The sequence below is a fragment of the Felis catus genome, chromosome E1 (assembly GCF_018350175.1).
Source record: "Felis catus isolate Fca126 chromosome E1, F.catus_Fca126_mat1.0, whole genome shotgun sequence".
Taxonomy (NCBI): domain Eukaryota; kingdom Metazoa; phylum Chordata; class Mammalia; order Carnivora; family Felidae; genus Felis; species Felis catus.
In genome coordinates this window covers 8,868,359-8,939,742 of record NC_058381.1, presented here as the reverse complement: position 1 = coordinate 8,939,742, position 71,384 = coordinate 8,868,359, and the positions used below count along the sequence as shown (strand labels likewise).

The following is a 71,384-nucleotide window of genomic DNA, read 5'->3' as shown; positions in this document are numbered from 1 at the left end:
GCCAAAGTGAAAGGGCAGTAGTCGCAGAAACATCCAGGACTCACAAGTGCGTGGATTAATTATCCTCATGTGAATACTCCCAGTGTTTTCAGGGTTTCATTCAATTTTTTTCCTCGTCGGATGGAAACCTTGGTGCCATTGTTTCTACTTCTTTGAGGATGGGAGCCCAGGATGGGGGTCCTCCCTGTTGGGGGGGGGAGTCTAGTTTTTCTACTTCTCCCCAAAGAAGGTGGGTCAGGGGGGCAAAGGGTAAGAAAGACCAGCTAACGTTAACCGAGCAGTTATCACATGTTAGACACTGTTCTGAGTCTGAGAACTTTAATACGTTTTAACTCGTTTGTGGTACACGCTTTTATTAGTCTGATGTCGCAGATGGCAAGGGTAAGGTGTGAAGGAGAGTTTGCACACACGAGAGTCTGTGGCGGGGCCAGAATTTAAACATATGTGATCTGACTCTAAAACCTGGCTCTCAACCTGTGTGATGTGTTCTGCCCATTTGGTTGCACCCTTACCATTTTAAGCTATAATCTGCCCATCATGACTTGTGGATTCCCTGTCGGTGAATTCATCTACTCGCCAGTACTCATCGCTGTCCTGGTCCTTCTCAGACACGTGCATGCACAACAGGGGTGCCTGGGTGGCTCAGTCGGGTGTCCAGCTTTGGCTCAGGTCATGATCTCACGGTTTGTGGGTTCGAACCCCGCGTCGGGCTCCGTGCTGACAGCTCAGAGCCTGGAGCCTGCTTCACGTTCTGTGTCTCCCTCTCTCTCTCTGCCCCTCCCCCGCTCGTGCTCTGTCTCAAAATCAATAAATGTTAAAAAAAAAACTAAAAAAAAAAAGAGAAAGAAAAAAGAAAACCCCACAAGGTGGCAAAAACACGTGAGGTGTCCGAAGCGAGCACAGGGTCACCTCCGCCTTCCTGCTCTGGATCGCCATGAGGCAAGTAAGCATCCTTTCCCTGGTATATTTAGCGCCATATTTTTCACATGTTTGCGTTTTTTAATTAAAAAAAATTTTTTTATTGGTGATTTTGTTGCTGGAAGTGGCTTCCAGAGGGAGTGCTGAAATGCTGTTTGGTGTTCCCAAGTGCGAGAAGGCTGTGTGTGATGTGCCTTATGGAGAAAAATACGTGAGCAGGGAGGCCCTGCGGAGCACGAGTTACGGTGCTGTTGGCTGTGAATTCAGCGTTAGTGAATCAACAATAGATATCCAATAGACGGGCTTTAAACAGAAGCACGCGTAAGATGGGGCTATCTATTGATTGGTTGATGAAAATATTGTGGTCAAAGACTCACGGGAACCCGGCCTCGTATTTCCCGTATGAGCCACGGTTCAGTATTTACTGATTCGGCGTCCTTGGTGACTTTACGGACTACGACTGCTAGGAAAAATGAGAACCAACTGTATTTACATCAGTGGTTTCTACACCTATCAAAACAACTAAGCTTCCATAGTGTTAAAATGTGTCATTAGAGCGAAGCCTCTCCAGCCATGTGGGAAAATGATTGTTCCACTGGAACCGTCCTGCTCCCTTGAAGAGTTGAGTGCCGTGTGAGGCTACCGTAAGCCCTTGGGACACAGTGACCAGTGAAGGAGAGCGTTCTGAATCACTTCAGGTAGGTTGGGACAGACCAGCAAAGTGGCTCCCAGTGTAGGCATGAAACCCACACCCTGCTCCCACCCTTCCACTAATAACAAGTCCAAACTTCATAAAAATTAAATTATATGCCAAAGTCCAGCGGGAATGACTCACTGGAGGAGAAACGCTGAAAACATGTCCTGCACCAGGCACGAAGGTGAATCTGCCACCTACGTAGGGCCCAAGTGTGTCTTATGATGATTATTTTGCAAACGACTTTCTCCTACTGCTTTAGGGTTGACCGCTCAGAGTTGGTTCGCTTCAGTTGAGATTGCCGCCTATCATTCAAAGATTGGGATTTGCTGGTTTTTGTGGTGGCCGGCTGGCGACTGACCTTGGGACAAACCGGGGTTAATTTTCACAAAGACACAACTGTGTCTTTTGAGGGCGAGGAGAAAAACTCAGACGTGAATGAGCTTCCTGCCCATATTTATGCAGATGAAGGAATTCGGGTCCTGTCTCCCACCTGGCCCCACCAGCTGGTGAAAGAGACGGCCTCAGGTCTAGACCCCATGACTTCCATTCAGAATTCTTGTCAGCACACTTTGTCCCTAGAGCGGACGGAACAAGTTCCATCTTCTTGGCAAAAAGGAAAGCTAGGGGGTCCTAGCCAGGGCGGACACTAAAGCATTAAGCTGTCTTCCAGCCATTTCTCCACTCTGCCCAGCGGTGGTCAGCGTTTAAGACACCTGAGCTCAGTTAATGCCTGAGTGGTCAAAAAGTGCACCATTCATCCGGCCAGCCACCTTCTCAACACATACGATTAGTCCCAAATGAGGCTAAAAATGTGTGCATCAGCGCAAGTCCTGCCAAGCCAGAAGGATCTTTCAAAGCATATCTCACTGATCCTGGATAGGTACTTACGCTACGGCCCTTGACATGATTACAGTAGGTCCATTTACTGATCACTAAGTGCCGGGTACTCTCCTAAGTACGCCACATTTCCCATCATTCAGTGCTACTGAAGGCCTATGATGGAGGCGCGGTCAGCGTGCCCGATGTAAAGTTGAGGAGAGCAAAGCACAGAGCTGTGCTCTATGGGCGAATAAAGAGGGAAGAATTGGAGACAGGTTACCTACTGGTGTGCCAATATTTCCCTCCAGCGGCACAGTCTTCTGTGTGGTAGATGTGGGAATCTACCCAGGGAATGCAGGCCAACAGATGTGGATTAAAATTTCAGCCCCTCCAAGTAACCTTCATCCAGATTCTTAACCTCCTGGATCTTTGGTTTCCCCGCTTCTAACTCGGCAATAATAATACCTACCTAGTGAGCAAAACTGTACCATGAATGTCTCTAATTAGAAGGCTTACCTAGAGGGAAATCAAAATGGCCACTCATTTCTATGTGTGGATGAGGGAACTGGGGGCTGGCACCGGGTTGAGCGAAGCGCGGGGGGTGGGGGAAAGGTGTCTTTGGATGGCTGGGTCTACACGCGCTTCACAAAATAACCCACCCGGCTTTCTAGAGATCGAGTGCTTACGAAGTCCTCCATCCTGGAGTCAACTCTTCTGAAAGTGGCACCCTTTCTTGAGAGGCTGTTTGCTTTCCTTTGATAGACCACGGTCCGCGAATTCCTGGAATAGTTTCGCCGTAAAAGCCGAGATCCGGGACATCTACGATCCACTCTCTGGACTGTGCCTGTGTTCACTCCCACTGGCTGGAATTTTTTCTGGGAGTTCGGACAAAGGCCATTTTGTGGCTACTCCCTCTGCCCCCTGCCCAGAACTGGCTCTCCTGGAATGTCCTAATTGCTGCTGAACAAAAGGACGCCTATGTCCCTCGCTACTCCATGGCTGTGCATTGATTCTTTATGGTGTTGGCAGCAAAACAGCCAGTGTTTCTACTCTGTGGTCATTTTGCAGCGGCCGAGCACAGCACCTTCGTCTCCTAGGGAAGTGCGTGCGAGGCTGTGGTATGCAAGAAACGGCAGGCTCCCTTTACGTAGCAGCCTGTGGAGGAAAACACCTTCGGCTGGTCGCAAGAGTCTATTCCAATCTATTAGAACCATTCAAACATACAAAATCCACCAGCTGGGTGTGGGCCTCAGAAGAAACGCGGTCCTACCCAGAATGGTTTTTTAAAAGCACAGGCGAACCTGGGTGGCTCAGTCGGTTGAGTGTCCGACTCTCGATTTCGGATCCCAGGGTCGTGGGATCGAGCCCCGCGTCGGGCCCCCCGTTGAGCGTGGAGTCTGCGTAAGATGCTCTCTCTCCTTCCCTCTGCCCCTCTCCCCCACTCGCGTGCTCTCTCTCTCTCTTTCTCTCTCCAATAAGAAAGAAAAGAAAAGAAAAAAATTAAAACAAGAACAAAATGGAGTGCACGATGAAGGGGGTGGACAGAACTCCCATGGGAAAGTTTCTTGAAGTCAGAAATCCATTAAGAGCTCGAAAAGATAAGATTGCATTCCGTAGACAATAAAGGCGAGGGTGGTTCTTGACTACGGAGGGCAACGCAGAACAGCAGGCAAGCCGCCCAGAGGACGTTGTGGTGAGAGGCTGAGATGCAGATATAGTGACGGGAGGGAGACCCATGCCCGGTCTTCAGCTAAAAACACAGGCGCAGCTAGGACTCCAGGGCTTTCTTTGGGGGCAGTGACGAGGGCTGCATTCGGAAGGCCAGGCAACTGCTTCCCCCAGCTCTTACTTCCAGAAGCAATGGTTTTTGCCTGCTGGCTCAGGTAGCGAAAGTGAGCTCTTGGCACTAAGGAGGGAAGGAAGCGCCCCCAGAGGCTACTGAACCCCAAGAAGGATGGAGACCCGTCCACAGCCAGAAAACCCCACCTTGCAATCGCTAAGAGCAAAGTGCAGTGAAAACACACCCCATCCACAGCCAGACAGGGAGGGAATTCTCAATACAAAAGGAAGCGTACGAGTGACCATTCCAGAAGAACAGACACCAGAAAGAGAACCACCGTGCATAACAGGGTGTGTTTGTGGGAGAAAATCATCCTCCAAGGAAATAATAGAAACAGGAAAATACTATAAAATAAAGGTAGTTAATATCTTATAATGGGTTCATTGGATAATCACCATGAGATAAGAATAGCTGATGTGAAAAAAAGAACCAAGTAGAAATCCTATAACCTGGGGTACCTGGGTGGCCCAGTCGGTTGAGCGTCCGACTTCGGCTCAGGTCACGATCTCGCGGTCCGTGAGTTCGAACCCCGCGTCGGGCTCTGTGCTGACAGCTCGGAGCCCGGAGCCTGCTTCCGATTCTGTGTCTCCCTCTCTCTCTGCCCCTCCCCTGTTCACGCTCTGTCTCTCTCTCAAAAATAAATAAAGATTTAAAAAAAATTTAAAACTGAAACTCTGTCCTTGTTCAACGTCAACTTCCCCTTTCCCCTTCCCTCCAGCCCCTAGAAGCCACTATTCCATTTTCCATCTGTATGAAGTTGACTCCTTTGGGGACTTCTTACAAGTGGACTCATACAGTATTTGTCCTTTTGTGACTGGCTTTTTTTCCCCCTTAGATAATGTCTCCATGGTTCATCCATGTTGTAGCCCGTGTCAAAGTTTCCTTCTCAGGAAAGGCTGAATAATATTCCATTGTGTGTATATAGCACATACGCCCTTCCACCGATGAACCCTTGGGTTGTGTCCACTTTTTGTCTATTGTGAATAACATGCCATGTTCTGGATTTTTATACAAACGATCAGAAGAAAGAATAAGACAAAAGGTAAGAGGTCTGGAGATCCAAAGCTCCAAACACCAAATTCTGAGAAGGTTTGAGAAGAAGTAGAAAACCCAAAGAAACCAGTAAACATAGAAAGATCGAAGAGGCTATGAAAAATCGAGCCTTTGAAAGGATACAAGGCCCAGGTGCTTTTCTGGACAAATTCTCCCGAGAAATATAGTAACGCTCCCAGAACACAGAAAAATACATAGACCTTCCCAATGCGTGCGATGATCTGAACGTTCAAACTGGAAAAGAACAGAAGGAAAAAAAAAAAAAAAGAGCTGGTGAAAGGTGGCAGACTAAATATACGTGTATGTCTTTTCTCTCTCCCATCTTTCCACCCAAGACCACTCTGAAATAACATTATAGGAGGGAAAAAAATGTACATGTTCACAAGGCTAAAGAGGGAAGACAGAAGCCACCCACGGACAAGAGAGTTAAACACAGTTCTGGCAGATGGAAGACAGATGGGAGGGAGGAGCTGACTTAGGAAAGAAGAAACTTTTCGGGTGATATAAGCAGGGAATACTGAAGGAAAAAGAAAACTATTTAATTCCGTAAAGTCCCCTGAAGACCCTAGACTCAAAGGCATTAGGTACCTTGGAAAGTTGGAGGCACGCTGGGGGCTGCAAATAGGCAAGAGGACCATCACCTTCCTTCAGAGCAGCTGGCCTACGTCGCCTCCCTTGCTCCACACAAAAAGCCGAGGGTTTATATTCTGGAAAGATGAGACAGAAGGAGCCCTGGTCTTGGACATTTAAGGCATGATGCTCTGCTCACACAGTGTCAGCAGCTGCACAAGGGTCGGGGTTTGGGGACTCTTCCCCAGAGAAAACAGGTGCACCCGGTGAAATCTGGAGGTGTCCAGGTACGGAGGCCACCGGCTCGTGGGACTTGTTCACATAGAGCTCCCGGTCGCCATCTTGGCACCTTGCTCTGAAACATAAATGGACAGTCAAGGATCACCAGTGACACAAGTGCTCAAAGCCAACATAAGAAAAGAGGAAAGAGGGGCGCCTGGGTGGCTCGGTCAGTTGAGCATCCGACTCTTGATTTTGGCTCAGGTCGTGATCTCGCAGTTTGTGAGATCGAGCCCCAGGTCGGGCTCGGCACTGACAGCATGAAGCCCGCTTGGGATTCTCTCTCTCTCTCTCTCTCTCTCTCTCTCTACCCCCTCTGTCCCTCCCCCTCAAAATCAATAATAAAAATAACTTTTGAAAAAAGAAGAAGAGGAAGGATATTATGCTGGGAAGAGAAGGCAACTGAAAATACTGCACAGTTAATGTTTCCAAAGAGGTGGGAGATGACCACTGCATCCACACAAGAACACCTTTCTCATAAAAAAAGAAAAGAAAAGAAAAGAAAAACTGGATTGCAGCAAAAAGCTCTTAGAAATGAAAAGTATCACTAAAATAAATGTGGCAGGAAACCCGGGGATAGGGTCGAGGAGGTCTTCCGACAGCGGAGAAACCGAACGGCAAAGTCATGGCAAGCAGGAGAGAAACGATAAGAACGTTAGAGGCTCGATTCAGGGGAAGCAAAATCCGCCTTATGCCGGTTCCGGAGGAAACAGAAAGGAGAAAATTGTCCAAGAAATAGCGTAGGAAGATTTTCTGGAACGGATGGACATGACAGCCTACGTCGTGAGGGCCAGCCACGTGCCCAGCATTACGGCCGATCAGACAAGCGAACGCCGACTGCCTAAGAAATCTATCTTCATAAAATTCCAGAACGGTAGGGATGAAGAAGAGGGAAGACGAGGGAAAACGAAAGGATGGAGAATCACAGTGGTATCACGCAAACCGGGAAGGCAGATGACAAAATCCTGAAGGAAAAATTTTTTTCAACCTGAACTTTATTACTGAGCCAGCCTGTGAACGAAGAGCGAGGGGAGGATGATGCCATTTTCAGATAGACAAGGAACCGCACATTGTACTGACCGTGAACTTTCGCATAGGAAGCGATATTTATTCCACTGAAGTGAAAGAGAAAACTAGAAATGAAAAAAAAAAAAAAAAAAGCCAAGGAGCCAGGAAAGAGAATATTTAATAGAGAGAGGGAGAGGGGGAAAAGAAAAGAAGGCACCTGGAAGTCTCAAGACGTCAGCTCTGTGAAGTGAAACTCACATGTGATCTGAGAAAAACATTCCACTGAGTAGGGAAATGTTCCCTGGGGTCAGGGTGCCTTAGTTTTTGGTCCAGATTCTGGCAACAGTGTGACTTTGGGCCACTCACTGAAACTCCCCGGGCTTCACCTGGGTTTCTTTGTTTGCAAAGAAATGAGACGAAACTGTATAAATTTTTAGGGTCCTTAGATTTCTAACATTCTTTGCAGAGCAAGAGGAAGAGGTCCGTGATTAACTTTTTCCAGAAGGAGAGTGCAGGTATATCCACTGTTCACTTCCTGTGGAATGAAGCGTTGGTACCAGAAAAAGATAGAAAGAAAAACAAAGCCGCTTGACGTTCCTTCCAGTTCTACAAGCCGACTACTCCTTCGTTTGCGTGACCATCAGAGTTCAATTTGGGGTGGTCTGTGTGCGTGCAGCTATCGTGAAACTGAACTAAGCCAAGTAAAAATGCACTCAGTGTCATCTTTCTTGAGGTCTTGTGTTGGCCCAAGCCCCTTCTGATGGACCTAGTCGAGGCTGAGGCATCTCTACCAAACATACACACTACTTGTTAAATATTAGCCCATGTTTAGATCCAAGAACGTGTTCTTAAATCTTACGGTTATTTTTAACCAAGCAAACATCTCAGCGGACACACAGGTAACCCCTCCCCGCCCCCCCCCCCCCACGTTGACCCAACATCCTCAAGCTCTGGGTCGTGTGATATTTTATAACACACCCTGGTCCCTGTTGACTGGTGTCACCACTTGAAATCCCATGTAAGAAGGAGTCACAGAATAATCAACGCCGTCTTCTCTGGGTTCCAGACAAGGGGGTGATGGCGTGCTTTCTCCTGCCATCCCCGATGGCATGCCTAATGGAATCCACCAAGATTTAAGAGCCAAGCATCCCCAGACACTGAGGAAAAATCAAGTTTTTTTTCCTGGGGCGTCAGGGTGGCTCAGTCAGTTGGGTGGCCAACTCTCGATTTCGACTCCGGTCCAATCTCATGGTTCGTGAGTTCGAGCCCCACATCAGGCTCCACATTGACCATGCGGAGCCTGCTTGTGATTCTCTCTTTCTGCCCCTTCCATGCACTCTCTCAAAATAAACAAACAAACACCACCCCCCCCCAAAACCCATAAAATCAAGTTTCTTCTGAGGAAGCAAACAATGATAAGTGTCAGAGATGTAGATTTAAAGTCTAGCACTGTGACACAGTGGACTAGTTTAGTTCTCTAAAATCTTGTTTTTTTCTCCTCTGTAAAATGGGGTTAATAACACTACCCCTTTGTACAGGGGTTTTGAATTTCAGTGACATAATACACGCGAAGCACCCTGTCCTATCTGGGACACACGGAGCGCTCAACATACACTTGCTATTTTGTAGCACTTGTCGTAAGCAAATTCAAGTTTCTTAAGGTACTCAGTAAAATTTTATAGACGTGGAAATCTTGGCAATCACTGTGCAAACAACGTAGTTCCTTCATCCATTGCCAAATCCAAGGCCGTGAAGATTTTCTACTGCGCTTTCTTCTAAAAGGCTATGGTTTCAGCTCTTTTAGGTCGTTGGACCCTTTTGGTTAATTTTTGTCATATGGCATGAGAGAGGTGTCCAACCTCATTCTTTTGCCGGTAGATACCCAGTTGCCCCAGTTTGTGGAAGAGACTGTTCTTTTCCCATCGGATGGTCCTGGCACCCTTGTTGAAAATCAATTGACCGTAGATCTCCAGGATTATTTCCAGACTCTCAGTTCTATTTCATTGAGCGTGCCTACTCTTACGCCAATAGCACGCTGTCTTGATCGCTGTTGCTGTGCAGTAAGTTTTGAAACCGAGAAGTGTGAGTCTTGCAGCTTTCAACTGCATTTTCCATTTGTTTTGGCTCTTCGGGGCTCCTTAGAATTCCATATGAATTTGAGGACCAGCTTTTCCGTTTCTGCAAAAAAGGACATTGGAATTTTGAAGGGGATTGCATGGGCTCTGTGGATCACTTTGGGTAGTGCTGCCATCTTAACAATGACCAATCCATGAACATGGTTGCTTTCTCTTTATTTAGGTCTTGTTTAATTTCTTTCAGCTATGTGTTGCCGTTTTCAACTCGCAAGTATTTCACCTCCTTGGTTCAATTTATTCCCATGTGTTTTATATTTGGGGATGATATTATCAATGGAATTGTTTTCCTGATTAGCTTTTCAGGTTGCTCATTGCTGCTGTATAAAATCACGACTGCCTTTTGTGCATTGGTCTTGTATCCTACAACTCTGCTGACTTCATTTGTTGCTCTAGAAGGTTTCCTTCGGAGTCTTTGGGATTTTCTCTATATAACGTCATGTCATTTGTGAACAGAGACAGTTTTACTTCTTCCTTTCCCATCCGGGTGTGTTGTATCGCCTGCTTGCTCTGGTTAGAGCTTCTAGTACAATGCTGAGTAGCAGGAGTGAAAATGGGCATCCTGTCTTGTTCTCGATATTAGGAAGAAAATGTGTGTTCTGTCACCACTGAGTGTGATACTAGCTATGGGTTTTACATAAATGCCCTTTATCGCATTGAGAAAGTTAACTTCCAGTACCAGTTTTCTCAGTGTGTGTTTATTTTTTATCAGTACAGGGTGTTAGATTTTGGCAAATACTTTTATGCGCCAACCGAGAGGATCATGTGTTTCTTCCCCTTTGTTCCCTGAATGCAGCGTATTACCTCGACTGCTTCTTACGTGTTGAATCACCCTTGAATTTCAGGAATGAATCGCTCTTGACCGTGCTGTACAGTCCTTGGAATATACTGCTGGATTTGGTTTGCTGGCATTGCGTTGAGGAGTTTTGCATCTGTATTTCTAAGGGATGTTGGTCTGTAGTTTTCTTTCCTTGTGCTGTGCACGTCCATTTTATGCTATGCGGGTTTGCGCGCATGCACACACGCATTTAGGATTCGCCAAAAATCCAAGCTGCTCCAAACACCCGAGACAACGTGTTTGCCCAAATAAGTTTATTATTATGCAGTACGCCAGGAAGGATAACAACCAAGAAGATGTAGTTTTCCTTAGCATTGTTGTTTCTCGGCGGAGGTTCTCGAGAAAGATACAGGTCTCTGCAACTTACACCAAGTGGCCAACCCTCATCTACTGAACTATGTGCCATGTTGTCAAGTGCTTTGCACACTTCTGTGTACACACCCCTCGACGTGCCGTAAAACATCGGATTCTGCAGTTCTGTCATAAAGGCAGGATCTCAGGTTCTGCATTCCTTATAAGCTCCCTGGGGACACTGGTCTACGGACCGCACTTGGCACGGCAAGTTCGCAGCTGTGGGTTAGGTGGGGCTGGGCCCATTCTTGCTTTGACTACTCAATGCTTTGGAAACGAAACTCTCCGATCGTGAAGGCAGCCACGTTCAAACAAGAATGCTTCTGGAGGTGCTCAAGGAACACGAATGCGTGTGTATGCCCGTGCAGGAAGAGCCGAGACTTTGTCAACACGGTCAGCTTGTGACATGCACGGGATCTAAGCCATCTGTGTGTACAATTCGACTTGCTTCTTCTACCCCGTTGAAAGCAAACAGAGCCAGGCCCTGGCAACACCGTGCAACTGATGAGCTTTTCCTTCAGCGCGTCCAGCTTCTGCTTTTGGTGGCCTATTTTGGAAAATTAAGGCCCCTCCCCGACGTCACGGGGCTCAGCGTCTCCTGCGGCTACTTCCTGCTCATTGCTCAACACTGGGATTGAATCTGTTACCAGTCAGTTGCATTCACTCCGATACCCACTTTTTGGTGGGAGATAACAGGCTTGACTCGTGGCAATGCTGCTAAAGGGCAGGTTCGTCTGCAGGGGCTGGGGACCCTGAGCACGCGTGGGGGAGGAATACGTTGATTGGCCTTGTGGTTAGCATCTGTCCTGGCATGTCCCCTCCACATCCTTTCTCTGGTCTTTCCCCTCTGGTTCCTGCCAAATCACGAGTGGGAGCTGCCTTGATGTTCCCCTCTCCCGAGGTCATCTTTTCTCCCATCCCAGATGTAGTTCGTGAGTCCCAGGAACTGCACGTACTGTAGCTAGCTCTGGATAACACTTTTGTCGCTTCTTTTATGCCCTGAAAAGAGTACCATAAACTTTCATATGATTTGTACCTTTTGTGGGAAGATATGATGAAACGATAGTTAACGTTTATTTTCCAAAGGAGACACTAAAAGCATTCACAATGTGGGGCTTAGGTAAATTTACAATTTGTTTTTGAAAAATTTTGTACTCTCACACCCTTCTTAAAGTTGATGTCTTAAAAAAGAAGTATATGTTTAAGAAGTTTTGAAGCACTAATTTTTATGTACTGTCAATATTGATACTTAAACGTGAACTTGTCATAGCATTCTTTGTAACATGTCCAGTTACATGCCGTGATGAATAATACCCACATCACCCATGAAAAACTTTTTTTTTAATGTTTCTTTATTTTTATTTATTTTTTTTTTAATTTTTTTTTCAACGTTTTTTATTTATTTTTGGGACAGAGAGAGACAGAGCATGAATGGGGGAGGGGCAGAGAGAGAGGGAGACACAGAATTGGAAGCAGGCTCCAGGCTCCGAGCCATCAGCCCAGAGCCTGATGCGGGGCTCGAACTCACGGACCGTGAAATCATGACCTGGCTGAAGTCGGACGCTTAACCAACTGCGCCACCCAGGTGCCCCATAATGTTTCTTTATTTTTGAGAGAGACAGAGACAGAGTCCAAGGGGGGAGGGACAGAGAGAGAGGGAGACACAGAATCTGAAGCAGGCTCCAGGCTCTGAGCCATCAGCACAGAGCCCGATGCGGGCAGGGCTTGAACTCACAAACTGTGAGATCATGACCTGAGCCGAGATCAAGAGTCAGACACTCAACTTACTGAGCCACCCAGGCACCCCTGAAAATGCATTTTAATGTGATGTGCAGTTAGGCTTGAAAATCTCCCACTGATGACCCTCTTGTACTTCTCTGCCAAAATTTGTATAGAAATCAAACAAAAATAAAATATAAACAAAGTAAAAATGTGTATATAAATGAAATTTAACAATTTGTAAATTTTTTGTAACCCCATCGCGTAAGACTCCGAGCCTAAAAATGTCAAACATAAATTTACTTTATTTTATTTTATTTTATTTTATTTTAGTATTAAACTCCCAAAGCAACACTTTATTGGCAATGCACCTCTCGGTGAGATGGATGGGAGATGATTTACTTATTTTCCTATTAGTACACAGATCACTGTTAAACTGAGCTGAGTTTCAGTGTTATTTCTGTGCCAATGTCTCCTTTTTATTGATGCTGGTGTTGAGAAACTTTGTTCATACAAATTAGATAGGACTGGAAGGAGAATCCTTATATCAATGCTACTCAACTTATTTTATTTTATTTTTTAAGTTTTTAAAGTTTTATTTACTTATTTCAAGAGCGACAGAGAGTGAGCAGCGGAGGGGCAGAGAGAGAGAGAGAGAGAGAGAGAGGCTCTGGCAGTGTGGAGCCTGATGCCGGGCTTGAACTCACGACCCACGAGATCATGACTTGAGCAGAAACCAAGAGTTGGTCACTTAATCGACTGAGCCACGCAGGCGCCCATATTTTTTAATTTTTTTGATGTTTATTTATTTAAAAAAAATTTTAACTTTTTTTTAATTTATTTTTGAGACAAGGAGAGACAGAGCATGAACAGGGGAGGGTCAGAGAGAGGGAGACACAGAATCCGAAACAGGCTCCAGGCTCTGAGCTGTCAGCACAGAGCCCGACGCGGGGCTCGAACTCACGGACCGCGAGAACATGACCTGAACCGAAGTCAGCCGCTTAACCGACTGAGCCACCCAGGCCCCCCTCAGGGTTACTCAATTTAAAATGTAACTCCTTCTGAGTGATATGCCCCCCCAAACCCGAGATCATCTATCATCAAAACCTGTTTGATGAATGGACACCCGTGTAGGTCTTCCTTCAATTTTGGAGGAAACGGACTAAAAAACCGCGAGGTTGGCAAAATAACTCGTTGCCTAATTATTGGAGTGATTCACTTTCTGGACCATCGCCAAGTGTTTGGGCTGTCCCTCTGTTTGGCTCCCCAGAATGTTTCACACTTGAGGCCAACACACTGTTGAGAATAGGAAGGGTCTTGGTGGAAGGGTGAGGGAATCAGGAGGACCCCTTGAACTTGCTCCCCTCAAGGGATCCTACAGATCCCTTGTAGGAATGAATACGTACTGAAGCAAAGACGGGAGAGTGATGCTGTGAAACCATCTGAGGCCGACACGCCCCTTGGAAAATGTTCCAGTGCTTCCAGTAGGCTTGCCTAACAGTCCAGAAGTCTCCACCGGGTTGCACAGAGTTTCTGTGCTGTACCCAGCAGACACTTCGGTGTTTCCTGAGACCCACTCTCAGAGCCATGGTAGACTCACAGCGCCCTTGTCCCCTGCCATCACCTGCTGGCTCTCTTAGACACCCCCTTCCCCACCCCCCCCCAAAAAAAAACAGTGCAGCACCCAATAAATTATTTAAACCTCCAGGATGTGTGTCTCAGAAACCAACGAATCTAATTTTTTCCCCTTAAGTCTAGTTATTTAAAAATAGTTGTCACCTTTCCAGAAGCCTCGGCCGTTTTCTGTAAGCACTGATGACCTCATCCAATGTTGTGGCTAACTCGCAGCCACATATAATTAAGTTCTGTCTTGCCGTGTTTCTGCTGCAAGATGATGCGAGGCTTCCCTTCCTGCTACGCCGCCGTGGGAGGAGGACGCCGGGAGAAAATACGGCCGTGTGCGGCTCACAAACCTTCCACCGTCACCCCTGTCTTGTTCTGTAAGAAGGGCCATGCGCTCTTCTGCGGGGCAAGGGGGGGCTGTCCCTTCCCCTGTGCTCCTACTCAATTTGCCTAACAACCTGTAAAGGCAGTAGCATCATCCCCCGCTTCATGGATAAGGAAATCGAGTCTCAGAGAGGTTATGACTCGGTCATTGTCTTGCACCGGTGGAAGGCAAACCCAAGACTACCAGCTCGGTCTGTCTTGTTACTGAGGCTGTGTGTCCTCACCCACGCGCCCGGGGCCACCTTAGACAGAAAACACCTCCTTAGCTGCGGCGGGTACCCCGGGAGGGGGTGTGGGAAGCCGTGTTGGCAGATGACTGTGGTCTTCAGAAACGCCTGGCAGGTGTGAGCCTAGAGCTGCGCTCCCCAAGGCCGGATGCGAAAGGCCCAAGGCCGTCCCAGCCGCTGAAGTTCAGCAGTGCGCTTGCGTCCCAGGTAGAGCGTGGGGAGTGGGCGGTGGGACCCACAGCGCCCATCACACTGTTCCTGGAGGAACAGCCGCTGCGGCGGTGGGGCGTCTGCAGAATTGCAGCGATGACAGACGGAGTGTCCTGGGAACACTGGGGACTTTGAAAGGTAGGGGGGACGAGGGGGAGAGGACCCTGTTTCGTGGGCAGCTATGAGTCAGACCTCTTGTCCCTGGGGGTGGGGAGGTGGCCTGAGGTTGCCTGCAGGTGATAACACAGGTCATTGTCTTTTCTCTTTGTCTTTTAATTGACAAGCCACAGGTTGTTCTGAATGAAGTAGGAAGTAATACAGTGTGGAGTTTATGGTTTTCACTTTGGACTCAAATGATTTCTAAGGAAGGAGAGACTATATAGGTTTATGTGTATATATATACACCTATATATATACATATATATACACATACATACACACCTATATATATGTATATATAGGTGTGTATGTATGTGTATATATATGTATATATATGTATATGTATATATATACATAGGTGCGTATGTACATATATGTACATATGTGTATATGTATATAGGTGTATACATATACATATACATATACATACAAAGAGGTATATACATATAGGTGTATATGTATATATATACACACGTATGTGTACTTATGCACACAGAGACAGAGACAGAGAGAGATAGAGAGACAAGGGAGAACATATAGGCATATATTCCCAGCAGATACGTATAAGCAGGCTCCAGGTATTTATGTAAATGAGAAGACATTAGAATATCTTGGGGCATGGTGAAATTTGCTTTTTTTTTTTTTTAATGTTTATTTATTTTTGAGAAAGAGAGAGAGAGAGAGAGACAGCATGTACGTGGGGGAGGGGCAGAGAGAGAGGGAGACACAGAACCGAAGCAGGCTCCAGGCTCCGAGCACACGAACCCGCGAGATCATGACCCGAGCCGAAGTCAGACGCTTAACCGACTGAACCAGCCAGGCGCCTCTGCTTTTGTGTTTTTGTTTTTAATCTCGAAGACTCTTCCGCAGGGAAACTTGGAGCTGTGCTGGGCTCACCCAGAAGTACTGTGTGTGGAAGCAGAAATGAAGCTCCGAGGTGAATGCTCACAGGCCTCTGGGGTGTGGGGGAGTCATCGAAGGATGCTGGCGATGCGTCTCCCAGGCCCGGGGAGGGAGATACAAGAGAGATACAAAAATTCCTCCTGGTCCTTAAAAACAACGACAACGACAACAACAACAACAAGAAGTTAATTTAAATTCGAAATATAAGTAACTATTTTAAAAATCTCACTCACAGGCAGGAGAAAGGACAACTTGTTTATAATGTCGATTATGTCAGTTTAGAAATACCCATCGCGAGCAAAAGAAATCAGGAGGCAGAGTATCTCCTTTGCCTGTAGACGCACCCTGATTGTATTTTACACCTGAAACTAACATAACCCTGTATGTTCATTATACGTCAATAAAAAAAAAAATCCCTAAGATTAAAGTAAGGTATTACTGCTCAGATCCAAGTAGACTCCTTTGCAATAAAGTTTGTAGGGATTCCCAGGCCCCACCCTAGACTTACTGAATCCGATCCCCTTGGGATGAGAGCCTGAAGGTTGCATTTTAAAAGCTCTCTGGGCAATTCTGATGTGTCATGCTCTGTACTTGGGAATGTTCTAGCAGAGCAAAGATGGCTGTGCATTGTGACTCAGATGAGCTAATTATTGGCCTGTGAAGAGCACTTGGTATTTTTATGAGCATTCTAGAGAAGTGTGGGGTGGGGAGGGGGACGATGTTGATTCCCGGCAAGCTTGAATTCTGTTTGCATTTGCTCGTGTCTGTAACATTCTGGCTTTCCATTCCAACATCTCCACACCCTACCTGGCCTGATCCCTCAAAGATAACTTAACGTCCACTTGTGAACAAAGATGCTCCTGTCTCTGTGCTCCTGTCTCTTTTTTGGGGTCCTGGTGAGCCAGGCTAGGTCAGAAGGCCCTTTTTATTTTTTTTATTTAAAAAAAAATTTTTTTAACATTTATTTATTTTTGAGACAGAGAGAAACAGAGCATGAACGGGGGAGGAGCAGAGAGGGAGACACAGAATCGGAAGCAGGCTCCAGGCTCTGGGCCATCAGCCCAGAGCCCGACGTGGGGCTCGAACTCACGGACCGTGAGATCGTGACCTGAGCTGAAGTCGGACGCTCAACCGACTGAGCCACCCAGGCGCCCCCAGAAGGCCCTTTTTAATCTAGTTATAGAGCAAACATGGAGCAAGTCCCAGACGACATGCCTCAGTTTCCATTCTAGTCTGGTCCTGTCATCACTGAAGGCATCCAAAGGCATCCAAAGCCCCCAGAGTCACCTCTAAGCCAAAAGGGCTCCACATTTATGGTTTATATATAGTTCCCTCCACCCTCCTGGTTGGTAGACTTTCCACTCTCTGTCTCCTCCTTAGTTTGGGAGTCTCATCTTGGTTGCTGCAAGTGACAGAGGGGCTATGGAAGTCGGAAGACGATTCAGTTGCTTTTTCTACCCAAGCACGGACACTAGTCGCGTCCTTTCAGCTTTTCAATATCTCAAACAGATTGCCTCCCCTCTCCATTATTCAACTTATTTGGACACCGATTTGGCTTCCAGTCGCTCCTATTTAAAATCATCATGGCCTTCTGGATAATTCTCAGGAAACTCTCCCTGAAGGATTTGGCAATGAGTGGCCAGAACATCGGGGCCACCGATGAGGTGGTTCCCAGCTTGGGTTGTAGGCTCTTTGGGAAACAGAGATATCTAACTACCTTGAATAATGAGGGCGGCAGGAAGGAGAGGCAGGTGGAAATAAGAAATCTCCCGGAAATGGGAAAATGTTTGCAAACTGGAGAGTCGCTGAGGATACGGTAGGGCCTCAATGACAGGACTGTGTTGTTCCTCCCTGGCAGTCCAAATGTATGAACCTCAGCCAGAATTTCGCAACATCAAACACGCCGACTCAAATACTCTCTGCGTGACTCAAAACCAAACTTTCCAAGAGAGAGGCTCTGCCTTGATTGGGTTTGGTGCTAGGCTACCTCAGTCTTCCGGCCAGACTACAGATGGGCTGCCTTTGAGCTAGGTGCCCACTTGTGGTCCAATTAGCTGTGGCCAGGGAGAGTGCTGGATGGGAGTAGAGAGCCCATCATAGGAACCATGGCCACTGTCATAGGTTGGGTTCCGTAGAAGCCGACCCTGAGGATTAGTGTGAAAGTGACTTATTCAGAAAGTGCTCCCCTGGAAAAAGTAGTAGAGAAATGAGGAAGTGAGATCCAGACATCTAGACGGGAAGTGAGGAGAGGAGGGGTACAATATCTAGCCAAGTCCCCAGGAAGGGGGGTTTGGTTCAGTGCCTCAGGGGGAGCTCTGGAGATAGGGTAGGTCCCACCTCAGAGTCGTCCCAGTCAAGGCAAGGCAACTGGGACATTCATCCCCGTGAACTCATTAGTCTTGGGTAACGGTTGGCCTGAGGCACAAACTCCTAGACATTTCTAGCGTTTCTTCTGCAGGCAAGGTAGTTGCTGGAAGCCAGAAGGCAGTCCTTCTTCAGGGAGATGTAAAGCCCAGTGTCGCGAGTGACAGCATGTTGACAGGCTGTGCTCACGAAACGGTCAAAGCATCTGACGGACTGCGGACTGTAGCACTGACATCATCTGCTACAGCCAGCTGAAGAATGTGCTAGAGAGGCTCTCTTCACCAGAGCGCTGTGGTCGTAGCTGACGCCATAAACTGACTAAAGTCTTCCCCACATTGCCTGACTGTGACGACGACCCAACGAGCCGGGAGCTTAGGTTCGGGTCGTAAAACGTGCAGTCGTGTGTCTAGGGCCTGTGTCTACAGTATGGCACCTGCAGAAATGGCCAACCGAGGCCAACATACATCAAAGGCCGACACACAGCAGACAAGGTCACGTTCACCAGACTCTGGCTCCTTTCAGTGTAGGAAGAAGGGAGGAACTCTTTTCAACCATGTCAGCAGAGAGAAATTAACTTCCTTATTAATCACTGAGAAATACCATTTCAAATACCTGATACAAACACAACACGTCTGTCTATAGAGCCGGGTCCATTTTTATTTCCGCAAACTCTTTTGCGGTTTGAGGAGCGGCAGTATTCTGTATCACCTAGAAGCTAAGCTTTCGGGATTCCCTGGCTGACTGTGTGTTCCCTCTTTTGGGGACTCTCCCCACACTGGAGCCCGCACCATCCGGGCTTTCCTGTATCCCATCGGATGGTAATCTCTTTAGAGATACGAACAGGGACCCACTCACGGGGATACAAATATTCAACCGTTGGCTCTCAGGGTAAAGTGTATTCTTATACACACATACACACAACTTTATTACATACTTGAATGATATAAAGGATGTATAGCTCACAATTTACAAATGATAGTGATATACGATACTCTGTGTTGTAAGTTCCATAGAGCCAACTGATTTTCACAGAGTGCTTTCCACTGATTTTTTGCTAAACTCTTCTGTCTCTGGGCAGCCTATGGCTGCGGTTGATGAACGAGGAAGCTCCAACCTGAATGTCGGTCGGCATCTTCATTTATGTGAACAGGTAAGACAAACACGGGGATGTGTGTTGGAACTTCACTCAACGACAAGAGTGACGTCAAAAGTGGTTCTGGGGACCACGGCTGGAAGAACATCAGCCCCGTCCCCAAAGGGCTCACAGTCTCACGGGAGAGACGATATGTAAAAAAAGCATGTGACAAGGTGACAATGACTCTGATGGAAACACAAGGAAAGAGAGCCCTGTGGGAGCCCTGTGGGAGCCTGTCCCACTGGATCAGGAGGCCACCCCAAAATGGGACACTCGGTGCGGCACGTAGCTTCTAGAATCACAGCTCGTCACCTGCTACACAAGGGAGTAGCAGACGGTGTTTCAACTTGGTAAGGTCTATGTGTCTTCGGCTCTCCCCAGGTACTCCACTCCCCACAGGGCGTGCCCTGCCAATTTCACGCTATGACAAAGTCTATTCGGTTGAAAAAGCTTAGGGTGATACACACCCCTACCTACAAATAGCTTAGTAACGTAAGCAAAACACAACAGCGGCCGCTGATATCGCCTTCCTGCGGTTGTAAACGATGAAATTCTCAAGGAATGCGTCCCACACTCACGTGGCCCAACCAGTGCCTTGTGAAGCCCTTTTCTGTAAGTGTGAGTGCTATGTTCTGCGCCTCGAGTCAACGTGGATCTCCTATCCAGTTCACAGGTTGACGGTGCACGTTCCACAAGCACCCATAGTCAGCCCAGCACTCAAGGAAAATAAAGGCAAGCCGTTGACAGGGGCGGTGCAAGTTTGAAAAAAATGTTGCAAATCTGTGTCTCCGTCCTTCCTGAGAACGAATGGCGGGGGACGCAGGTCAAGATTTACACTATTCTGTCATTTTAGACCGCACTTCAGGACTTACGTTATCCTAGGACTTCAGCTCTCACGTGTTTTACAACGCGATACTTCCAATTTCCCCACATAAATAGCCATTAGATGGACTAATGGAATGAAAAGAATTTAGAAAGAGCGGGAGGGTTAAAGAGACAGCCGGATATAAAGGTAATATATATTCTCTTTTATTTTCACGAGTGCAAATGTTTTTTGGTTTTACGTTTTGAACATTTAAATTCAGGTTAGTTAACATACCGTGTAGGATGGGTTTCAGGAGTAGAACCCAGGGATTCATCACTCACATGTAACACCCGGTGCTCATCCCAACAGGTGCCCGCCTAATGCCCATCCCCCATTTAGCCCCTCCCCCACCCAACACCCCTCCAGCGGCCCTCAGTTTGTTCTCCGTACCTAAGAGTCTCTTCCGGTTTGCCTCCTTCTGTGTTTTGATTTTTCCTTCCCTTCCCCTGCGTTCATCTGTTTTGTTTCTTAAATTCCACAAATGAGTGGAATCATATATTTGTCTATTTAATTTTCCTAAATGTTCTCACTCCCACATACTCACACCCCCATATACCTCTTTCACTTCCTTACTCTCTCTCTCCCTCTCTGTGGGTCCTTCTTCCATCTTTGTTCCCATGTGCCACCCTTTGGCTTCTCCTCCCCACCCCCACCCCACCCCCCCCACCCCTGCACTCCTAGACAGTATACTCAGATGAGGAACTGCCTTCAACTGACTTAGAGCCTTTCACTGAATACACAGATAAACCAGGTATTTTTCAACTGCTTTGGAGAAGGTCTGCAATTAGCTAGACATGCACATGGATTTTTCTTTCTCTCACTGAAGCGTATCTTGGGGACACATTTAATGTTAAGCCAGTGTTGCCCAAACTGTGTTCCGTGGAACAGTTAGTGTTCTTGGAGATGATAACAAGCGTTCTGAGTTGACCACTCGCCTCTTTAATGGTCCGGGGAACACACTTTGGGAAACACCCATCTCATGCAGTAAGACTTTTCTTTTTTCCGTGCTAAAGGCCTGAGGAAAGGAGCCCTCAGATTCCATCCCAGCCTCCAAGGGCTGCCTCTCTGGGGACGGAAGCGGCGGTCTGTGATGGGGGCCCCTGCTTACTTTCTCACTCCCGCTCATGTTTGACAAGCTTCCCACCCCGTCTCCTGCTCTGCCCTCCAGGATGAACAGAAGCTTGTCCGCGACCCCCTCGTGATCTTCGACTTTGAAAGGATCTCACAAAGCAGCCGTGGCCCGGCACTAGCTTTCTAGGCCCGTTCTCTTGTGGTTCCGTTGGCCTTTGTGCTGACAAGCAAGCATCTTCTGCAAAGACTCTGATCCCAGAACCTTGAGGAGGTTGTGTTTAAGCTCTCTTGGACCAGCCATGGAATCCTGATCTGTGGGCCACTCGCCCTCCCTTCTAGATGGTGTCAAAATTATTCAGACTGCCTTATTAAAGGTGTTATCCTATAAAAGATGGCTTTAAAGCCTCCGAACAGGGGACCTTCGCCCCCGTGCCTGCCTTACCTGTTGTTACAGAAAGCGACTCCCCAGGTCTTCAGCAGGTATGGATGTGTGCTGGGCTGCAGTACCTTCCTCACAGGGGTGTGTTGATGAGTTGAAGGTCAATGTTGCATCTACCGAGTCTACGGCCTGCAGGCCAGAATTCTGAGAATACAAAATGCACACTATTCGTGAGACAAGGTAATTTCAAAAAAAAGGTAGCTCGGGGTAAAATGTGTGTTAGGCAAGAAATAGAAAGAGTCGCTGGTAAGGAACATAGGAGGACAGGAGAGGGTTGGGGAGCCCTGGTTCCCCGGGTGGGGTCTGGGGGCCCAGACTCGTCCTGTTTAGTTCTGTGGCTGGGCTGATGAGCAGCTTTTGATCATTGGATGCCGTCTGTGGTTTTCGTACTCGGGGATAATATTCTGGGTTTGTATCCACGGTCAGACCTGCTGTGTTGCCTTAATGGAGACACTGGCAGAGGAACAGATTTTCTAGTTCAGTTCACGTGAGTTGGCCTCTAATCAACCTGGAAAACAGACAGACTCACGTCTCTGAAGGGGCAGAGCTGAGGTCCCTAACCTTTAGTCACCTCACTAAGGTCTGCTAAGGGCCAGCCTGATGATGCCTTACCCTGGCAGCAAGTCCCCTGGTGTCACCCTTTGGTGGGATGTCACGCGGGGATTCCCAGACCAACCAAGAATGTTTAACCGGGGGCTTTTTTTTTTTTTTTTCCTTTAGCGTTAACAGTAACTCCCTGGCCTCACTCTTCACCCATTAAGACGGTTGCATTGTAGAAAAGAGCTCCCTGAAGTCTGACAGATCTGAGTTTTAGTGGGACTTCTGCCACTTACTGTTTGGGGGGCCTTGCCTATGTCAGATAACTTCTCCAGGCCTGAAGTTTTTGTGTGTGTGTAAAACGTAAATTCCTACCGCATGGTTGTAAGGAAGTTGCACGGGTGAATAGTGATATATGGAAGACAGGTGTCCCAGTGCCTGGGTGAAATAGGGCAGGCTACTGTTAACGGAAATATTTGCGAGAGAGAGAGAGAGAGAGAGAGCGAGAGAGAGCGCCCAAATCTTTTCCTTAGAGTGAGGAAGGAGGGGAGGATCACTAGATAATGCCACCAAGAGAAGGCTCTGCTAGACAGAGGACAGGTGCGAATGTGGAGTCCTGCCCGTATCCTGCACGTAGAACGGGCCACCAAGCCCCCTGCAGCTGAAGAGTTCCGATTCAGGTGCCGCAGGAAAGGCGGGGGAATCACCTTGGCCTCTCCCTCGAGTGGCGCTTCACCCGTCACCCCCAGGACCCAGCAGGTCTCCCAGGGAGCCGTGGTTACTAGGCGCGAGAGCGTCCATGGCAACCGCCAGCCACAGGGTTCCTCCCGCGCCCGCCGCCCACCCCTCCTCCTACGGGCCAATCAGCTCCCGGAGAGCCGGCAGGGGCGGCCGTTGAGTGGTCCGCGGGCGCTGACGTCACAGGTGGGAAAGGCGGGGCCAGGGCCGGACCGGTAGGGGTCCCAGCCCTCAGGAGCGGGACTGCGCGCCCACAGGTGAGTGGTCTCACCGGCTCCTGCGTGCCGCTGGGACGACCCCTCCAGGGTCCCTTTCCCCAGTGAGGCCCCAACGTCTGACCTCAGAATTGGGGGTGAAGTGGAAACCCTGGAATTCCTCTCCCCCACCTGCACCTCCCTGCTCCCACCCCTCAAAATAGAAACCGTCCAAACCCACTGGTACCCACTACCCAACCCCTACCCCGTGCCTTTGCAACTTACATTTCCCATGCTCTGCAAGGATTGAGGAGTTATTTCTAAATACGGAACCAGCAAAGGGGGCGTCCGACCCCCCCCCCCCGCCCCTGTGCTCCCTCGTGTGATTTCTCAGTGCTGTGCTGTTCCACTGTCGCGCTGTGTCCTGCTTCATTAGCCGGGTTTCTAAGTGCCACCAAGGGGAGGACCCTACAAACACTTGGCCGCTCAGAGAGGGTTCCTGAGGTTCCCATCAAGGCAGGTGTTCTCCCGTGGCCTGTGGCCATTTGTGTTCCTGCTCTGACCATGAAGCTCTTGTGTTTTGACCGTTTAGACCAAGTCCCTTTATGTTTCCCCCCTGGATGCTTATAATGATGCAGGTAAGCATTTTAGAAACGGGTTAAAATTAGTTGTCTGGTCACTGTGAAAAAAGGCAAGCAAATTGTTTCACTACTAGGCAAAGTGTTTTGGGGTTTCTGATAAAATATTCTGCTGTTTCCTTTTTCTTTTTCTTTATTTATGTTTAACTGTTTATTTTGAGAGAGAGAGAGCATGAGCAGGGGAGGGGCAGAGAGAGAGGGAGGGAGAGAGAGAGAGAATCCCAAGCAGGCTCCGTGCTGTCACTGCGGAGCCGGATGTGGGACTCGATCCCAAGAACGGTGAAATCATGACCTGAGCCGAAAGCAAGAGTCGGACTCTTAACCGACCGAGCCACTCAGGCGCCCCAACTCTTTTCTTTTTAAAATGAAATATTTTCCGTAGTAAGTAGAGCATTCAAGCATCCATGCATCCATCATGTGGCCTCCCTCCTATGTACCCCCTTGGGAATCGTGTCCCCTCTTTTCCTTTCCTGTCTGGTTTCCAGGGCTCCCAAATGCTGAGGTCAGACGTTGGGGCCTCACTGGGGAAGGGGACCCTGGAGGGGTCGTCCCAGCAGACGTAGCTACCAGAATTTAGTGTTTACCTGTACTCTGTGTATTTTTATACCCTTACTACTCACGTATTTGTCCAAAAATGAACGTATAGCGTTGTTTTTCAAGTTTATATAATGGTGTCATGCTTTACCTGCTCTAGGTCATGCATTTTAACTGCCCTGTGATAATGCTTTATAAACTTCCTACTGATGATGTGTGCATACTCCTGTTGATAGACTTTTCGACCGTTTGCTTTTAAAAATTGTTAGAAACATATTCTGGTACATTCTAATTGCGTACACACTCAACTTTCTCTAGGTATATATCAAAAAGTTGAATTGCTGAATAGGGAAGGTGCCTTTTCTTTTCTTTTTTCTTTTTTTTTAAAGTATGTTTTTATTTATGTTGAGAGAGAGAGAGAGAGAGAGACAGGGAGTGAGTGGGGGAAGGGCAGAGAGAGAGAGGGAGACAGAATCCCAAACAGGCTCCAGGCTGACAGTGCAGAGCCTGATGTGGGGCTTGAACTCACCAACTGTGAGATCATGACCTGAGCCAAAATCAAGAGTTGGACCCTTTAACTGGCTGAGCCACCCAGGCCCCAGGGGAAAGCGCTTTTTCAACTTTACTAGAGACTGCCCCATAGCTCTCCAGTGTATGCTCACGTATATTTCCACTCTCGGTGACGGGAGTGCCTTATTCAACATTTTTTTTTTTTTTGGAAGAAAGAGATTATTTCGCTTTTCCTGCCTTGTTTAACATCTGCTTAAAAAGAAACTGCTTTAATGCTGAAATCTGATACAATTTTTTAAAATGCTGCTGCTCATTAATGTATTGGGGGCAACGTTTTCTTTGTGTTCCAGTTTGAAACTGGCAGTCATGAGACGGCTATGACCAAGGGGGCTAAGGGGGACTGTATGTGATTATTTCAAGCCTATCTTGGTCACTGATCTGAGGCAGAGTGTGAAGCAAGTCATGGACACCCACTCTACTTGTCATATCTTCTGCAGAAGATGATCTATAGGTTTTTATACCTTAAAATATTTATGAGTTTAAAGCCTTCCCTAAATATGCTAATAAAATATGTTTATCCAACCGAAGGTCATCTTTTGGATTGTCAGCAGAGCCTCCCAGTACTTAACAATCTTTGTGTGATTGATTGTATTTTTGGCATGTTAATATTTATAGGAGACAATTATAGCATTTTTTTCCCCAGTAGGTAAATAACTATTGCCTCCACATTAAATAAATATAGTCAAACACTGTATTTGACTTCATTTCTTAAAATGTTTTTCGGTCATGCCTAAAAGTATAATAAAAAAAAAAAACAATCGCATAATTTAGAGTCTGAATTTTTCCACAGCTATTTTCGGTCATTTTTCCAAAGAATTTGCTCGGTTTACTTGCAAATAGGAGACATTTATAGCATCAGCTGATTATCTTAGTATGTGCTGCACGAGCCCTGTTAAGATGTGCCTGAGTTAGAATTTAGAGATTTAAATGTTGTCAAAGGCACATCATCAAAGTAAGCTATAGGCTTTTTAAAAACTGAGATATTATTCCCTCCTTAAAAGTTTGGTAGAATCCATCCACAAATCCATCTAGGTATGAGGTTTTATTTGAGGAAAGATTTTAAACTATAGATGGAGCTCCTTTAACTACCAGAGGGCTATTCAGGTGATCAGTTTCCTCTTTAGTCAGTTTTGGTTGTTTGTATGTTTAAAGAATTTTGTCCATTTCATCTCTGTTGCCAAATTCCTTGGCATAAAGTTGTTAGTAACATTGCTTTATTAATGGTCTAATGTGGGCAGGGTGTATGGCAATACCTCTTTTTCATTCTTGATATTGGTAATTTTTCATCTCTTTTTATCCTGATCAGTCTGGTGAGAGGTTTATCCATTTTATTGTTAGAATTTCACTGCTTTTGTTTTTCTGTTTGTCTGTTTTCTAGTTCATTGATTGTTCTCTTCTTATTATTTCTTTCCCTCTACTTTGGCTTTACTTTGCTTCCATCCTTCCCACCCCACTATTAAGAATAAAGTGGAGAGCACTGATTTTAGCTAATTCTTATTTTCTAGAATAATCACTGAAAAATCACTAAACACTGTTTAAGCTGAATCTCACAATTTTGACGTGCTCTGTTTTTATTCTCATTCAGTTCAAAATATTTTCTAGTTCCCCATGCGATTTCTTCACTGACCTAGAGGATAAGTAGAAGTGTGTTAATTTCCTACGATTTGAGAAATTTCCAAATATCTTTCTATTCTGGATTTCTAATTTAGTTTGATATGGTCAGAGAACATATTCTGTATCATTTCAGTATTTTATGTTTATTGAGAACTTGTTCAATGGTCAGTATATGGTCTACCTTGGCGAATATTCTGTGCAGTTGGATATAGTATGTAATCTGCTGTTTAAAGATATTTTTTCTTTCAGTTTTACTGAGCCAAATTGAAATAAATATAGCACTATATAAGTTTAAGGTATACAGCATAATGTCTTAACTTACATGTGTTGTGAAATGATTACCACAATATTTGGTTAATATCTATCATTTCATGTAGATACAAAGAATCTGCTGCTTTGAATGGTGTGTTCTATAGAGGCAAATTATGTCCAGTTAGTTATACGGTCCAAATAACTTATTTATCAACCAATTTTCTATTTTTTCTAACAATTACTAACAGTTGAGTGTTGAAATATCTGACCATAGCTGTGGATCTATTTCTCATTTTAGTTCTGCCAGTTTTTGCTTTATGTGTTTAAAATTTTATTGATGGTTGCATAGACATTGAAGATCGTTACATCTCTTTGATTAATCCTTTTCTCCTTATTTCTCTCTTTATTTGTGATAATATCTACTGTTCTGAAGTCTGCTTGGTTTGTTATTAATATAGCCACCTCAGAATTCTTTTGATTTGTTTACATTGCATCTTTTTCTATACTTTTATTTTTAACTTATCTGTGTTTTATATTTAAAGTGGTTTTTTTTTTTGAGCAAGCATATAGTTCAATATTGCTTGATAAAAACCAGCTTAAGAATCTGTGCCTTTTAATTTGATTGTTTAAACTATTTATTGTGAATATAATTATCAGTGTGGTGGGGTTTTTTGCTTACCATCTTGCTATTTGTTTTCTCTTTGTCTTATTTTTGTCTCTTTTCTCTTGGATTAATTATGCATCTTTTTAAGTCTTCCATTTCCCCCCTATCTTATTAGCTGATTAGTTTTAACTCTGTTCTATTTCTTTCTTAGAGAGTGTTCCAGGTCAGGACCCCTTTATACTCAAATAATCTCATGGTGAGGACCTCAAAGAGCTTTAGTTTATGTGGATCGCACCTATTTATATTTACTATATTAGAAATTAAATTGAAAAGTTAAAAATATTATTAAAAAAATAAGTATACAACTCATGATAGAGTAACGTAAATAATATGTTTTATTAAAAAGCTATGTTTCTGGAACAAAGATCATCTGGTGAGAAGAGTAGCATTGTTTTACATTTTTGGCAAAGTTCTTTGATCTCTGTCTTAGAAGCTGGGTTCTCCTGTCTACTGTATTCAGTCTGTTGTGATATCACATATCACATCACTTCTGGAAAACTCCATTGTAAATCTTGTGAGAGAATGAGAGTGAAAAAAGAAAATAGCACCTGAGTATTTACTATGAAAACAATTTTGACCTTGTCATCCCTGAGAAAGTTTCAAGCAAGTCTGTGGGTTCTTGGGACATATCTTGGGAACTGATGCTTTAAATTTTACAATCTGTATCTTAAACTTATTGAAGTACATGTTTAAATAACATTATTCCATTTTAGTTATGACCCTTGCAATAAGACATTTCCATTTCAGCTCTCCATCATTTGTGCTATTATGACCATATAATTTACTTCTATTTTTGTTATAAACCCCACAGTAATTTTTTGTTATTTCACTTTACACAACCATCTTTTAAAGAAATTTAAAAGTTACAAAAGGATATCTTTTATATTAGCACACATACTTACCATTTCCGATACTTTATTTCTTTGTGTAGATCCAAGTCTCTATCTGGTATCATTTCGTTTTGCCTGAGGAATTTCTTTTAACAGTTCTTTTGGTGCAGTTCTGCTGATGATCAATGCCCTTGGCTTTTGTTTTCATGGAAAAATTTTATTCCACCTTCATCTTTGAAGGATGCTTTCACTGGATATACAGTTGTAGGCCTACACTTTCTCCCAGCCACTTAAAGATGTTGTTCGATTGTCTTCTGGCTTGCATAGTTTTTGACAAGAATTTTGCACTAATGCTTACCTTTGTTCATGTCTTTGTAGTGTGTCTTTTTGCTCTGATTCGAGTTTTTCTCTTTATTGCTGATTTTCAGCAATTTGATTATGATGATCTTTGAGGTGATGGTGGGTGTGGCGATTATGATGGTAGTGTTGTGTGTGCATCTGTGTGCATGTGTATAGGGTGTGTTTACCCTCTTGGAGTGTTTAGAGCTTCTTGGACCTGGGAATTTATAGTTTTCATCAAATTTGGAAAATATACAGCCATTATTTCTTCAAATGTTTTTTCTGTCTCCCCTTTCTATATGACATTCCCAAGTACATGATTTAGTCTAACACTTGATGATATGCCTATGTTCCTGAAGATTCTCTCTCTCTCTCTAAGTTAAAAAGCCTGTACTTTGGTTTGATTAGATTTGAACTCACTAACTAGACAATGTCTAATTTGCTGTTAATCCCATCTAGTGGAATTGTTCAAGTATATACTGTATAAGAACGTATTTTATGTTTTATTCCTAAAGTTACATTTGGTTCTTTTAAAAATCCTCCACGTCTCTCTTCATTACGTTCTTGTTTTCCTTTAACTACTTCCATGTTGTTTGCTTGTTCTACCACATCTTTCCTGTTGACTGATTTTTTTTTTCCTAATCATATGTCACATTTTTTCTGCTACTTGGCATGTTTGGTAATTTTGATTCAATGCTGGACATTGTTAGGTTACATACACGAATGTCTTGATGTCATCAGGCAATCAAATTACTTGCAGATTAATTTGATCCCTTTGAGGCCTCTTTTTTAAAAAAAAATTTTTTTTTCAACGTTTTTTATTTATTTTTGGGACAGAGAGAGACGGAGCATGAACGGGGGAGGGGCAGAGAGAGAGGGAGACACAGAATCGGAAACAGGCTCCAGGCTCCGAGCCATCAGCCCAGAGCCTGACGCGGGGCTCGAACTCCCGGACCGCGAGATCGTGACCTGGCTGAAGTCGGACGCTTAACCGACTGTGCCACCCAGGCGCCCCTTGAGGCCTCTTTTTAAGCTTTGCTAGAATGACTCTTCAGTACTTTCATTCCAGAGATGGGTCAGCCTCATCTCTAACGTGTGACTCCTCGGGGTCTCCATGGAATGCTCCAGATTATCATCAGCAACTCTCCACTCTGATTGGTCTGAGTTCACAATGTCTCTCCACCCTCTGTGACCTCTAGAAATTGTTCAGTAACAACCCTGGCATCCTTCTTTGCCAAAGTTTGTGGAGCGCCCCTTGATGTATGTACAGCCTGTTGCTCAGCAAAAACTCAAGCGGATGCCTACGTAGACTTAGGGAGCTTGACTTATTCTGGAATCCTGCTTCACAACTTCCAGCCGTGTCAGCTTCTCAAAGTTCTGATCTCCTCCTCGACTCACGCATGTTGACAGGCTCTGATCCGTTTTCATCTGTTTTTCCCTTAATCTGGAAGTTGCCTCCAGGCAGAACGCCAGGACAATCAGAAGGCTTGCCTTATTTGTTTCTCTTCTCTCAGGAATCAGAGCCTCGTGCTGCTTATTGTCCAGTATCTGAAAACAGGTGTTTCATAGATTTGGTCTAGTTTTTTAGATGTAAGAGCCTAAGTCCAGTCTTTATTACTCTATCATGGTCGGAGGCGAAGGTCTATTTTGAATTTTTAAATATTGCTTAGGCCATGACACTCTCAGTTTCTTTGACCAATAATGACTCGAAATAGAAGATGTTGCCATGCTGTCGTCTTTTGGTTGGTCCTCCTGAATGACTTTTGAGATGGCTGACTGGAGCTAGAACTTCTGTTGTGTGACTGTATAGAACATTGTGTATCATGTAGAATATTGTGTCTCCGTGTGAAACTTACTGCCACCCACGAGGAGCTCTACATCTGTGAACATTAAACAATTGAGCTTTAGGCATCAGATTCCAGATTTTTAAATTATGTCCCATCCCTAATTTAAAAATATAGCACTGGAAACATGTGTAAACTATATTGAATTTCTTCATCCGTACGTCTCCTCTGGGGTATGAACCTCAGCATTTCAAAAATTACCACTCAGAGTAGATGACTCATGGTTTGACAAACATGGGTTTAGATGCCTCAGGACCTCAACATAATAGGTGCTGGGCAAACATATGTGGTAATTCTACGCTTGGAATTCCTCGGTTGAAGGACCAAGGGAGTCGCTAGCTTTGATTGTCAAGAATTAAGAAAATCCAAGTAAGAGGGGTCCAGTGCCTGCTTGAAGCTTCTTGCTGAAGGCAAGACGACAAGATTATTTCTAGATTTGACTGGAGAAGAGTTTAGAACTGAAAGTAGCCATGGGGACCCGAAGGGCTCGAGTTGCTCTGAATTTGCTCTTCCGAAAAACAGCGTTTAGCTTTCAAACGGAGGTGAAGAGATGTGACTGATTATTAAGGTTTCTTTTTCACCATCATGCTTCTAGGCTTGGCCAGTACAAGGTGTTTGGGCACCGAGGGAGGGAAGAATTGGGAAAAAGTCAGGAAGGTAGGGTTGTGTGGGCCACCACCACTGGCAGTGGGCAGCTGTTTCACCACGTGTGGAACGAGTACATTTTGATTTGACCACAATTCTACAAATAGATAATTTTGTGGTTTGGGGGCCAAAGGCCTCAAGACATAGCTATTGAAATAATCATCAAATATTTTTTTTTTCCCAAGACAGGTATGGAATTGGATCTGATTTATTTTTCCTTTTTAGTAAATGGGTCCATAGACACTGACCCCCAAGTAGAATGACATTTAGGTGCTGGAAAGTATGTCACAGACTACGGCATCTTGCCTTTCTGGACTAATAACGATCAAAACAATAGAATACTTTTCAAGGGGTAAGCAGGAGGAAGTGGAGCTCTATGTTCTAAGAGGGAGAGAAGTCAGAAACATATATTTTTAAACATGTGTGCTCTAAATGATACATAAAATGATTAAGGTAATTCAATATTTGTATTTAAAAAGCTCTGTTCAGCATCAGGCTCTGGGCTGATGGCTCAGAGCCTAGAACCTGCTTCCGATTCTGTGTCTCACTCTCTCTCTCTGCCCCTCCCCCGTTCATGCTCTGTCTCTCTCTGTCTCAAAAATAAGTAAACGTTAAAAAAAAATTAAAAAAAAAAGGGGGCGCCTGGGTGGCTCAGTCGGTTAAGTGTCCGACTTCAGCTCAGGTCACGATCTCATGGTCCGTGAGTTCGAGCCCCGCATCGGGCTCTGGGCTGATGGCTCAGAGCCTGGAGCCTGCTTCCGATTCTGTGTCTCCCTCTCTCTCTGCCCCTCCCCCGTTCATGCTCTGTCTCTCTCTGTCTCAAAAATAAACGTTAAAAAAAATTTAAAAAGCTCTGTTCGTATGTACAAATGGGATATAAGTAGATGCAGGTTTAAAGTAGCTTTAAAAACGATGCAGGTGGTGGGGCGCCTGGGTGGCTGGGTCAGTTAAGCATCCGACTCCGGCTCAGGTCATGATCTCGCCCTCTGTGAGTTCGAGCCCCGGGTCGGGCTCTGTGCTGACAGCTCGGAGCCTGGAGCCTGCTTCTGATTCTCTGTTTCCTTCTCTCTCTCTGCCCCTCCCCTGCTCACACGCACGCTCTCTCTCTCTCTCAAAAATAAACATTAAAAAAAATGATACATATGTTGGCATATGAATAGGAAAAATCTGGAAAGAGACAACTATTAATGAACCATTCAATGTCTACTTGGGGGGATGGATGGATATTTACCTTTTACTTTATATACTCTTTTGTATTGGTAGTTGAAAAAGCTAACATTTATCGAACATTGAATTTGTGCCCAGAACTGTGCTAAGCAATCCAAATACTTAGCATCGTCTTGCTTGGGCTTCACAATTGCCCTAGAATGTCTATACTGGAGGTGCCTCGAGGTGGCAAGTTGCCAGGGAAAGGGAGCTAGGCACCTGCCTTGAGCTGTGTTTGCAAAGCAAGCACACGGTTGTTACCCAAACCGTGTGCTCATTTAGGATCGCTTGGTGTGGGGGATTCTGCCAGGCAACCCCTTGTTATTAACACCTCTCCTAACAGTCCAGAGAATTAAGCGCTATTATTATTCCCAATTTAGAGATGAGGAAATTGAGGCACCGAGAGTTTCAGTAACTTGCCCAGTGCCTCACAGCTAGCAAACAGCAGAGCCAAGATTTGAATCCCTGTCTGTTAAAACGCGTATTTCAGGCTCTTCATGTCGGTTTGTTACAAGACAATAAATTTAAATCATAATTAAAAAAAAAATTCAGCAACTCAGATGGCTCATCTAAAAACTGTGATTTTAGTGTATTCTAGAAACAGAGATGGGAAAAAATCCTTTTGGAGCATATTATCACCGGTAAAGGTGGCTATCGAATTAGAACAGACACCTAATATGTTAGGGAGCGCTGCTACTAAAACTAAGCCAAATGTGGCGTTTAATTTTTAAATTTTCACCAAAGATGAATTTATGTGACTGTCTATTTTTATGTTACCCCCCCCCCCCCCGCCCTTTAAACAGGAGAGATTTACAAACCGTCTGAGCATCATGGAGCCTCTAGGTTCTACGTTAACGGCAACTTACGCCCATCCTAAACCAACACCAACCAATTTTCTACCAGCCGTCGGTACTCTGGCATCCAGCTACAGGGACCGCTTCCCCCACAACAATGTGACCCATCCCTTGAGCCTTCCTTGGAGGCCAAGCACGTACTACAAAGTAGCCTCCAACTCACCAACCTTGGGCCCGTACTGCACCAGATCTCAGAAGGGGTGCGACAATACCATGCTTCCCTTTGTTTCCAACCGAACCACTCTCTTCACAAGGTATACTCCTGATGACTGGTATAGGTCCAATCTAACCAACTATCTCGAATCCGACACTTCCCGACATAATGCCGAGAGGCTAAGGGTAGATACGTCTCGCCTGATTCAAGACAAGTATCAACACACAAGAAAAACTCAGGCAGACTCCACGCAAAATTTGGGAGAACGAGTCAATGACATAGGATTTTGGAAATCTGAGATCACTCATGAGTTGGACGCAATGATTGGAGAGACAAATGCACTCACTGATGTTAAGAAAAAATTGGAGAGGGCCTTGATGGAGACAGAAGCCCCTCTTCAGGTAAATATAAGACCTTTTGATGAAAAAACACTACGTATTTGTATGATTGTAACCCACTGGTTGAATTACTGAGGTTATTACCTATTGAGTTATGTTTCCCTTCACCTGTAGAAGCCAACCTCCTATCAATGCATCTGTAATTAATTTCACCATTGGTAAAACCGTTACGAGTTTCATACAGAACAACCATTTAAATAGAAAGAATTCTGAATGCAAAGCAAAGGAGGCTAATTAGAGACATATTCTTTTTTTTTTTTTTTTTAATTTTTGAGGGAGAGAGAGTGAACATGAGCAGGGAAGGGGCAGACAGACGGAGACAGAGAATCCCAAGCAGGCTCTACACCATCAGTGCAGAGCCCTACTCAAGACTCAAACTCACGAACCATGAGATCATGACCTGAGCCGAAATCAAGAGTCGGCGCGTAACCGACTGAGCCACCCAGGCGCCCTGAGGGACATTCTTAAGACACACAACGTTTTATGGTGAGAATGCCATCTTCCCATCTGTTAAATAGGCTGCTTGGTCATTGCTGTCCCATTATTGGAGGAAAAAAAGTACCGTTCTTTCAATCTGTCTCGTGAAAGGCCTCCCGTGCGTATGCTGATTCCTTTTGAGGGCACAGTGGAAAATGTTCAAGGAGACCATCTTAGGAGATAGAATGAGTTTGACTGAATAGAGAAATGGGCCTGAGGTCAAGCCAGTTCTGGTGATCGTGGGGGCAGCGTTTTAATTTGTTGCTGGCCTCTGGTTACCTCTCACCCCCGAATGTGTGATGGGGGGCCCCCCTCCAAGCTCATTCTATGCGCCCCCCCAACCATTGAAAGGAGACATTCTGTATTTGAAGATGCGTAAGTTACAGAAATTATTTCTGGAGGTGTATATATACTGATGAAGCTAACACCATTTTTCTTCACGCTTGTATGACTCATTTCCCATGTGATGAGCATTTGCAGGAGGTCTTTGTTATGACATCTGTGGCAGAAGGGTTTAGAGAATTAAGGAGCCAGAAGTCTAGTGGGTTGAAGAATTTGTTGGAGACCTCTTCACATTGTTACTTCTTATCTTGCCCCCCCCTCCCCGGTACCCCCACCAAACACAAGTACGCACAAACACGCACAACCACCAGAAATCCCAAGAAAGAGTGACGGTGCACGAACGATGTCCTTTTAAATTCACTTGTCATGAAATGTTTTTTGAAGATCGGAAGCCCTTCCATACTTTCTTCACGCTCTGGCTCATTGTGAGGATTCCTGGTCTGTTCTGCATCCCACCTGACCTTCAGAGTATCCTTGAAGTGACAGCCACTTACGCTCTGAATTTCCAGAGCACATTCAGTTTCTTCCTTTCAGTAGTAATCCTTTCAGTGAGATGGGCCTAATTTGAATATTTTTTTTTATACAATTTTTGTCCAGATGTTCCTGTGTGCTAGAACGTTTACTATCAGCACAGTGTGAGAAGGTCTTGATTAAGATTAGTGTTTGCTGGGCGTCTGACTTGGGCTCACGTCATGATCTCACAGTTCGTGGGTTCGAGCCCCATGTTGGGCTCTGTGCTGATAGCTCAGAGCCTGGAGCCTGCCTCAGATTCTGTGTCTCCCTCTCTCTCTGCCCCTCCCCTGCTCGTGCTCTCTGTCCCTCTCTCGAAAATAAAAAAACATTAAGAAAAATTTAAGATTAGAGTTAATCACATGAACAGGTACATCTCAGAAGGGAAAACCCAGATGATCAACTAATATGAGCAAAAAAGTTGGGGCGCCTGGGTGGCTCAGTCGGTTGAGCATCCGACTTTGGCTCCCGTCATGATCTCACAGTTCATGAGTTCGAGCCCCGCGTCAGGCTCTGTGCTGACAGCTCAGAGCCTGGAGCCTGCTTCGGATTCTGTGTCTCCCTCTCTCTCTGCCCCTCCCCTGCTCATGCTGTCTGTCTCTTTGTCTCAAAAATAAATAAAACATTAAAAAAAAAAGTTAAAATTCAGGGATAAAAATGAAAATTAAATCAATGGTGTATCCATCTTTGGCCTATCATATCTGCAACAATGAAAACTGATGACATCTAGAGTTGGCCAAAGTACGGGAGATCGATACCTTTCTATGTGGCTGCTAAGATTAGTAGAGTCCTAATAGACTGTGGGTTAGTAGAAACTTATGAAAAGCAGGTTAGGGATACACATTAGAGTCATCAGCGTTCCTCTCAACCCCTTAATCCATCTTCTAGTAAATGTGACTTTTCCTATTAAAAAATATACATTCACTGAAAGATTTTGTTCAGTGACACTATGTCCAGATTACAGTATACATGCTATTATATTTTATGCTTAAAAGATTAAGATTATACAGTTGTTCCATGTCAAGAAATAGTCTTTGGAAAAGAGTATTTTAACATTTACATAATGTTCTTTCATACATAATTTATTGTTAGCAATCCAAGCTGTTTTCCACTGGAGTCATTAACCTACTTTGTCTCGAAGAATATTTTATGACCGGAGCCTACCATTTAATGTCAATCCTAAAAAGCATACTCTAAAATTGTAAGGACATTATAACCTTTTTTAAAAAATTGTTTTTAAACTTTTATTCAGTTTTCAGAGACAGAGAGAGACAGACTGTGAACGGGGGAGGGGCAGAAAGAGAGGGAGACAGAATCCGAAGCGGGCTCCAGGCTCCGAGCTGTCAGCTCAGAGCCCGATGCGGGGCTCAAACTCACAAGTGATGAGATTGTGACCTGAGCCGAAGTCGGACGCTTAACTGACGAAGCCACCCAGGTGCCTCATAACCTTTTTTTTTTAATTAAAAACAACAAACAAAACAGTGATAGGAATATAGTTAGACCATTTCCTACTTTTCTATATTTTTTCTCTTTAATGGACAAGGCACATTATTTTCGTAATTAGGAAACAATAAATGGAACTTGAAAAATAATCATTAAGATTTTTGGCTACACAAATATTTTGGCATCTTTAAAGGTAATAATTTGTTTCTTCCTCACCCTCAGTCGAAAATATGTGGAAATAATATCTTGAAAACTATGTTTCAGGTTGTCGAACTATTTCTGTAGAAGACTTAATGCTAAGTAGTTTTCTCAGATGCTAATTTGTGGGAATCATGTAAATGTCATGTGCTTTATTTTGTCAACTTTCCAAATTAGAGTTTTTTTCACACTGATGTGAAGAGCTAACTCTATCTCTTAACTAGCAGTAGGGAGTTTCTTAGTTGTCATGGTGGGTCTCACACTAGATTTCCAAGAAAATGGCTTGAAAAATTGGTATTGGGAGTATCCACTGACTTGTTTTAGAAATAGGTCCTTAGAGCTGCTGGTCACTGATTTTAGTCAGTTTGGATTAGTGCTTTCTGTTCTTCGTGTATCTGTAGGTAGCCCGAGAATGTCTATTTCATCGAGAGAAGAGAATGGGAATTGATCTGGTTCATGACGATGTGGAAACCCAACTACTGACGGTAAATATGGGGGAAATGCACCAGTGAGGAGAAATGTAGTTGTAAACATGTCCTTAATGTATAGAAACAAACAAAAAATGATATTACATGAAGCCATTTATAAGTAAGAAATTATAGTATCCAAATGTTTATAGCATTTACAAAAGACGCCTTTTTTTTTTTTTGGTTATACATGTAATAGATGTTCATTATATGTTCATTAGATGTTCAATAGATGTAAGAGAGTTTGAAAGATACAGTATAGGATAAAGAAAGATAAAAAACATCATCTGAAGTTCAGCCGGACAGAAATCACCTTTAATTTTGGAGAATTTCAGTTCATCCAGAGAATTTCAGAGAATTTCTTTTTGTTAGTCATACTTAGACACCACCCAACTTAAAGACACACCAACAGGTCTTCAAGATTCGAATGATACTGTGTACACAATTTGAATTGCGGTGCGTTGTTTTTCTGGATAAATGCTCAATGATGTTTATTCTTAGATATGGTTGTAGGGAAGGCACCATCGTTCTTTTCAAAGACTTAATTTTTTAAGAGCAGTTTGAGGTTCACAGCAAAATTGAGGGCAAGGCATAGAGATATCTCAATTAGCTCCTGTCCCCATCCGGGCACAGCCTCCGCCCATTAGTAACACCCCCCCCACCAGAGTGGTACCTTTGTTACAATTGACAAGCCTACACTGGTCCATCATTAACATCCAAAGTCCAGTTTTACCCTTAGGGTTCACTCTTGGTGGTGTAGATTCCGTGGGTTTGGACAAAGGTATCATAACATATCCATCATTGATGTATATGGTATTTTCACTTCCCTAAGACTCCTGTGTGCTCTGCCTAGTTATCCTTCCCTTCCCAAAGTGCTTTATTTAATTAAGAATTCTATTGGGGTCATTTTCCCATAGCATTAGATATACATGAAGGTGTGATTTCAAGGGTTGCATTGGGTTCCACAATGTCAAGGTGCTATCATTAAAAAAAAAAAAAATCAATCCTCTCTTTTTGAATAGTGAAGTTGTCACCCTTTCTCACTCCCCCCCATTTTTTTGCTATTTTAATAACACTGCAGTGTACAAAAATACTATTATTGATAACTGTATTTTTTCTGATTATTTCCTTAGAACACATTTCAAGAGACGTAATCGATGTGTTAAAAGGCATATGCATTTGGGAAGTTTTGATATATAGCCAAATTGCCATCTAGAAGCTGAGATAGATATATATATATATTTCAATATATATATATTCATATATATAATATATATAATATATATATATTCCAAGCCTTATATATATATTTCAATATATATATTCATATATATATTCCAAACCTTATATATATATTCCAAACCTTATATATATATTTCAATATATATTCATATATATATATTCCAAACCTTATATATATATTTCAATATATATATTCATATATATATATTCCAAACCTTATATATATATTTCAATATATATATTCATATATATATATATTCCAAACCTTATATATATATTTCAATATATATATTCATATATATATTCATATATATATATAATATATATATATTCCAAACCTTCCACCAATTAAATGTGATTTAGTTCTGAGTTCTTCGGCCTTCACTTCCCAGACTTACCCGCAGAAGATCTCTGCTATTCCTTTAACGTTTATTTTTGGGACAGACAGAGATAGAGCATGAACGGGGGAGGGGCAGAGAGAGAGGGAGACACAGAATCGGAAACAGGCTCCAGGCTCTGAGCCATCAGCCCAGAGCCCGACGCGGGGCTCGAACTCACGGACCGTGAGATCGTGACCTGGCTGAAGTCGGACGCTTAACCGACTGCGCCACCCAGGCGCCCCTCTGCTATTCCTTTAGATGTCAGCCACGATGTGCCTCGAGCCCTTCCTCATCTTTTTTTTTTTTTTTTTTTTTTTTTTTGGCCAGATTCTCTATTATGCCTTAGTCCTGTGTCCCTAAGTCCCAGAAATGTATTTCTGTTGGGGTTATAACCCTGTCACCCCTCCCCCACCTCTTTTTTTGGCTCCTATTTATGAAGCTTAAAAGTGTACTTTTCTTCTACCCTGATGCCTCCAGTCTCTCCCTTCCTAGTTTCGGCGCCACAGTTCTCCAGGTTCTCATCGCTTGACCGTCTTCACCCTTTGTAGTCAGTCTGTAGCTCTTGTAAATTATTCCTCTGATTTGATTCCCACCCCTCTCCCTCCCATTCCGTTCTCCCTACTGGTCCTCCTTCCGTGACTGGTCCTTGGTAAAAGACGAATCCTTGGTAAGAAGGGCAATTGGACTAGCTAACAGCCTGGCCATCAGTAATGGCATCCTCGCAAGTTATCAGGGTTCCTTTTAACAGTGTATTAAATTATTTTTAGTGATCTCTTGCCGTGAAGGGTCGTAAGCAGAAGACTGCCCAATTCTCTGAAAGAAATATGAGTGGAAATAAGAAACTCAGGGAAATTTGGCCACTACAGAGAGGCCACACAATCTACTTTGTAAAAGCCACAGACCCCAACTGCTGCACACGAGTGATCAGGAATAGAGTATCCTGAATATATAGTAGAGTCACAAGTCCCTTCCCAGTTCGAGAACGATAATGTTGTCTAGACCAGTAGCAGAGGCTGCTTTATATCCAGATAACGAAATCTGCAGCTAGAACAATGGTTCATCAGTTGAGGGGTACCTTGGTCATTGCCATTCGAGTAACGAGGGCACCCATATCTTACTCCAAGTGGTAATATTAGCATATCTTCTCTTTTTACCAGCACGACTCTACCTTTTTAGAATAATTAAATAAGCCCTGGCAAAGACAAGAAGTAGTCTTAAAAGGCCTGCTTTTCGCGAAGGCGGGTGCCTCGACATATTTTCTCGTGAATTCTGTTGACTCTGACTCACATTCAATCAGTGATAGCCATCAAATTCTTCCAGAATGTCTTCTCTTGGGGAACCGATCAGGGTACCGTCTTTTTGGTCCTCCCAGGCCAGGCTAACTCCTTGACCTAGTTAAAGCCAAATGAACCTTTGAGTACCTATTAATATATAAACTAACACTGGGGACAGTTCCAAAGGTCTTTGGTTTTAGGCATTCTCTATTCCATGAACACTTCTCCCCCCCCCCCCCCCCCGGCCACCCTCTCTCTTTCTCCTTATGCCCCTCTCCCCTGCTTGTGTGCTGTCTTCTCTGTCTAAGGGGAAAAAAATGGCCGCCCAGGTGGCTCAGTCCACTGAACGTCTGACTTTGGCTCAGGTCACGATCTCACGGTTCGTGAGTTCGAACCCCACGTCGGGCTCTGTGCTGACAGTTCAGAGCCTGGAGCCTGTTTTGGATTCTGTGTCTCCCTCTCTCTCTGCCCTTCCCCTACTTGCCCTCTCTCTCCCTCTCTCTCTCTTTCTGTCAAAAATAAATAAACGTTAAAAAAAAGAATAAGAAGACTATATAGTTGAGTAGTAACTGAAATTGGAGTGAAGAAGGCCTTTATAGTCAAATTAATGAAGGCAGAGACCAAAAGGGGATATTTAATAGATTTGACATTATAGAAATCACGACTGTCTATGTATCGAAACCACTATGTGAAAATACAAAGGCAAGGGACAAACTGGTTAAAAATATACATATATTTTAATACTATATGTATTTATGTATACAGTTATGACTTCTGTGATGGGAAAGGATTGCATTTTAAATATATAAATTAATAAGAAAAAAAGCCCCAGAAAAAGTGGAGGCACAGGTGGTTCACAAAAGAAAAAAGCCAAACAATGGGCAAACGTGAGTCAAACTATTAATTTCATCACGTTTGCTGTTTGGGGGAGGGGTCCTGTCACCCCGGGAACAATGGAGAGGATCTGGTGGTGACCGCATAACAGGTGAGGTAATGAGGTGTACCCTCACTTGTGGTTATACAGGGGCACGGCTTCTGTGAAGGGCAGTTGGGCTGTATTTGTCAAAACCTCGACAAAAGGCATACCCTTTGGTGGTGTCCAAATATTGACTGAGGGTGTTCATCACGGTATTGTTTAATGTCATGGGGAAACTTTCAAGGTTCCAGTGAAAAGGCAGGCCACAAACAAGTGCGTGTAGTGTGATCGCTCTGTGCTTGAAGTAGTGGCAACAATGACCATGGGCGCTTTTGAAATGTCTTCTCTCTCTCTTCTTTTTTTTTAATTTTTTTTTTTAAATTTATTTCTGAGACAGAGAGAGACAGAGCCTGAGTGGGGGAGGGGCAGAGAGAGAGAGAGAGACTCAGAATCCGAAGCAGGCTCCGGGCTCTGAGCCATCAGCACAGAGCCCGACGCGGGGCTTGAACTCACAAACCGTGAGATCATGACCTGAGCCGAAGTCGGGTGCTTAACAGACTGAGCCACCCAGGCACCCCTGAAATGTCTTCTTGCTGCTGTCTTGGGTTTCTGGGTTTTCTTATGTGAACACGATCTTCAGAGGGAAGCGAGACATGTTTATTTAAAACATCTGTGATACAACACATGCTATGCAATAGTGCATGTATCCTGGTGGCATCTGAATGCCATGCGCGTGGACAAGGAGAGAGGCTGCAAAGGTGTTTATAGGAGTGTGAGAACTGAACTGCAGGGCACAAGCAGGGCTGAGGGAGGGCTGGCCTCCCGGTGTGGAGGTCAAGTTTCCATTTGGACCAAAGAGCTGGGTCTGTTGGAGGTTACATGCCCCGCCAGAGGGAAGTCCCTTATTGGCTGTTCCTCTGTCTCCCCAGTTTATCATCTCTGAAGAATAGTTATTATAAAAGAAGCCTGCGCTAAATTCACCAGAATGTCTGTATTTACGTACCGTTTGATTGTTTTGATTAAGGACCAGAGATAAAAATAAAGAAAAATGCGACAGTTTTATCCCCGTCCCGACTAGTTCCTTCATGTAATTTTCCGGTAGCCCCAGAAAAGGGAAACTCTCATCCTCATGTTTAGATTGCAGCATCATGAGGGGATGTCGGTAATTAAGTGGATGTAAAAACTGTTCTCTTGTTTTTATTTGACGCTTTCTTTTTTTTTCCCCCCCAGGAACCAAGTTGCCCTTTATTGATGTGTTCTCACATTGTTGGATGTTGTACCTGATGATGAAAAACGTTAATGTGTTTTGTTTTTTAATCCCATAGGAGGTTGACACTATTCTGTGCTGTGAAGAAAGGATGAAGCTTCATTTGGATAAGGCCATCGCTCAACTTGCGTAAGTTGTAACTCTATATACAACGTAAAATCACGTCTCCAAACTGTGCTATTGTGCCTCCTGTTTAAATTTCTCTTAGCGTCTTATGTAAGGATTTGTTGTAGATGGATACACATACACACACGTGCATGCGCACCTATACATTTTTATTTTATTTTTATTTTATTTTATTTTATTTTTTAAAGTTTTTTTTTTTACATTTTTAGAAATTTTTTTTAATTTATTTTTTTTTAATTTCCATTCAAGTTAGTTAGCATCTAGTGCAACAATGATTTCAGGAGTAGATTCCTTAGTGCCCCTGATCCATCTAGCCCCTCCCCCCTCCCACACCCCCTCCCGTAACCCTCTGTTTGTTCTCCATATTTATGAGTCTCTTCTGTTTTGTCCCCCTCCTTGTTTTTATATTCTTTTTGTTTCCCTTCCCTTATGTTCATCTGTTTTGTCTCTTAAAGTCTTCATATGAGTGAAGTCATGTGAGTTTTGTCTTTCTCTGACTGACTAATTTCACTTAGCGTAATACCCTTCAGTTCCATCCATGTAGTTGCAAATGGCAAGATTTCATTCTTTTTGATTGCCAAGTAATACTCCATTGTATATATATACCAACCACATTCTTTATGCATTCATCCATCGATGGACATCTGGGCTCTTTCCATACTTTGGCTATTGTTGATAGTGCTGCTATAAACACGGGGGTGCATGTGTCCCTTCAAAACAGCACATCTGTATCCCTTGGATAAATACCTAGCAGTGCAATTGCTGGGTTGTAGGGTAGTTCTAGTTTTAGTTTTTTGAGGAAACTTTATACTGTTTTCCAGAGTGGCTGCACCAGCTTCCATTCCCATATACATTTTTATTTGGAGGTTGAAATGAGGTTTTTTAAATTTCTATTTATTTTTGAGAGAGAGAGAGAGAGAGAGAGAGAATGTGCACACCAGTGGGGGAAGGGCTTCAGACTTGGAGTTGTCAGTGCAGAGCCCTAGTCAGGGCTTGAACTCAAACTGTGAGATCATGACCTGGGCCGGAACTGGCTGAGCCAGCCACGTGCCCTGGAGTGCTTGCTTTGAGTTCATAGCTAAAGAAATCATTTTAAGATGCTAAAGAAAGGATTTCTGCCCTAATTTGGAGACATGGCTAAGATTTCTTTCAACCCAGGCTTTCATTCTTTGATGAGAGAGTGACTGGTATATATTCAGCCCAACAGTTGGAGAAGTAATGAATTGTGGCTCACTTTAATGGTGATTTCCATAACTCCTTAAAGACTCAGACTTCCCTGATCTCCCATGGTCCCTGGCACATGCTCCCCAGTGCTCTGGTTGTGCTATTACAGCACTGATGGCTTCCCATTGCATTACAATTGTTCGCCCATCCTACTCTACCAGAATACAAATTCCTCTTTTCTTGGCAATAGCAGATAGGAGGTATTTGCTACTTATGGTGGGGATTGGGGCAAGGGAGAATAATAATCCAAGGAAGGTCTTAAGCAATGATAAACAGCTGTCAGCATAGAAAACACGTTGGTTGAGCCTCTTCCCTAACATGACTAGAAAAATTAATGTTCATCTGGTTATGGGTCATGGAAAGCAGCATCGAATATGTCATCCAAAGGAGAGGCTGCTTCTGCTTATATTGATGTTAACAAGGATAATGTGGGATAGCCTACAGGGTATACCTAAGTGTCATGGAGGTATCCGTACTGTCTGTATTGTTTGCTCACTGTGCCCATCAGGATTGATGCTCTGAAGTTTGGCGAGATTTAGATGGCTGAGCTCTCTCTCTCTCTCTCTCTCTCTCTCTCTCTCTCTGATTGGAAAGGCTCTTTAGTACAGAAATACTGAGGAGAGGTAGAAGATTAGTTAAGGATGACTGACTGTACATGGTTTGGTTGACCATATGCAGTTTTCCTGAGCTGTAACCACAAGGCAGTGCAGTTCTGATATTACTGCTTGGCTTCTGTTCCCTGGGAATCACAGAACCACAGTTTAGCATGGTTCACAGAATCGTGTCTGTTCTCTCTTCTCCAGGTCCAGTTCCCAATCCTGTTTTCTTTATAACCTAAAACCTTGCAGCTCATCTTCCATGTTCTTCGAGCTTCTTGCCCAGATTGTTCTACTGTGGAACAGCCACATCTTCCTATCAGTCTCGTTTATAAATTGTCTCATTCCCAGCCATTCCTGGCCCTGTTCAGGCCTTTGCAGAAAGTTGTGTCTCCACATGTGCACTTGTTTGGAACCTTTGTTAGCGATGCTTTAAAGACCGTGGCTTTCATTTCATACACAGTGGGCAGAATGTCTACCTCATTTCCTGGGTTGGTTTCTCCAGGATTTGTGGGGTTGCCTACATGGTCTTTGGGCTTGGTCCAGGAAAGGTGATGGGAGGAGAGTTTTGTAACTTTATTTGCTTTGGAACACACAACGAAAGCCTCAATTTGGATCTCAGTTGAAAATGGAATGTCATTAGGCAGCAATATGGCAGCCGGGATTTTTCCCATCTTGGGTTATAAGATGGGTTGATGGGACGCTGCCTCTAACACCTTCCTAAGGGAGTTTCTGAGATCAGGTCAGAGGAAGTCCAGGGCATGTCAGCCCAAGAGAGGAAGGCTATGGGGCATCTTGGTCCCATCTGACCACAAGTCAGAAAGGCCTTAATCTTAGAGTTTCAACAGAAGAACCTGAAGCAGGAGACTGAACGCAGAAATAGCAAGGGGAGGCAACTCTCCCATCTTTCAACTTTTGCATGTGTTTTAGAGTTCCCCAAATTGTTTTAGGATTCACAAAATGCAGACTACTGGCATGTTGCTACCCTCATTTCCATTTTACGGAAAAAGAATCTGCTCTGATAGGTCGGTTGACTTACCTAAAGGCACAGGCAGCTGGGATTAGTCTAGTCCGTCCAACACAGGCTCTACCAAATGGCTTCCGTATGCCAAGACCGTTCTGTGTGCCAGGAATACCGAAATGATGAAGACCATCCAGTTGTCCTGCGTTTTCAAATACTCTCTAGATGCTAATGATCCCCCGATTTTTATTTCCATCCCAGACCTCTCTCCCAAGTTCCAACAAGCTCCTTGGTAGCTCCACTTGGATGTCTAATGGACGCTTGAGCCCAATGTATTGGCTGAACATCCGTTTTCTCCCAAGCCTACTCGCCCACAGCCTCACCCATCTCTGTTGATGGAATTCTGCTATTCCAATTACTCAACGTCACCTCTTTATTCTCCATTGATGTTTAAGCTTCTAGGAGAGATTGGCTCTCTCTTTAAAACACTCAGAATCCGAACGCCTGTCACCTCCTTCACCACTACCCTGTTGGTCAAAGCCACTATTATCCTTCTCCTGCGTAACTTAACTGTACCCATCTGCTAATGGGTCTACCTGTCCCCTGCTGTCTGTTCTCAACCCAGCACCAAATGATCCTTTAAAATTGTAAGTCGGCGGTCTCTCCCTTCACTCGGAACAAAACTTGACTCCTTCCAACATCCAGCAAGGTCCTGCCTGACCTATTTCTTCCTCCTGCAAGTCTTTGCTCAAACACTGCCTCCTTAAGGAGTCTTACTCTGACTGTCTTGTTTAAATAATCACTCACACTCTTGTTTTCCTTTCCCTGCTTTGTTTTCTGCCTTGTTCTGCTAACGAACCACATGATTTCCTTATTCCTTAGGGGTATTGCCTGTCTCCTCCTGCTAGAATGTCAGCTTCTTTAGAGAAGAGATGTTTGCCTTGTCCATGGATACATTCGGGCTTGGAGAACAGTGCCTGACATGTAGTGGACACTCAGGCATTTGTTGAATTGACTACTGCCTGAGTAAAGATGTGGCTCACCCGTCACCCATGCCCACCCCATGGGCCTATCTCTCTGGTGGTGAGCTGCTGGGTCTCTTCTCTGGCAGAGCAGGAAGCACCATGCATCTGAGAGCCTCTTCCTTCCCAGAAGGGTGGCTGCTGGAGCATATGAGCCTGGGGGCCACCAATTCCTGATCTGCTTTCAAGCACTCTCTCCCCTGCCCCAGAGCTTAATTTTGACTCTTGGTTTCTATCTCCTGGCAAACTTCTTCAGCCTCCCGTGAGCACAAACTGAAGTCACTTTTAGATGGAGGGAAGCTGGCTTTAAATGTCTCAAAACTTCTCACAGAGTGGGACTCAAAGAATGGAGGGATTAGGATATAGAAGAGGGAAAAGAAGAAAGAAAGAGAGGCACAGGTGTGGACAGATTACTTTAAACCAGTATCCTTCCTGGAATAGGGCTTGTGTTAGGAAGATGGGCCCCAGCCTCAGGGCTTCAAACCTTCTGTTTGTCTACACCTCTTCTCTCCCAAGCGCCATCACACACCATGGGAGGGGCAGTGTGGGCAAGGTTCTAATTACTCGCATGTATGGACACCTTCAGGGAGGTCGCCATTGTGTGCAAGAGGAGAGACCCAGACCGCAGTGGTGGGTGGGTCCCTGCACAGAAGGGCATTTACCCTTCCTCATATCAAATTGTTGCCTAAACCTGAAGTTCCATTTCCCCCACTTGGTGTTACAGAGCTAACAGAGCTTCCCAGCACGAGCTGGAGAAGGACCTGAGTGACAAACAGGCAGCTTACCGAATCGACGATAAATGTCACCATCTGCGCAACACGTCGGATGGTGTCAGCTACTTTCGCGGAGTGGAGAGGGTCGATGCGACGTAAGTTGGGCACGAAGCACTTCTAGGATTTTGACGTCATTTCATTCGTTCTCTCTCCCTTCAAAATGATGCAGGTTAGAAGTGGAAAACATGGGAAGAGAAGAGATCCTCCCTGCTTTGGACGGATCTTCAGTAAGCGTGCATATTCCTCCGTCAGGCCTTGACTCTAGCATCCTGTATTATTTTGTAAAAGAATATTTGTTGTTTATACTTATTGTGGTGAGCACTGAGTAATGTATAGAATCATCAAATCACTGTGTTGTACACCTGAAACTATTAGGACGTTGTAATCCACTGTACTTCAAGAATACATATTTTTAAAAGCTCAAAAAAAGAATATTTGTTTATAGTTCTACCTGTGAAAATAACAGCTACTTGAAGCAGAAACTGTGGGATAAAAAAAAACAGCTCCCTGTTTTATTATCACTGCTTGTTGCTTAAAAAAAAATTTTTTTTTAACGTTTATTTATTTTGAGAGACAGAGACAGAGTGCAAGTGGGGGAAGGGTAGAGAGAGCGGGAGACACAGAATCTGAAGCAGGCTCCAGGCTCCGAGCTGTCAGCCCAGAGCCCAAGTTGGGGCTTGAACCCACAAACTGTGAGGTCACGACCGGAGCCGAAGTCGGACGCTTACCCAACTGAGCCACCCAGGTGCCCCATCACTGCTTGTTGCTTTAAATGTTGAACATTAAACTTGTTCCATCAGTGGTTTCCATGCCAGGCCCCTGGATGCAGTCTTGGGTTCATGGTCTTTTTCCAATCATTCCCTTTAAAAAAAAAAAAACCCAACTTGATTGAGGTGAAATTCACCTACACTGAAATACATTTGGTGTACATTTGGGTGGGTTTTGACAAATTTCTATGCCTGTATCACCATGACCACAGTTGAAATGAAGCATATTTTCCTTGCCTTGGGGCACCTGGCTGGCTCAATTGGGTAAGCATCTGACTCTTGATTTCAATTCAGGTCGTGATCTCACAGTTCGTGAGCTTGAGCCCGCGTCGGGGAATCTTGCTGGGGATTCTCTGTCTGTCCCTCTCTCTCTGCCCCTCCCCCCATGAATAAATAAACATTAAAACACGTTTAAAACATGCTCACCAGAACATTATCATTCTCTTCACTCTTTGCTATTCCAGTAAAGGGTTATTATTATATTACTGTTTTCGTTAGTACTTCCTTGATTACTCCTGAGGTTGGATGTTTCTTCATATGTTTATTGGGCCAGTGAGACACATTTCTTATGACTCAACACACTGATACCCTTCATCAGTCCCCCCAGGCTTCCCGACTGGACTTAGTGTATGCTTTGGATTTACAGAAACATTAGCCGGAAAATAAGGAACAATTCAGAAAAGTTTTCGACAAGCTTTGCTCTGATGTTTATATTTTAGGCAATAAAACCAGGATTCATTGCTCTGGGGTTCTGTCTTTCACAAAATGAATGATTTCCTGCAGACCATCTAGGCTGATTCGTCCTTGTCACCCACGTATGATTCTACTTTTTTTTTTTTTTTCCCTCCAGGGTCTCAGTGCCCGAGTCCTGGGCCAAATTTACGGATGACAATGTTCTCCATTCCCAAAGTACGCGAGCGGCCTCTTCCAAGCTAAGGGACGACATTCACAACCTGTTGGTTGTGACTGCCAATGAGATGTGGAATCAGTTCAACAAAGTGAACTTGTCTTTCACCAATCGTATTGCTGAGACTGCAGATGCTAAAAATAAGATTCAGATTCACTTAGCGAAGGTAAATCAAGCGCCCGTGGTACCCCTTGGCTGACCCGGATGGATGGGGCAGGGGGCTCTGAGATCACAAATCTCTCACCGCCGCCGCCGAGATGCCGTGAGACACATGACCTCCTGGCCATCCAGACTGAGAAAAATTAAAGCCAGTACAAAGCACGCCATTTATTTTAGCCAGGTAGCCAGGTGTCAAAATGAAATCGGAGTCCACTTGTGTTTGGAATACAAAGAGTGCACTGTGCACGGAAAGGTTCCTAGTAGTTAATAGAAACAAAAATATTATGGTTAAAGTTTAATGGATCGCTGGATGTAACTAGGAAGCGAATGTATTATTAGAACATATGGCAGGGATGTTTTCTGTTCAATTATTTCAGGCCCTTTTTCTGGCATACAAAACCCAAACCAGGAAACGATTAGGTGGTTCAAAGTGTTTCTGATATTGAACTTCTTAAAGTGCTCTAAGCATAAACGTTTTACGATGACAATAAAATGAAGGACTTCAGCAGAAGTCGAGTGTTTCAAGATAAACAAGGAGCTCTTTCTTCCGCGTCTCTCTTGGAGCCGTTATGATTTCTGTGGATTATGCTGCGTATGGGTTTTCATTTCTTATTTTAAGAACCTGACGCGTTCAGCCATGTTGCTGGAAGGTGATATTATCCCCCTGGGGGCACCAGGCTCTCCTGGATGGCAGCAGTTGAAGTCCCCTTCTCCTGGTGTCTTCTTTGGGCAGGAGATCTGTTGAGCCGGGCAGCGCGCTACAGAAGAGAGAAGTCGGATAGTCCGTCGTGTCCCCAGGAAGCTTGTGTTTGTGAAGCTTCCCAGCGACACACGGGAACAATCAGTATTTTTGCTCATGAACAATCAGTAACGATAGAAAGTTATAAACCGCGGTCGCCAGATACTAAATACAGAAAGCGTCGCCGGGGTCTGGGGAAGGAAGCGAACATTCAGGCGGAGTGACGTCTCCAGCAAAGCCTCAGGAGGTGGCCGGTCAGAGGCGGGGGTCAGGTCCGTAAACGTATGGCGTGTGTCCTGGGAAGAGAAACTTGCCAAGGCGGGCTGGAGCCACACGGTAGGAGACATCAGTGGGAAGGTGTCCACGGGGCAGTCCGAAGCTATTCCAAAGGCCTCTAGAAGGCTCGCGCGATCGGAGTCCCTTTGTTCAACGAACCTGTATTTACTTCTGCATCAGTTGGCTAAGGCTGCCGTAACAAAGCACGACAGACCGGGTGGCTTACACACCAGAAATCGATTTTCTCACAATCCTGGAAGCTGCAAGTCCCAAGATCGAAGAGTCAGCAGGGTAGGGTTGGTCTCTTCTGAGGTCTCTCTCCTTGGCTTACAGATGGCCATCTTCTCCCTATGTGTCCCACGCTCTTCCTTCTGTGCCTGCTCGTGTCCTAATCTCCTCTGCTTATGAGGACACCAGTCGTACTGGACTAGGACCTACCCTCATGACCTCATTTAAAAAAAAATTTTTTTTTAATTATTTTTGAGAGAAAGAGAAAAGGCACATGAGCGGGGAAGGGGCGGGGGGGGGTGGAGAGAGGATCCGACGTGAGGCTCGAACCCACAAACTGTGAGACGGTGACCTGAGCCGAAGTCAGATGCGTAACCGACTGAGCCCCCAGGCGCCCCCCCATGACCTCTTTTTAACATAATTGCCTCTCTGAGAGGCGCTTTCTTCAAATACAATCACTTTCTGAGACACTGGGGTTAGGACTTGGACACAGGAACTTTTGGGGGGCTGGGGAAGACAGTAGCATTCAGGCCCTACCAGCTGCATTCGAAGTACTATACTATGCTGGGCACTTTGGGGGGTAAACACACATGGGCAACACATTGGTCCTGCCATCTTGTATCTTAGAGAGACCCAGAGGTTGGGTGACCCTGGGATGTGTCTCCAGGCCACAGGAAGGTGGCCGAGGAAGGGGAGAGTGGTGGGCGGATGGGGAGAATCGGGAGTGCAGAGGTCAAGGTTGTGGCAGAAGGCGGATTTGTCAGGGTCTAGGAGAAGAGACCAGGGAGGGATCCAGGGTGATGCAGTTTGGGGGCAGGGGGAACCCTCTTTACGAAAAGAGAATAGAAAGTCAGGACCCCCAAACTGCCAGTGCTCCTCTCACACAAGTGAGACACTCAGAAACTTGAACTTGATTGGCTTCAAGGCAAATCGTCCACCAGCAGGAAAACGCCTCTATGAGGCTAGTAAGAAGACAAAGAGGCAGGACGTCCTGATTGAGGAGGGAAGTAGGGGCCACTCACACCTCCCGCCTTAGGCACACACGCGCGCTGCTAAATATTTAACAGGCGATCTAGCGGTTGTGGGTGGGAAGGAAGCTCCAATTTGCAGTCTTTGCTCATCTCTATCGTGTAAATACTCTCCCCACCTGGCAGGTGGCACCTGGACCTGGGAAGAGATGCCCACAGTCAGCTCTCCGGAGATTCCCAAGGGACAGGGCTGGGAGGGATCAAGGAACTCAGAGAAACCCCCTCCCCACGGGAGGGCAAGGGGCCCTCTCCTCAAATGCAAGAAGCCTCAGGCATTTGCTCCTCTCCCTACAGACGCTGCAGGAGATCTTCCAGACTGAGATGACCATAGAATCCATCAAGAAGGCCATCAAGGACAAGTCCGCCTTCCTGAAGGTGGCTCAGACCAGACTGGATGAGCGCACCAGGAGACCCAACATAGAGCTCTGCCGGGACATGGCTCAGCTACGGTGAGGCGGGAGAGCGCCCCTGGCAGGAGGGCCAGGCTGGGGGGGACACGCCTGGGGGGCAACCCACCAGCCCGATGGTGGCTCTGTGGTCTTCATGAAGGCGCTTCCTGCTTTCACACCGGTCAGATCGCGGAGCACAGTGATGCTGATTCTGTAGGAGCCTCCTTCAAGAGCGTTCGTAATTATTCATGATGGGCACGACGTTGCAATTGAGGAGGATGAATGATAATTCTGGGGGTGGGTGGTGGTGACGGAGGCCCCACGGTTTGAAAGTATTTAATGCCACTGAACTGTGTGCTTACAAACAGTTGAGATGGGGGCACCTGGGTGGCTCAGTGGGTTCAATATCTGACTTCGGCTCAGGTCATGATCTCCCAGTCCGTGCGTTCGAGCCCTGCATCGGGCTCTGTGCTGATGTCTCAGAGCCTGGAGCCCGCTTCGGATTCTGTGTCTCCCTCTGTCTCTGCCTCTCCCCTGCTCATGCTATGTCTCTCTCTCTCTCTCTCTCTCTCTCTCTCTCTCAAAAATAAACTTAAAAAAAATTTTATAGTAAATAAATGGTAAATTTTTTGCGTGTACAATCCACCACAAAAAAAAAAAAAAAAAAAGGAAATGATACCAATACTAGATGCAAAAAAAAAAAAAATGATAATAAACATTGAGGCTCATTCATTGGGGCCAGTGGGGCGTCCGGGTTCCTCTGCACTCTCCTGGGGTCTGGGGTTTCCAGAACACCTCTCTTATAAGTACCTCTCTCGTAAGTGTTGTTTCCTGTGTGTATTTCAGCGCCTGGGACTCATCAGAAAAGGGGCGTGTGGTACCAGTTCCAATGACCCCTGTCTCTTTGCTCTCACTCACTTGTTCTCATTGGCCTCTCTTGGCATTTAATATCTCCTCTCCTCATCAAGACCATCATCGCGGTCCCCTAGGGCCCTTTTTGTGAGGCTCATTTCAGGGTGTTCTGTTCTCAGTAGAAATCAAAAGCAGCTGGCCCTCGTCACGTCCTGCACATACACAGGAACAGGAAGATTCGGAGGCCGCTGAACGCTAGATGCATCTTATTAGGGTGATGATTTTAACTTCCAACATCCCTTTTTGGGATGGGTTCCTGGGGAATTGGCCAAAGCTTCCCCCCATCCCACCCCACCCCACCCCCTCCGCTCCGCCCCACGTTCTGGCTTCACGTCCAATTTCCCAACACCTGCCAGTTTGCCTTTTCTTTCTGGATTTCATCATTGCCCTTCTCAGGTCAGGAAAGGCCCCGTGCGGAAGCAAATCGAACTCACAGCAAGTGGAGGCGCGAAGGCGCTGTGCTTGAACTTCCAGATTCCTTTCTGGTGCCGGTGTTGGGAGGGGTGGGGGGGCGGGGAACGGCCGCCCGCTGGTCTTGTCCCCCGCCTGGTTCCCGGCTGGGGTTCCCTCATCATCACAAAGGATTTATCCTAGGGCTAAAACAGCTTTGAGCCCCGGCCGGAGACACAAATGTGGATGGAGACACAGTGTGGATTCCTCGGAGGCCAAGGGAGATGGCTGTGAGGCCAACAGTCCAACGATGGTGAAGACAAGAGGGCGATGGCCGGAATAGAGTGGCTGCTTGGCTCTCGTTCAGTGCCGGGGCCCGTCCTCAGCCCTCCAGGACCTCGCTGACTCCCCGCATTTTACAAACAAGGAAACTGAGGCACAAGCGGGTTGAGCGACTTGGCGCGTAGAGACGCAGAGTGAGTCCTTGCCCACCGCACCGCAGAGCCCCAGTCAACCCAACCAACCATCTCTCTCCCGGTCTCTCACGGGGGTGGTGATTGTCCCATCCCCCTACAGCGGGCCCATCTCATCCGACCTCCTCAACGCCCGTGTGGAGTGAGTCGGCAAAGCAGGAACTGCACCCCTGTCTCCCTCGCAGAGGATGAGACAGAGGGTCACAGAGGAGATCGTTCCTGCAGAACACCGTCCCATCGCAGTATGGACGTTGTTGCGTCGGACGCTAAGAAGCGTGCTTCAGGGGCGCCTGGGTGGCTCGGTCGGTTAAGCGTCCGACTTCGGCTCAGGTCATGATCTCGCGGTCCGTGAGTTCAAGCCCCGCGTCGGGCTCTGTGCTGACAGCTCAGAGCCTGGAGCCTGTTTCGGATTCTGTGTCTCCCTCTCTCTGCCCCTCCCCTGTTCATGCTCTGTCTCTCTCTGTCTCAAAAAGAAATAAACGTTAAAAAAAAAATTAAAAAAAAAAAAAAAAAGAAGTGTGCTTCAGCAGATAGGCCAACGGAGCCTGCCTTTCTCCTGGTGGGGCGGCCCTCCGGGCCATCACAGAGCAGCGCACCCAGGCTGGCACCACGCTTCCCCAAGTGGGTTCCAGGGAGCCCCTCCCCACACGCAGCCCGGGCATTATTCGGGGTGAGCTGACCTCCGCCACCCTGGAGGCCAGGCAGGTCCCCCGACGGCCAGTCTGCAGCGCCCGTTTGCTTCCCAGGACGCCGGGAGTGAAAGCAAGGCCCATCCGGCCCCTTCAGGATTTGCTCGCAGGTTGTGGCTCTCCGCAAATATTATCAGGGGACGCTGAGGGAAGTTTCCTTCTCTGAGAGTTTCTGCAGCGGCACCAGAAGGGGAGACGGGGATCCATAAATTGTTCACACTGCCATCCGACCGACACACAAGGGGCTGCTTTTTAAAAGGTTTCTGAGCAGCCGTCTAAGTCGTCTAAGCAGACAAGGAGGCATTCAGGGCTGCGTGATTTTTACTTTCTTCCCCCTTCAGGGCCACGCAGAATTTACTCTCCGTTTGCTTCCTGTAGAACCCACAGTATGTCTGTTGCCCCTGCCCCCTTTCCTGACCTCAGGACAAAACCGACTTTTGTTTCCGTCGAGATTTCTCGTTCAAGTGCCGTTGCCAAAAGATACGGTCCTAGAGGAACAGCCGTGGAATTGGGGATGACGACTGAGGGAGGGGATCATTTTCCTGATTCACCCTCATCCTTCGGAGAGGAACCCTCTGGCCGTGTAGACGAAGAAACGAGAAAGACCGTGGGCTCGGGGGAGTGAGTGACAAATTGCAGTTTTCGTGTCCAGACTTTTCAAGTTTTCCGAAGGGGTTCTTTCAAAAGCAATGCTAAAACATTTTTGGCATCTTTGGTGGGAGGCCAGACCAGGCTCTGCTCCACTTAAATAATCTTGGTACATTAAAAAAAAAATGACGGTAGCTTTATTTGTATTTGAACGCAAAATGTTTTTTCAGTTCTGTAATTCCCCTCCCAAAATGAGTGGTTTCAGCAGAACAGCTCTCTGTGACCTGCGGAGAACAAGGAAGCCAGCGGTGAGATGTGGCCTTGAAAGATGAGTGAGAAGGGGCGTCTGGGGGGCTCGGTCGGTTAGGCGTCCGACTTCGGCTCAGGTCATGATCTCACGGTTCGTGGGTTCGAGCCCCGCGTCGGGCTCTGTGCCGACAGCTCAGAGCCCGGAGCCTGCTTCGGATTCTGTGTCTCCCTCTCTCTCTGCCCCTTCCCCGCTCATGCTCTCTCTCTGTCTCAAAAATAAATAAAAACATTAAAAAAATAAAAAAAAAATAAAAGCAGCTGATGGCTAGTTCCATGCAAAACTATAAGGAGAGTTACCTAAATTCCTATGCCTCGGTTTTGTCATCTGTAAAATGGAGATAATCGTAGTATCTACTTTGTGGTGTTGTTATGGGGATTAAATTGTCTGATCATGGAAAGTACTTAGGACTGTATATACATATGCATATAGATTTATATATATATACTACATGTATAGAACGTATGTAATACACATATACATGTTATATACTATATTTATATATAATAAAGTAGTTAAGAAGTGTGTTGCTATCATTATTATTGTCTGTTTTTTTTAATTAAAAAAAAATCATTTTAACATTTATTTATTTTTAAGAGACAGAGAGAGACAGAGCATGAGTAGGGGAAAGGGCAGAGAGAAAGGGAGACACAGAATCCGAAGCAGGCTCCAGGCTCCGAGCTGTCAGCACAGAGCCCGACGCAGGGCTCGAACTCATGAACCGTGAGATCATGACCTGAGCTGAAATCAGATGCTTAACACACTGAGCCCCCCAGGCGTCCCTGGTTTTTAAATTGTATTAAGTTTATTTATTTATTTTCAGAAAGACAGAGACGGCATGAGTGGGGGGGGGGGCGCCACCCAGGCGCCCTCCTATTCTTTCTCTTAAGTGACCACGTAGTCCTCTCTCCTCAGTGTAATTGGCCAAATCCGTGGGTAAAGGAGCGCCTGCTTAACTGCTCCTCAGGAAGAGAAAGACTTTCTAAATACAAACACGGTGGAAGGAATCACCAAAAGAGAGAGAGAGAGATGAGGGAAAGATTTGGCTTACTGTAAAAAATTGAAATCCATACGTCTAATAAAAACATCACAACCAAAATCAAAAAGGCAAAAAAACAACTTAGGGAAAACATTTGTCAGAAGGAAGGCAGACCAAAAACAAAACAAAACAAACAAAAAAAACCAGCAAAAAAAAAAAAAAAATCAGCATGCCTAATACTGGAAGAGCTCTTTGCAAATGAATAAGATACAAGTAATACCCCGGTAGAAAAGAGAACAAGAGAAGCGGCTCAGAGCAGACCAAGGACAAGGTCAACAGACGTTTGGCGAAGTTTCACCGATACTCACGGAAACAACAATTAAAACAATATTGACCCGTGTAACTTGAGGAGATGCTATAGGTTTTTCCATGGAATGAATTTTTTTTTTCTCTTTTATCTCAGTGAAAAACGTGTCATGTTTCTTTTTACCGTCACAAGGTAATTGGAACTACAGCCTGTTCCGCAGTTTTATGTAGCTGATTTCAAGCCCGATCAGCTTCCGGTTTATTATGTTTTCCGCCTTTACAAGTACGTTGACTCTGGGAACTTGAGGCCTTACCTGGGGACGCTGCTGGGGGGCAGGGGCATTATGATCTGAGGAATGTCCCATTAACTAACGCCTCTCACTGTCCCCACCCCCACCCACCCACCCAGGCTATGTTGACACCCACCCAGGCTATGTTGACAGTTTGTGCTGCGTTTTAGCCACTGAGTAAAGTCCTTAACAATGAAAATAATTTCCATGATGAAATAAATATAAGAAAGTCCAGCTGAGCTTTGATTTCCCCCCCCATTTTTACTATACAAAAAAATATCACACTGTCACAGGTTTACAAGTTTTGCCTCTGTTTTAAAATATGACATTTTGGGGGCGCCTGAGTGGCTCAGTCGGTTAAGCGTCTTGACTTCAGCTGGTTCGTGACCTCGCGGTCCGTGAGTTCGGGCCCCGCCTCGGGCTCTGTGCCGACAGCTCCGGGCCTGGAGCCTGCTTCGGATTCTGTGTCTCCTTCTCTCTCTGACCCTCCCCCACTTGTGCTCTGTCTCTCTCTGCCTATCAAAAATAAATAAATGTAAAAAAAAAATTAAAAACAAAAAATAAAACATAATATTTTTTAAAGTAGAATCCACTCCCAGCGCGGAGCCCAGCGTGGGGCTTGAACTCCCAACCTTGAGATCAAGGCCTTGAACTGAGATCAAGAGTCAGGGGCTTAACCGACTGAGCTACCCAGGCGCCCCTAAAATATAGCAATTTAATATACGTGGGTATGAAAATTTGACGGTGTCCTTAAAATCCTTGCTTTTTGGATTCTGGGTGTAGTTAAGGGGAGTGGCCCCGGCCTGGTACCGGAACCACAAGGGAGCCCAAGCACTGGTTCCTTTTTTTCTGACGTCGGGGTGCCCTTGGGGCTGCTGAGGGCCTCAGCCCCGCAGCCACCGTCCAGTGGGAATCCAGTAACCACGCAGGCCCTTAATTCAGCACATAGCCGGTCTCGGGGGAGTGACTTCCGCCAACCTAACCGGGCGCTTCTCTGCCTCCGCAGCCTTGTCAATGAAGTATACGAGGTGGACGACACCATCCAGACCTTGCAGCAGCGTCTGAGGGAGGCAGAGGACACCTTGCAGTCGCTGGTCCACACCAAAGCCACCCTGGAGCACGACCTGGCCGTCAAAGCCAATTCCTTGTACATCGACCAGGAAAAGTGCACGAGCATGCGGAAGACTTTCCCCAACACCCTCCGGTTGGTGGGCTTCTGTTAGGGACCCCCCCCCCCCCACAGGAGGAGCCGGGGAAAGAGAACCAAAGCCACAGGGCTTTGGTGGCAGCATTGAAATTAGCTGCTCCTCTATTCACTTATTAAAGGATTGCGTTGATGGAAAGGTACGAGCGTCCTGTCTTGGAAAGTCTTATGTTTCCTTCCAAACCTTAATTTTCTACTCTTTACTAGGCTTCTGAGCTATGGAAAGGAAATAAAGACACCCGATCTAAAGGAGAAATTTAAAAAAAAAAAAAAAAGAGAGAGAGAGAAAAGATTATTCGTATTATCCTCGTTATTCTCCGTGTAACACGAAAGGGTTGGGAAGTAGAAATCTATCTCCTCTGAGGGTGGTGGGGGCCGGAATCACAGATAGGGTGGATTTTCAGCTCTGCCTCGAAAGAAACAGAAAAGGAGAAAGACCCTTGGGTACGCGGGGTACCTTGCGGGGAGTCTGAGCCAAAACACGGGCGGAAAAATACACAGTGCGTTGGGAACCATAGTTAAGGAGACCAGGCTTCATGATGGCGGGGCACGTGAGGTGGGGAGGCCTTCAACTGCAGGTCAAGGAGTTGGGGGAGGTCCGAGCGGGGAAATGGCCCGATGAAATCACGACTGAGCAATGAACTCAGAGAGGTGGCCGTAGAGGCAAAGACGGGAGAAATGTAAAGCATATTCTAACCCATCGACGGGACTTGGGGAACTCTTTGCAAGGGAACTGAGCGTCAAGGGGTGTGGAATGACAGAGGCGTTGACCCTGGATGAGCTGCAAAGTGGGGCATTGCTTGCATTCCAGGAGGTCCTGTGGTATCTCAGGAGTTGTTTTGCTTAAGTAACTTTTTCTTTACTGTAAATGAAAAACATTTGCATGCCGGATTTTGGAAACTAGAGAACACAGGCACACACAGACTCCTAAAACACACCCCTTATCATAACACCCAGCAGTGATCACGGAGGTTTGTCAACATCTTACTGCCTGTGCTTTTTTTTTTTTTTTAATGTTTATTTATTTTTGACAGAGAGAGAGAGAGAGAGACAGAGCATGAGCGGGGAGGGGCAGAGAGAGAGGGAGACACAGAATCCGAAGCAGGCTCCGGGCTCCGAGCTGTCAGCACAGAGCCCGACGCGGGGCTCGAACTCACAGAGTACGAGACCGTGACCTGAGCCCAAGTCGGACGCTCAACCGACTGAGCCACCCAGGCACCCCTTACTGCCTCCTGAACTTGCATTTAACCATCTGGAATTCAACCTCACAGGATGTCGACAGCGTTTGAATCCTTTGATGCAGAAGCCCCGACACGGAAGATGGGGTTACCGGAGGGAACGGTTTTCTCTCTGGGTCTCCTGCTTCTCGCTTAAGGTAGCCCCGTGTCTCCCACTAGCTAGCTAGCCTCTCCGTGTGTTCTCTCTGCTCTCATCCAACCGCTGATTAACCCCAAACCCCATCTCTCTCTGTTTCCTAAAACTTTCTCAGACCTGGATCAGTCAGCTTCACGAAACGTCTCAAAAGGCTAGTAGAGTTGACGTAAGCACAATAAGCTCGGACCAGGGTTCTTTTTGTGGTCTCAGTATATCATTTTAGAAATCAGGGGCGCCTGGGTGGCGCAGTCGGTTAAGCATCCGACTTCAGCCAGGTCACGATCTCGCGGTCTGTGAGTTCGAGCCCCACGTCAGGCTCTGGGCTGATGGCTCAGAGCCTGGAGCCTGTTTCCGATTCTGTGTCTCCCTCTCTCTCTGCCCCTCCCCCGTTCATGCTCTCTCTCTCTCTGTCCCAAAAATAAATAAAAGTTGAAAAAAAAATTAAAAAAAAAAATCAGACTGTAGGCTTTGCACCCTCTCCCTTCGCCTCTAATGGAAACAAAGATGTCTAAGTGCCACTCGAACACTTAGACAATTCGAGCGATGAGGTGTGGATGGTCATCAGTTTTAGACGATAGTGACCATAAATTCCACATGTCTTTTATTTGTTACATGCTTCGGGGAAAATCTTGCTGACATTTTCCATGAATTGCTCCCTTTTTGAAGGAATATATGCTTGCAGAGTTTTTTTCTTTTTTCTAACTTAAACATAATGTTCCCGGAATTGCAAGAATGTGATGGGAAGACGACGTAGTTCCGACACAGAAAAAGGCTGGTTTTCTTGTTAATTTTGGTAAACCGTGGGCAAGGCTAAATTCTACAAATAAACATTCGGTTTCTCGTCTTAAATGTCGCGGCCACTTCGCGAGGGTAAATATTCGAACGCTGAAATCCACGAACAGCCAAGAATCGCCAAGTGTGATCCTGTTGAAGAATCACCAGCCTGCAAATATCGACACGTGATGCGGCTTGATATATTCGGGCCCCGAAGTGTCTTTCATAGTATGTGGCTTTAAGAAGGGCTTCTGGAATGCCACAGGCTTCCACCTCCCCAGGCATCGTTCAGATTTAGAAATGCGCGTAACTGCCCCTAAATAGCCAAGTCCACTGTAATTTTAGCAATTTCCATTCGTGCCCCCGGGGAAGTGTTGTCATAAACGCCTCACCTGGCACTTCTTGGAGTCCTGAGTTCAGGCTGTAAATAGCCGAGGTGGGGTCTAGTTGGGGGTTATAATTTTTGTTTCGCTCCAAAAGCAAGGACGGAGCCCTTCCCTTCGTAGGCAGGCCTGACCCAAGGCACCCGGGAGGAGGCAGAGTGGCCGCTCAAGGTCGCGTCCCCAGGCTCCCCCTCAGTCTCCACTCTGCTGGCCCTGACTCCTCCACTGTTCCCAGCAGCACCGGGTTCACGGTTGGCATCATTGCCAAGGCCCGCCTTCTACGCAGAGTGCGCTGATGGTCTTTCTGGAACCCTGTATATTCATGCATCCGTGGGGAAGAGAGGCAATACTTAGTCTCCTCACCAGAGATGGACAATCTGTTTCACCTTGCAGACCAGCTCTAGATCAGAGTAGTGTGCACTTATGGAGTGTTCAGGAGGATTCTGAGGCCCCGTGGGAGCCTGGACAGGTAAGCGTCTAGAGGTGTCTTAGGCCAGTGTCATCGGCAAGGGTTACCTGCACAAACACTGTCAGCCTTGCTCTCAACGTTCTGAATTCTCAGCTCAAATCTTTCTCTGTCGGCATCACAAAGGTTCCGTCTCGTGATTTCTGGCTCATTCCCTCTGCAACCTGCAGTTTGCTCAGAGACCCTTTCTGTGGCCAACTTCTTCCCTCTAGCCGAAGGACCTTCTAAAAGAGCTGGCCGAGTCTGAAAATCAACTCCGGTGGCCTCATGGCACAGGGAAGAGGGAGCTTGTTGGGGACCCGGAGGCTTCGACTACGGCTCTAAGTGGTGCCTCATTGTGTACGGAAGGATAGGGCCGTGGAAACCGCACAAATGACGGGTATTTCTCCATTACTATGTTTTTGTCCCCTCCCTGTAAGGTGAGTTGATATCTTTGGACGAAGTTTCAAGACTCTAGTCTTGGGTATGTCAGCCCCGCAGTCACTCAGCCATAAGGACGCTTTTCCTGTCCCCCAGCCCCCCACCCAGTGGTGCTCTGCTTGCCTGAGATCCTGCTGTTTCTGGACACCCATGTGTTTGCTGATAGCAAAACTCATTTTATATATTGGGAGGGGGTGGGGGAGTATCCGTTTATTTGCAACAAGCTGGTCGGTTTCACCTTTCAACCCCAGGCCCTTTGATGTAGGTAACATCCCTTTGAGAGAGATGAGGCCAGGCAACCTGAGAGGAAAAAAATAAGCCAGAGCCACAGCCAAGAATTAAGAGCACCACCCACACCACAGTATGAGAGACTGAAGCATTGATGCTTTATTTATTTATCTATTTATTTATTTATGAGAACAGAGGAGAGAGGAAGAGGGAGAGAGAGAATCTTTAATTGTTTTAAAAATTACATTTATTTATTTTTTGAGAGAGTGAAACAGGGCGCGAGCAGGGTAGGGGCAGAGAAAGAGGGAGATGCCGAATCCAAAGCAGGCTCCGAGCTCCGAGCTGTCCGCACAGAGCCCGATGCGGGGCTCGAACCCGCGAACTGTGAGATCACGACATGAGCCGAAGTCGGACGCTTAACCGACTGAGCCACCCAGGCGCCCCTAGGGAGAGAGAGAATCTTATGCAGGCTCCTCACTCGGCACACAGAGGCTGATGCGGGACTTGATCTCAAGGCTGGGAGGTCATGACCTGAGCAGAAATCGAGAGTCAGACGCTGAAGTGACTTAGCCACGGAGGCTAGTTATAGTTACTATGTGACTATATACATAGATAGATATGGTTATATATGTAGTTATAAGCAAGGTTATATATAGTTTTAATATCAATATATATTGTTACATATAGTTTAAATGTTAAAAATAAACAGCTGCCTTGGGGCGCCTGGTGGCTCAGTCGGTTGAGCGTCCGACTTCGGCTCAGGTCATGATCTCACAGTCTGTGAGTTCGAGCCCCACGTCGGGCTCCGTGCCGACAGCTCAGAGCCTGGAGCCCGCTTCAGGTTCTGTGTCTCCCTCTCTCTCTGCCCCTCCCCCGCTCATGCTCTGTCTCTCTCTGTCTCAAAAAGAAATAAAAACGTTAAAAAAATTTTTTTTAAAAATGAAAAAATAAACAGCCGCCTTGATTACATCAGTCACATATGTGACTTTATCTAGCTTTTCGTCACTGGATTGATTTTTGTCGACCAGTTTCATTTCTATAGTCAGGCAGGAATATTTGCCACCGGGTCCTTCAAAATGACCAGTTTGGAGCTTGTACAAAGTCCTTCAACTACGTGCAACCCACACGAACCTCTCCGTCTAGTTTCCCTGTTGCCATCTCAAACTTAACATTAGAGAATGCCAAGCTCCTTTTAGTTTTCATAAATGGAGTCAAACTACGTTATCGTGCTGTTTGTGTAGCATATTTGTGTATTGTACTCTGAGTTAGGTCATCTCTCTTGCTTGGTAGCTATGTATTTTTTTTTTCAACGTTTATTTATTTTTGGGACAGAGAGAGACAGAGCATGAACGGGGGAGGGGCAGAGAGAGAGGGAGACACAGAATTGGAAACAGGCTCCAGGCTCCGAGCCATCAGCCCAGAGTCCGACGCGGGGCTCGAACTCACGGACCGCGAGATCGTGACCTGGCTGAAGTCGGACGCTTAACCGACTGCGCCACCCAGGCACCCCGGTAGCTATGTATTTTTAAAGTTATTTTCTGGATCTTAGTTCCCCTAAATGGTCTTCAATCCAAGCTCCTATTTTTCTTCTCTCTCTTTTTTTTAAAGTTTATTTATTTATTGTGAGAGAGGGAGAGAGAGAGAGAGAGAACGAGCAGGGGAGGGGCAGAGAGAGGAGAGAGAGAGAATCCCAAGCAGAATCCACGCTGTCGGCACAGAGCCCGATGTGGGGCTCGAACCCACGAACCGTGAGCTCATGACCTGAACCAAAGAGTCAGACGCTTAACCCACTGAGCCACCCAGGTGCCCCTAAATGCATTTTTCTGACGGTATCTTCCACCTACGATGCGCTTATCGGGATGCAACCACAGCGTAAGTCAGGGAAGATCTGGATCCCTTTCTGTCTAATGTAGTTAGAAGAGATTGTTCTCTCAGGAAACCGCCCCACACAGTCATTATCTCGCCCCTGATGGGTCTTTCTGTCTCCTCCCTGAGCCTCTGAGCCTTCTCCACCTCAAGAGGTAAATAAACATCGTCCTTCTCTTCTTGAAGGATGAACAATAAACACAGCTCAAAACTATGAAGGTGTTTACTCATCGACTCTTTCTCTCTATATTTCGTAATTAGACTCCTTCCTACATTCCCTATCGCAGTCACAACACAATGCTTAGTGTTCGTTTTGTTAAGGTGTCCTGGTGTCTCCTGAGCTCCCTATGAGCAAAGAAATATGTTGTGAACTAAGGGTCTCAAAATCCACAAGATGAGATAGAATCCAAATCGAGGTAACAATGGGAGAGACCGAGTTCTGAATTCTCTTTTCCCTCCAGAGGAAGTCAGGGAGCTATTTTTGTGGCTATAACTCCAGCTCAGACAACAACACAAAATGCACATATGCGGGAAAGAACCTATTTTAGTGGACTAGCACCAAAATGCTGGTGTATGTGGTCGGTAAACACAATCATTTCCTATCTGGGACTGAAGGCTCTTTGGGAAAAATATGCTTCCAAAGACCCAGGGGCTATATACAGGTGTTGTTTATGGCCAGGACTGGCTTCGCGGGCATGAGACCTGTCAGCCACTCAGGGCCCTGGGCTCAGAAAGGCTCGTACCTAGTGAATGCTCTCCTGTCATAATCTTGAAATTATTAACGATTTTTGAACAGGGAGCCCTGAATTTTCATTGTTTACCGTGTCCCCTAAAGTCTGTAGCCAGTCCCGACTGTGGGAGTTTGAGCTTGATTTCACTTGCGATATGCAGGCACGGGAAGGTCTTAAGCAAGGAGGGACATACCTCAGTTTCCGGAAGACCACTCTGGTTTTGATGTGAAGAATGGAACTGGACCCTGATTGTCCTTTAGGAACTTAGAGTACGGCTAGCAAAACCAAATATGGCCGAAAGGGTATTACTAACATAATCCGTTATAGGGGCACCCGGGTGGCTCAGTTGGTTGAGTGTCCGACTCTTGGTTTCGGCTCAGGTCATGATCTCATGGTTCAAGCCCCACTGCAGGGAGGTGGAATTCTCTGTCTCCCTCTTTCTCTGCCCTCCCCTAGCTCGTGCGCGCGCCCTCTCTCTCAAAATAAATAAATAAACGTTAAAAAAATAAAGGCAATACATTATGAAAATATACTGAAAAGGATCCTGGACAATTGAGGGAGGGTCATCTAAAACAGTCTCATGGTTGGGAAAAGCTGTAACCTCCTCCATGGCTCCCCCCCCCCAATCTTCTCTTCTCTGAGCTAAATCCCACCCAGCACTTTTTCCCCTCTGCAACTCAAGTCTCAGTTTCTTAAGTCAATGAAGAAGCTCAGAGGCCTGAAAATCACCATTTCTCACTTGGAGCTTCACAATGTCTTTTGGGATTGCCTCATTTCTTCAGCTTAATGCTAGAGGCTTCTATATACCATGGGGCTACTTTCCTCCCTTCCTCCTTATCATTCGGTGAGTCCAGATAGCTCCCAGAGGATTATGATGAGGTCTCTCGGTTGCTTATCTGAATCTCCACTAATCTAATTCCTCAGATACACAGGCAGCACATCCCAGAGTCACTCGGCTCTCTCCTTCACTTAATGCAGCTACGCTTCTGTTGCCGGTGAAGCTCCCCTTCCGGGCATTTCCGACAAGTACTATTTTATGACATTATTGCCAGCCACGCCATCCTTGTGACGTGTTATCTATCAGCCCGGTCCCAACAGCACTTTCTGCAGTGATAGAAATGTGCCATAGCTTCTCGATCCAACATGGTAGCAACCAACCACGCGTGGCTGTTGAACGCTGACCAGGGTTCCACGTGAAAATGTAGGGCACCAAAGCTCGGGAGTGCTAGTTTGGTTTTTCCATGTCATGGAGCCAGCATAGGGCAACTCCAGAAATCAACCTGGGTCTTCTGACTCTGGGGGATCTTTTCCCTCGACCATGATGGGTGGTCTCAACAAGCATTTATTTGCAAAGTTTTATATAGAGTGTCTATTAGGCGCCTTAGGTATTTTGGGGAATGCCGAGAAATAAGATAGCTTCATTGGGTCGACAAGGGGTTAGCAAAAAGGGCAGAGGATCACTCTGTTGTCCTCTAAAAGCAAAGAAAAAGAAGGACCGTCGCTGTGTTCACCTTCAAGAGTCCAGAGGTGTTACTACGGCTGTTGCCCAAGACGGGTCGAGTCCTGCCTCTGTGCTCGGCAGACAAGTCTCTTTGATCCCTGGAGGTTCTTTGGGGCTTGACACACACAAGCTACATGCGGTCAGTCTCCTCTGCTGTGACACTCCAAGGTCTTTGGGTTTGGTGACAGTGAGGCTAAGTAACTCGTCCGAGCCCACACAGCTACCAAGGGTCTGAGTCTGAATTGAAATCCGGATCCTTTGGACCCCAGTATTAATTAGGGTAGCGGTGGGTACGGATGCCGTAAACATAGCCTGTGCACGGACTCGGGTGGTCTTGAGTGCCAGGCTAAGAAATTCGGATTCGACCCACTGGCAACAGTCAGCCAGAGAAGCTTTTAATGAACTTCTCGGTGGAAGCTACAAAAGAAGTGGGAGGTAAGAAGAATGGGTCAGTAGTGGTGTTGGAGTGGAGAGATAGGAGGGCTTCAACAAGAACCACGTATCAAGGTTTTGTGACTTAGGGGGGCCTTTCTCTCATACCCAGAAGATGTCTTAGAGGCACTGGGGACAGTGGTGGCATTGGAACGTCAAAGCCGAGCTCTGTGCTGGGAGTCCGCCAGAAAGTTAGCAACTCATTTTTAGCGGGCTGTGGACCAAGCTGCACAAAGTTCCCACTGGCGCCTGATGAACACAGAGCAAACCACGCCAGCCATGTTCTTTGGAATCGAGGGAGAGTCCAAGTGAAGGAACCCGCTCAAGGCCACCAGCCAGCCAGTCTTGGAAGAGACGTGTGTACCGAAAGTACAGGAAGAACGAAGAGGCAGGGAGGGTGCCCTCACAAAAGTCAGCGGGGTTCCGGAGCGGGGCGGTGGCGAGAGGGAAGCGAGGTGAGTCCGGGCGGTGCAGTGACTGCTGTGACCTTGTGCAAGGGGTCGCGGGAGGTTGAAGATCAGAAATAGACGTGAAGGACACAAGGGAGGTGGCTGATAACTTTTAATAGTTCTCTTTGGGGAGCACAGCGTGGCCAGATAACACAGGAATTTAAGGGAAAGAGGACTATGCTCCATGGGTCGCCGGGGCAGACCGGCAGTGAAAGAAAGACAGAAAAGCAATCACCAGAGAAACACAAGGAGGTCAGCACAAGTCTCTTCAAGACAGAAAAAAACATGTTCACGTTTGTAAGCAAAGGGACAGAAGCCAGCGGACAGAGTGAGAAATTTCACAGACTAGAGGAAGCACACTCTACAGTCTTTAAAAAAAAAACAACAACAAACACTCTCTCTCAGGGCACCCGGGTGGTTCGGTCGGTTAAGCGTCCGACTTCCGCTCAGGTCGTGATCTCGGGGTTCGTGAGTTCGAGCCCCGCGTCGGGCTCTGTGCTGACAGCGGGGAGCCTGGAGCCCGCTTCGGATTCTGTGTCTCCCTCTCTCTCTGCCCCACCCCGCTCGCACGTGCTCGCTCTCTCTCTCACTCAAAAATAAAGATTAAAAAAAAATTAAAAACAATACTCGTTCAACCCTTCTTACTTGTTTATTATTCCCGAAGCAGTATTTTTAAACTGTAGTAATTGAAAGTGGGATAGGCAGACAGATCAATGAATCAGGAAGCCCAAAAACAGTCCCACAAATATATGTGGGTCTGATAAAATCAAGGCATCATAACAGCGGGAGAAAAAAATGGATTATTCAGTAACTGGCTATTTGCAAAAAAATTAAGTTATAATTTCATGTGATACACTAACATAAATTGTAGCTGGTTACAGAGGGTTTTTTTTTAATGTTCATTTATTTTTGAGAGACAGAGACAGAGAGAGAGGGAGACAGAGGATCCCAAGCAGGCTCTGTGCTGACAGCACAGAGCCTGACGTGGGGCTCAAACCCACAAACTGTGAGATCATGACCTGAGCGGAAGTCAGACACTTAACCGACTGAGCCACCCAGGTGCCCCACGGAGTCTTAAAAACCGTGAAAGTACTCAAAGAAAACGTAGGTAAATTTAATATTAATCTAAGCATATCAAAAGCATAAAACTTTGTTTTTTATTTATTTTGAGATGGAGAGAGAGAGCGGGGGAGGGGCAGAGAGAGAGAGAGAGAGAGAGAGAGAGAGAGAATCTCAAGCAGGCTCCAACTGTCAGTGCAGAACCTGATGCGTGGTTCGAACTCACAAACGGTGAGATCGTGACCTCAGCCAAAATCAAGAGTCAGACGTTTAATTGAGCTACCTAGGAAACCCTCAAAAGCATAAAATTCGAACTCACAGCTCTAGGCCAACGAAACTAGAAGCAAGTTCTAGGTGGTTCTGTTAGAAAACATTTGATGTAGAGCTAATGGAGAAAATCATCAAATATTGAGGAGTCAAATGGTTTGCAATTGAGTTATTTGCATCGAGCGTCCAACTCTTTCAGAATCCTCATTGGGGCGCCTGGGTGGCTCAGTCAGTTAAGCAGCTGACTTCGGCTCAGGTCACGATCTCGCGGTCCGTGAGTTCGAGCCCCGTGTCAGGCTCTGTGCTGACAGCTCAGAGCCTGGAGCCCGTTTCGGATTCTGTGTCTCCCTCTCTCTGTGCCCCTCCCCCGTTCATCCTCTGTCTCTCTCTGTCTCAAAAATAAATAAACGTTAAAAAAAAAAGAATCCTCATAAATTGCCAAGTATACAGGTAAGGTATGCCACTGGCCACATGGACAAGTCATTTGACATCACTGAAGGAATTGATCAATTAAGGAATTGATTGATATTAGAAAGGCCATGAAGTAATTCTTTAAAACACACACACACACACACACACACACACACACACACATATACACACACACAGAGCTCACTTGTAATTTCAAATACTCGTTTGAGTGCCTTTATTCCAATACAGTCTGTGTAGAAAATCAAGTCTTTGTTTTTCAGTGTTTATTCATGTTTGGAGAGAGAAACCGTGAGTGGGGGAGGGGCAGAGAGAGAGGGGGACAGAGGATCCGAAGCGGGCCCTGTGCGGGCAGCGGAGATCCCGACTCAGGGCTCGAACTCACGAACCGTGAGATCACGGCCTGAGTTGAAGTCGGGCTGAGCCCTCCAGGCGCCCCCGAAATAAAGTCTTGTACTTCCTGCCACTACTGTCACACCACGGACTGAAGAAACATTTCAAATGGGCCCCACTGGATTTTAATTTCCAGTTTGAGTGCATTTCCTGTGTTATTGCGGGGTGTTCAGTGAGCGCAATACTGAGAAGACTGCCCTTTCGGAGCAACTTCTTTTATTTTTAGGGCAACTCCCTTCCTCGATGCCTCCTTCGCTAGCGTTCTGTGTACCTGACCCCAACACGCATTTTCCAGTCCCCACCATGACTCACAAAATAATTGTCAACTAAAATAAACACGTCTTCTCCGGCACCGTAGTTTCCAACAGAATGGCGTCACCAGCCTCTTCTTCCTTGAATACACGTCTCTTATCTTCCAAGAGTGAGTTCAAACGTTGGCACATCGGTGGTTGAACCCAACCACAAGCCAAAAACAAACACGAGCCTTGCTGCCACCCCCCCCCCCCCACCCCGTGACGTTGTGTTTCCAGGCCATGTGCTGTTATTACTCTGCTTTGTTCAACTTGTGGCCGCTGATTAAAGAATTCCACGACTACGTATTGCTCAAGACGGGCTAAGTTACGCTGTGGTAACAAAGGATCCCCACATCTCATCGGGCGAATTGCAGGTCTGGCTCACGTCACTTGAAGGCTCGTGGATTCAGGCTGGTGGAAGGGCCGCTACTGGAACGTGGACGAGGTGTCATGGACGTAGGGGGAGAGAGAACATGGCAGACGGCACGCCAGCTTTTGAAGTCGTGTTCCCACTCCCCTTTCTCTGACTAACGCGGGGCCCACGCCATGCCTCCCTTCAAAGGCAGCACAGAGATGCGGGGCTGTCGGACACACAGAGGTGAAGAATGGGAAATAGGTAGCGACCAGCACTGATGACTTCCACACGCTTATTGGACTTCCTCGCCAAGCCCGAATGTGTCAAAGGCTATGAAGCTGGTTTTCCAAACCTCGGGAAAATATTTTGAGTCGAGCCTGTTTATGCTTTGGAGACGGCTTTGAATGTTGGCTTTGAAGTTTCAGGCTCCTTACATTAAAAAAAATATTCAATTTACAACCGGGAAGTAAGATCTTGTGCTTGTTCCAGAAAAAACTCATTCCCAGGAGGTTTACGAAAAAAGTCACCGCTGGAAAATGATGCAAAATCTCCGTCCCCTATCTAACAAAATTTCTAAACAGACAAATCACGGCAGAGTAGAACAAATAAGTCCCTTGGTCCAGTGAAATCCAACTTTAGTTTATTGTTTTTTATATTTCTGAATAATCTCACACCCAACGTGGGGCTTGAGCTCATGAACCCGAGATTGAGAGTCTCATGCTCTACTGACTGAGCCAGCCAGGGGCCCCCAGTGAAACCCAGTTTTAAAACTTGTCAGGCTTCCCCTTCAGGTCTTCAGTTGGGGTGGTTCGTAAGAGATCTCCTTGCCTATCACTTCTCCATGCACATTCATGGTCTATATTTGAATTAGACTGGAATCCTCTTTCCTATTTATATTTATAATTTTATTTTGAGCTGTGGTGTTTCTATTACTATTTTCATTGCACTCTTATTTAACAAACCGCTTTGGAGTCATTGATTCTTTTTTTGTGAACTGAGGATTTAAAACAGAAGAGGGACGATAACAACAACAACAACAACAACAACAGATGAAAACACAAAGCATAATGTGTAAAGAAGATAAAACAAAGGACTTAAATGAATTAGGTAAACCTCATTGTACAGGATGGATATAGTCAATACAGGTTGACTTTAAAGTACATCTCGGGGTGCCCGGGGGGCTCCGTCCGCCGGGCGTCCGACTTCAGCTCAAGTCACGATCTCATGTTTCGTGAGTTCCAGCCCCGCGTCGGGCTCTGTGCTGACCGCTCGGAGCCTGGAGCCTGCTTCGGATTCTGTGTCGCTCTCTCCGCCCCTCCCCTGCTCGTGCTCTGTCTCCGTGTCTTTCCCTCAAAAGTAGATAAACCATTAAAAAGAATTTAAAGTATATCTTAATTTCTACAATCTTCAACAAGAAATGTTTTCCCAGTGGGTGTGTGGGTCCAGAAGCTAATTTATCAAGAAATGAAATTTAGGATATTTCTGAGTGAAGTATTTAGGTGAACAGTACCTCATGTGCCCTGGAGAACCTATATTTGGGTGATTCGTGAAAACGATAATAAGCAGAACTCTGTATCTCCAGAGACAGGTAAAGTGGAAAACCGTATGTCTTTGATTTCCAAAAAATGGTAAGCAATGTGAAAAGTTCAAAGCTCGTGATCTCAGAGAAGGTGATTCCCTTTCTCCATTCTATCAGACGATGTCCTCCTAAAAGTTTTTTTTCTTTAACGTTTATTTATTTTTGAGACAGAGAGACAGAGCGTGAGCGGGGGAGGGGCAGAGAGAGAGGGAGACACAGAATCCGAAACAGGCTCCAGGCTCTGAGCCGTCAGCCCAGAGCCTGACGCGGGGCTGGAACTCCCGGACCGCGAGATCACGACCTGAGCCGAAGTCGGATGCTCAACCGACCGAGCCCCCCAGGCGCCCCGACAGTGTCCTTCTAAATACCCCCAACCGGTTTGGGGGTGGGGGGAGCTGGCTTTCATTGCAAGAAACACCCCAATTATTTAATTGATCGTCATTTTAACTTTGTAACTCATAACATGGTGAATCACGATGAGTCCACGATCACCACTCCTCACGGAGGAAGGACCCTGGAAGGGGGCAGAGAAGGGCCAGCCACGTTCTCTTCGACACTCTTCCACGAGGAGGAGAGAGCAGTCCACCCTCTGTGAACCAAAATAAGAAAAGATAGAGAGGAACGGTCTTTCTGTCGGGCACTAGTGACGATTTATAGCACAGCCGAGAGAGGACATTTAAAGTAAAATTTGGGGGACAGCAAGGGGGGACCAAACGCACGAACTAAGACACAACGAGGCAATCGAGCTGGCGAGGAATGGTTTGCTTTTTAAGACCCTAGCAGCCCGTCCCATTCATCAAAGGATCCGTCCAGGGATTGATGCTTTTGGATCCTGTTGATCAGAAGGGAAGCCCCTCACCGCCCAGCTCCATCATTTTGCCACGGAGCCACGCGTCCCCATGTGCTGAAAGAGGGGTTCAG

The 71,384-nt window shown here is 45.9% G+C and overlaps 1 protein-coding gene and 1 long non-coding RNA gene across 4 annotated transcripts; one reads left to right on the top strand and one right to left on the bottom strand.

Annotated features, from left to right (window-relative positions):
* Window positions 1–15,555: 15,555 nt before the first annotated feature.
* LOC105261151 lies at window positions 15,556–22,961 on the bottom strand. Its single transcript, XR_891034.4, has 3 exons — window positions 22,849–22,961; window positions 21,608–21,748; window positions 15,556–15,876 (listed from the first exon to the last, which is right to left on the bottom strand). It is a non-coding gene; the product is annotated as an uncharacterized LOC105261151 (long non-coding RNA).
* A 53-nt stretch (window positions 22,962–23,014) lies between these two features.
* Window positions 23,015–57,607, top strand: TEKT3 (tektin 3). Of its 3 annotated transcripts, none has more exons than XM_006939849.5 (8): window positions 23,015–23,136; window positions 33,013–33,618; window positions 36,987–37,070; window positions 42,190–42,260; window positions 46,785–46,928; window positions 48,451–48,673; window positions 51,232–51,386; window positions 57,267–57,607. In XM_006939849.5, the coding sequence occupies exons 2-8, from the start codon at window positions 33,040–33,042 to the stop codon at window positions 57,481–57,483; spliced, it is 1,473 nt and encodes a 490-aa protein (XP_006939911.1). In that variant the 5' UTR covers window positions 23,015–23,136; window positions 33,013–33,039; the 3' UTR covers window positions 57,484–57,607. The 3 variants fall into 3 exon arrangements, with proteins under 3 accessions (XP_006939911.1, XP_044900660.1, XP_003996353.2); XM_003996304.6 differs by lacking the exon at window positions 23,015–23,136 and adding an exon at window positions 23,479–23,711; XM_045044725.1 differs by lacking the exons at window positions 23,015–23,136; window positions 36,987–37,070 and adding an exon at window positions 23,472–23,711.
* The last annotated feature ends 13,777 nt before the right edge of the window (window positions 57,608–71,384 follow it).

Excerpts from the sequence above, each read along its gene's own strand:
- TEKT3 (XM_003996304.6), top strand. The coding sequence starts at position 23,679 with ATGTTTCCCCCCTGGATGCTTATAATGATGCAG. Across the intron at positions 42,261-46,784 it reads AAGGCCATCGCTCAACTTGC|AGCTAACAGAGCTTCCCAGC; the intron begins GTAAGTTGTAAC and ends TTGGTGTTACAG. Across the intron at positions 48,674-51,231 it reads TTCAGATTCACTTAGCGAAG|ACGCTGCAGGAGATCTTCCA; the intron begins GTAAATCAAGCG and ends CTCTCCCTACAG.